The sequence below is a fragment of the Lolium rigidum genome, chromosome 1, assembly GCF_022539505.1.
Source record: "Lolium rigidum isolate FL_2022 chromosome 1, APGP_CSIRO_Lrig_0.1, whole genome shotgun sequence".
NCBI lineage: Eukaryota > Viridiplantae > Streptophyta > Magnoliopsida > Poales > Poaceae > Lolium > Lolium rigidum.
Genome location: NC_061508.1, coordinates 178975858 through 179047946, shown reverse-complemented (window position 1 = coordinate 179047946; position 72089 = coordinate 178975858). Strand labels below are relative to the sequence as shown.

Sequence of the window (72089 nt, the reverse complement as noted above, 5' to 3'; positions counted from 1 at the left end):
CACACTAAAATGAAGCTTTTGGGATGTTCTTGAAATTTCCATGTTTGAACCCAAAACGACTTCTCTTCATGCTAGACTTCATAAGACAGTAGTTTAGGGGTTAGCGGGTAGATACATGATTTGTCTAGTTTGAATAAGACTAGACCTTGTTTATCAACTTTAATGCTTACTATATGACATAAGAAGACTATGTGCTTTGGTTTTTCATTTTTCTATATTTTTATTTTATGCCCATTTGAATCTTGGTCAAACCTATATTTGACCAGGATTTAAACAAGTTTAAAACATGAAAATGAAAAGGTAAGCCTTGATCCTTCTTAGTCACACTAAAATGAAGCTTTTGGGATGTTCTTGAAATTTCCATGTTTGAAACCCAAAACGACTTCTCTTCATGCTAGACTTCATAAGACAGAGTTTAAGGTTTAGGGGTATAGATACATGATTTGTCTGGTTTAAATATGTATAGACCTTGTTTATCAACTTGAATGCTTACTATATGGCATAAGAAAACTATGTGCTTTGGTTTTTCATTTTTCTGATTTTTTTAAATTTTGATGCCCATTTGAATCTTGGTCAAATCCTAGGTTTGACCAAGATTTAAACAAGTTTAAAACATGAAAATGAAAAGGGAAGCATGTATCCTTCTTAGTCACTCTAAAATGAAGTTTTTGGGAGGTTTTTGAAATTTCCATGTTTGAAACCCAAAACCAGCTTCTCTTCATGCTTGACTTCATAAGACAGAGTTTAGGGGTTAGGGGGTAGATACATGATTTGTATGGTTTGAATATGTCTAGACCTTGTTTATCAACTTTAATGCTTACTATATGACATAAGAACACTATGTGCTTTGGTTTTTCATTTTTCTGATTTTTAAATTTTAATGCCCATTTGAATCTTGGTCAAATCCTAGGTTTGACCAAGATTTAAACAAGTTTAAAACATGAAAATGAAAAGGGAAGCATGTATCCTTCTTAGTCACTCTAAAATGAAGTTTTTGGGAGGTTTTTGAAATTTCCATGTTTGAAACCCAAAACCACTTCTCTTCATGCTTGACTTCATAAGACAGAGTTTAGGGGTTAGGGGTAGATACATGATTTGTATGGTTTGAATATGTCTAGACCTTGTTTATCACCTTTAATGCTTACTATATGACATAAGAAGACTATGTGCTTTGGTTTTTCATTTTTCTGTTTTTTTTAATTTTCTCGCCTATTTGAATCTTGGTCAAATCCTAGGTTTGACCAATATTTAGACAAGTTTAACACGTGAAAACGAACTGATAATCCCATTTGTTGACTCATTTAACTAGTTAATCCCATTTGTTGACTCTCTGTTGACCAGGCAGTTGAGGTAAAACTGAGTATATTGCACTAGCCAGTATTAGTACTCAAGGGGAAAACTGAGCACACAAAAAATGCTACAGTATAGGACTCGAGAGTATATCTAAATTTCCAGGGTTAGACTCGAGTACGCGTGTTGCGGTGCGTAAGTGGAAGACGTGCAATTGTTGACGGGTACCGACGCGAGTCGCGGTGCGTAAGTCGAAGACGTGCAATCGTGGACGCGTGTCGCGTTGCGTAAGCCCAAGACGTGCGTACGTTAAATGGTGGACGCGTAGGACGCGGGTCGCATTAACCAGCCCTCGCCTTTATAGACGCCTCCTCGCACTCTCTCTCGTCACTCACACTCGCTCATGCAACGCCGCCTCTCACGTCCCATCATCTTCTCCAAAGCAAAAACCCTCTCCCTCTCTCGCCGGCGAGATGGACATGGAGAATGCGAATCCCATCGTCCATGACGCCGTCGGCTCCAAGCGCGACGCCTCCCTCTTCGACGTCGTCCCCTCAAAGGCCGTCGCCGCCGCCGGTGGCGGTCGTATCCCGCCGGGATGGGACCCCTATGAGCCGGTGCCGTACATCTCGCCTCCGAACCCCTACGACACCCGCATGGACGACCCATGGAACGAGGTAACTATGGTTTGCTCCCTTTTTGTTCCCCATTCCTTTTTGAACCCTATTTTTGCTGGTTCCCTAGTAACTATTAGTGCCGATCTCGTAGATGGTTGAGTATTGGGTTAATATTTGCGCCGATTTTATTCCATTTTGCTTTGATCCCTTCTTGATTTCGTTTAAGATTTGGAGTTCGGCCGTTCGGTTAATTTATGCAAGTAATAATGGGATCTCAATCAGTTAATTTATGGGATCTCAGCCAGTTATTTTATGCACGAATCAAAAGATATCAACCGTTTAATTTTGCAAATACTCTGGAATCTGTTCAAAATCAGATCTGGAATCTGTTTCTTTGCCTATGATGAATCGTTGGGCACAAATTTTTACAGAGTGGGTTCAGCGAACCATTGCTGTGTACAAATCTGTTGTGCATGAGCTATGGTTCGCTAACACCATCCCTGTAGACATATAATCGTGTCCACTCTAACCGAGGCTGGCTCTGTTTTTCCTTACTTTGTTATCATGCACGTTAGTCATCGTTGCATCTCATTCACTAATAGTTCCCGTTTGATATGGATCAGCTGTCCGGCAGCCGACGTCGGCAGCCGACGACGAGCACCATGACGTCAAGACTCGCCAGTGTGCCGCGGAGGCCGCAGGTCGGCCAGCACGTCTCCTACTTCGCCAAGGGTGTCTACAGGTGCCCCTTCCGCACTAGGAGGCTCGGCCGCACCGACTTCAACCGCCTCCTCACGCATGCCGAGAACATCGGCAACACCAACCCCAAGGTCGGCGCGTCGGTGAACCCCCACTCCTTCCGCGCCAAGCACATGGCGCTCGGCATGCACCTCCGCAAAGCATCCAGCGGGTGGAGATCTCCGCCGGCGCATGCCTCCGCTCAAGCCCAAGGCTCCCAAGGGGAGCAACAAGTGGAGGCAGAGGCAGATGGGGTAGGCGGAGTCCCGGACGTAGTGCCGCTGCCGCAAAGCAGCCTTCTATTTTGTTGTTAGCTAGGGATCCCTTGTTGTTATGTTGTTAGTAGAAGCCTCGAACCTCGTTGGCTGCTGTGTATGCAGCTTATTATCTAGGGAGGGATCCCTATTATCTATCCCTATTCTACCGGAGTATATTTTGTTGGCCCTACTTTGTTTTCTCGATTTACTATTACTGTGAATTTGTCGTACGGAGTACATTACCCTGGAGATTTGCTTCTAGATTTAACTACATACATATGGACCAGAGGGAGTACTAGATTTGCTGCCATATTGGGCAAACAACGAGGGCCAAAAGGAACAAATAATTGAAGAAAGACAGAAATGCAAGCTTCTCTAGATTTGATACTAATTTGGTTAATAAAGACAAAGAGACAGAGGGGGAAAAGGTGCTCTTAAAAATGCCAATTCGCGCCGAGAGAGACAGAACCCAGCTCCCGCTCACGTACAACCAAACGCGGTCTCGTCCTGTCCCACGCGGTCCCTTTCTACTAGCCCCACACGTCAGCACGGAACGGTCAACTAAACCGGAATCCTCCCGTCCGAGCTCCTTCGCGGGTTACAAATAAGGGCTTGGCGAAAACCGAGGAAAAACATAAGGCAATCTTATTGACTAATATAGCTGCTTAATTAATAAAAGGATTAGCTACAACGTGCTCAGCTTTGCCCATTTATTAAAGTATAAGACTGGCAGGAGAGAAAGTAATCGCTAGTTTCCTCATTTTGCCCCTGCATGCTCGCACGATTAAAGCTCCTTCCGCACGCGCTGGACTCCTCGTTTCCTTAAACCTCCTCGTTTCTCGGGATAGACCAACAGTTTTTCAGGATCTTGGGTTTTTTTTTTGACAATCAATACAACATATATTCATAGCAACAAATAGTACATGGTAGAGATACATGAACTGACTCCAACGATTACAAAATAAAGTCTAAAAGATAGTAACAAATCTTCGAGGTCTTCAATTTTTTTCTTCTTCCAGAACACAATCTTGTACTTTTCTCAAGGCAGCCAAAAATAGATAACTAACCATAGACCTGTAGATACCGATGAAAGTTCTCCCATAATTTTTTGAGCCGCAATGCTAAGCTGCGTGCACGCACGCAACCATTAAAGCAGTCATACAACATCGGCAAGAGTACCAACACCAATATATCAGGGAATAATAACCGACTAGCTTTGTCATCGTCGATGGAGAGCCGAGAGTACGAATCACCATTGTCGAGGACGTAGCAGCCGGGACAAAACCTGCGAGGATAATCCTCCCCACGGCAACAAAGACAAAAGATCCAAAATCGATCTGGCGAAGCAAGATCCAAAGGCCCATACCTAGAAAATTGTGATCGTTCAAGACCACCATTGACGCCGGGAAGAAGATCTCGTCGCCGAACGAAAGGCCGAAGATCACTTATTGCGTACGATGCCATCTCCATTGAGGGGAAACCAACAAGAAGGCGGCTACCAAAATCCTAACATAATCTAATATAATCTAATGAAAACAATACTTTTATTCGAAACTCCACGCATAGATCGGGTTCCCCACTCCTCCTGACGCCGGCGAAGCCAACCGGAGGAGGGGGAACCAATCTATGGAGGAGGAAGAACCGGAGGCGGCTAGGGTTGAGGCGGCGGCTTCAGGATCTTGGGTTAATGTGGCCAGGTTTCGACTTTCGACTAGTGGAAACGGGAAAGCAGGTGCAAATTAGGGAGATAACCGAACCACAACCACCCGCGCCTTAAGCATCGAGTAATATCGGGAAAAAATGCGCCTTTTGGCTATGATTACGATTTGACAAGGGCTCCCATCGCATGGGGTGAACAAGCCCTCCCATCAGTATATCGTAGGAATTTGACAAGGGCTACATGACGACTAGATACATCACCAAAAAGGTGATGCATGTCTCCTTCACCAAAACAACTGAAACAAGTACATGAACGCAAGTACACCACCATAATAATACTACTACATTAACACAAGTACGAGTAATAAAGTAAGAGTACTACTCCCTCTAATCTAATTTAAACCAAAATAAAACTTAAACTTCATCCTAAATTTGAACTAGTGCCTCGTCCTCGTTCTTCGCTCATTTTCTGATCCAAGACGGCGCAGAGTGCCAGAGTGCATGGCACGGAACTCTTCATCGGTGGCATGCCATGGGCATGTCACCGGATGCATGATTTTTTTCGCAATGTTTTAAATTTGAATTTAGGCCGCATGTCACACGGTGACATGCAAAAGGTGCATGTCACCTGGTGGTGGTAGGCAACTACCCTCATTTACGGCGGCGTAGGCGACCGGACGCCGCGTGGCCAGCCGCTGCCTCGTGGCCGCCTCGGTTTCCACGCGGGAGACCATTAAACGCCGACGACCAACCTTCCCGCGTCACGGTTAGCGACTATGACTATAAGGGCAAAACGCTAAACTCTCTCGTTCCATTCACTTTCTTCCTCTCTCCACCTAACAAACATTTGTTCGTCGCTCTCTCCTCCAAGCAATGTCTTCAAAATTCAGGTCGTCGGCGGTCAAGTACGCGGAGAAAAAACGCCGGCTCGAAATTTCGAGAGACGCTTCCAGAAACCAAGTGGGCTCGCCGCCGCCGCCGCCGCCGAAACGCGTCCGTGCTGTGCTCACCGGGTTAGTTTCCTTCGCCATGTACTTTCGTTTCTTTCGTCGCTCTCTCCTCCAACAATTAATGTGTTCAAACTTCAGGTCGCCGGCGGTCAAGTACGCGGATTAAAAACGCCGGCTCGAAATTTCGAGAGACGCTTCCAGAAACCAAGTGGGCTCGCCGTCGCCGCCGCCGCCGCCGCCGCCGAAACGCGTCCGTGCTGTGCTCACCGGGTTAGTTTCCTTCGCCATGTACTTTCGTTTCTTCTTGCCCGGGCTCAAGCTCTTTAAGAGTCTCTATGGTTATACATCTTAAAGGGTTGGAAGTTCCAACGACGCCCGTACTGCACCAACTTCCACGACCAAGGAATCATCGTCGTCCGATGATTTCAACCCGGCCCTACCCCGGCGAAATGAGGTAGCACCAAGCACTGTGTAGTTATCTTCTTCTTCTTCTTCTTCCTTTGCGCTTACTTGCTACCGATGATTTCGCCTCGAAGGAAGCGGCGCCGACTATCGACACCACTGTCGCCATCTTGATGGAAAAAACGAGGAGCTCAGCTTAGAGTGTGATCGCCTCCGAGACGATTTGGCTGCCAAGAAGAAGAATTCGAAAACTCTTGTGGAGCTCATTTGCAGCCTTCGCAATGAGCGCGATATGTTGAAGAACGAGCTGATTAAGCAGAAAGAGAGGAACATTGCATCAGCGGAGAAAGCCAACAGCATACTCAAGACTGTGTGCCTCGAAAGAGACAAGTCTCGATATAGAGTACAAAATCCTTCTTCAGATAAAGTACAGCTCCAAAAGTTGAACCTTGAATATGCCGACATCGCCATCCTTGCCCTTCTCGAGAGGCAGTAAGGCACAAGATAAGTTGATGCACCCGATGTTGGAGAGCTGCAATGAAAGAGAAGAGACATTGAAAGAAGTGAGCAGTTTGGTGGGATACATGAGTGACGTCGGGCGAACTTCGCAGAATCCGCCCGGCTGAGCTCAAATTCCAAGTGGAACCAGCTTTCAGCAATGCATGTTATGCGCACCTACAACTTCTACTCATTGATTAGAGGTCGCACGACATGGCATTTTCCCTCGAAATAGTAGTACCGTACTAATAGTTGTACTACTTAATATGTACCTTTTTGTAAAATAATTTCTTACATGTATTAGAAACTACCCCTCTCGTTTCTGGATGCACCCGGACATTGTCATCCGGCCCTCTTCTCGGACAAACCCCTCGGGAAGGACGGTATATTTTGCACATTTCGCTACTAGTACTTCTAATTCCACCGCTTATTTTTCTAATCCGTTAAATCGTTAATTGGATGACCAACTGATGGAAGCTGCGATAGATTAGACCAACAAGTGGTGAATTGTGCAAAAGATATGTCCGTGTTTTATGCAAAAGAGTGATATGGGGATCTCGTGGAATCTTGAATTTCCTCTTCAGTGGTAGGCATGCTTCACTTATAGCTGGAGTACATTGCGGACCTGGTGCATTTCGTCAGTACCGATCAGCTATTTTTGCTTATCCGGGAAGAAAAGGTAGTACTAGCCTTTTCTGTGAGATGTCTTTTCAGTGCTACGGAGTTGTCTGTTCACTGCTTGCTTTGTCTGTCGGTGACTTTGCCAAGCTGACTTTGCCATGACTTTGGGTGACTGATATGTGGACCACAGCTGTAAGTGACTCAAAGTCACCGACTTTGGGGACTCCCGAATGCTTCGTATATTTCGACGGTTTCTGAATTATGTACTCCGTACAACTTTTGTAATATTGGTCAAACTAGTTTTGACCAGGGTTTGTGTAGGGTGGTTTTTTTTGGTTGGTCCAAATGGTGTTGTGTGGTCCAAATGTGATGTATCATCACACCACCATGTGCCCCCTCCCCCCACCCCACCCCTAGGTTTTGGTAATGCCATTCTCGTACATGCTTCTTAGAAGGAGTACATTTTTTCCGTTAGGGCATGACAATTTTGAAAAATTCAAAAAAAAATGGGAAGACAGAATGGTAACATCATTTTCCATGTGATGATGCACCCCGTGCCAAATTTTGGTTCATTTTAAGAATGTAAGGTGACAAATTACTCGAGGAAGCTAGTTGGAGTAGACGGGCATGATCGGATTGGCATAGGGGATTTATTTTTTGAAGGATGTTATTTTTCATAGACAATATCTGACACAAAAAATAAAATGTTAAGGTCTCATATTATTCTGAATGATTTTGAATTACTTATGACGTTTGGAAGTATTGGTATACATGAGTCCCACATGAAGTTAAATGGTCCAAAAAAAAGTTTCGTACACGTCTCCCGAAAAGTGGAAAGTCGAGTACATGCATGACTTCACGCGTCCACTACCGGATACGAGAGTCGAGGCTATAACATAATCGGCCTCATCATCTCTCGCGAGCTCGTCCTCTCCACTCCCCCAACTTGCCTCCCCACACCGTGAAAACCCCCATCCACTCACCGCACCTCCGAGGCATCGACTTTCCCGTTTCCAACCGCAGCAGCATGAAGATAGGTATTGCATACGAGGCGGAGCAATAGGCGACCGCCCACGCAGAGGATGCCTCTACGGTAGTGGCCGTCGCGGTGGGTGAGGCTTCACCGGGCACCTGTGCCGCTCGTCTCCTCTCGCTTGTCGGATTCTTCGACCTCGGTCGAAATGGGCGTCCCGGCCGTCACGACGGGTGAGGCTTCACCGGGCACCCATGCCGCTCGTCTCCTCTCGCTTGTCCGGTTCTTCGACCTCGGTCGAAACGGGCGTCCCGGCCGTCGAGCGTAAGGTGGATACCAACGTTGTTTATCCCGCCGAAGATGTGCACGGCCTTGCAGTGCCACCACGGCGAGGTCTTCCTAGGCCCGATGCCGGACGCGAACCTCGACCCCTTCGACGATTTCGGCCCAAACGTTCAGCTCCAGTGAGGATGTTGAGGGTGATGACGAGGAGGTACTTCTCGTTTACCGAAACTGTCCCAACCCTCTTTGTGTCATATTGTTGTTCACATGGTTTGCACGAGCCTGGTTCTTGATTGATTTGATATCCTACCTTGTTCTTGTAGATGTAATTGATTCTACGATTCGTAAGATCATATTCTAGTTTAATTTCGACTAATCTGCCATGTAGTCATATAATCAATTTATGTGTTCATACTTAGTGGACTTGCAATTGTTGTGGCTTATGTTCATGGTTGTTCATAGGGTTTCTCATGATTTATTACGATTTCTTCTCGCCATTTACTTGTTCTACACATTTAATTTTAGGGTTTCTAAGGTTTGATTATGTTAGTGGAGTATTTATTCGATCTGTCATAAAAACCTGATTATGTAGTACTTAATAATTCATAGGAGTATTCTGATGACATGGACAACAACAAGGTGCGCAGGGACCGGAAAAGCCGCTATGTTCTCAAGCGGTCGAAGGGTGGTGAAATTCGCTTTCGCATGCGCGGGAGCTATTTTGCCCATTATGTGGCAAATTTCTCTAGAAGGACATCCACAGCCTCGATCCAACATGCGATGGGTGTAGGCCTAAGTACATAGGGGGAAACACCGCCCGCAACCAAGGCCAAGCACGCATCATATGGCCTCTTCCTCCGAATTACGTCTTGCCTAGCTTGCTCCACGTCAACGCCTCGCCGGCCCTCATGCTCCCGGTCATGTTTAAAGTTCATATGTGTAATCTTAATCCCTTTGGAAGTTCAGCATTAAACTCTACTAGTACAACCGTGGTGGTCTTGTGATGTAGTACTCTTTTGATGCATTTGTGATGTAGTAGTACTTTTTTTTGAAATGATATAGTACTATCTAAGAAAGTACTCCCTCCGATTCACATTCATTTCACATCAAGAAATATGGATCGGAGCGAGGGAGTAAATTAAACATGGCATCTCGTGCATGAAGCTTGACATATCGATCAAAGTTGGCTAGAATAGCAATACAATGCTGCTCATTAGGCAAATGCATGCCATGTACGATAGTATACATCCAAGTAAAGAAGTCTATACTGACATAAAAAACTACTTTGGGGATGAGAGTCAATTGGGGCATCTACAATATAGAAAATCTTGCTCGTAGATGATTTTGGCTAAGAGGGTTTTACTCACATTACACGTGCCACTTTCCTTGTCTGCAAAACAAGTTCCAATAAAGGGAGAGGAAAGAAGAGGGTATTGTGGGCGAGATTGAACACCTTTTTTATGTGTTAAGCTGAGGCCTCGTTTAGATGAGGATTTCGACTTATGCCTAACAGCTCAACACACCCACAAATAATTCTGCTTGCGCGCACCACCGTTCATTAAAAATAACAATATTAGCTCGCAAGATTAAGAACGAAGTGAATTTAAGTAACTTGGTAAGCTTTTCAAGCAATATATTCAGAGAAAGAGCACACATGTTCGGCTCAAAATAATCATAAGAGAAGAACAATAAATCTAAGGCACCACATGGATTCATACCTTGAGTCGACGCTGGCTCGTAGAAGGGCGGCCGCGCTCGAGGATGCCGGGGACGTCTCCACCTCGGTCTCACATGTGACCGCTTATCGGCGGGTGGTGCGCCGCGCCATGTAGAAGATCTATCAAGAGAGGAGAGCCCGATGACGCTACCGACGCCTCAACCTTGATAGCACCGACCTGTTGCTCCGCACCGAGATGCGCCACGTGCAAGATTTAGCGGATGCACCAATTTTAGAGATATGTCATGATCATTGTAACAAATTTCAACGTGATGATGATTTGATCTTGTACTCGGCCTTGAACATAAGAACTAGTACAATCTCACATTTTTTTTATCATTATCCTTTACGTAGATTTAGCGGATGCGCCAAATTCAGAGAAATATCATGATCATGGTAACACAATTTTCAATGTAATGATGATTTGATGTTGCACTCGACCTTGAACATAAGTACTAGTACGGTCTCACAAATTTGTATCATTATACTTTGCAAGTTTTAGTGGATGCGCCCATTTTCGGAGGTAGATCATGATCATGGTAAGTTGGTAACAAATTTTCAACGTGATGATGATTTGATTTTGCACTCGGCCTTGAACAGAGGTACTAGTACGGTCTCACAATTTTTTATCATTATACTTGGACGGTGGCCAAATTCAAAATCTCATAGCGGCAAAACTTCCCGCCCCCAAAATACAAAAATTTCACACGCTTCCAAATTCCCATTCTACCCCTGTGGAGATGGCAAGCAAAGTCGGTTGGTGGGGGTCTGCCCATCATTTTTTGAATCACCACCTCCCTAGCCCTGAAACCCTCCCAAAAAAATTCATTTCCTCGGACCACCCACCGGAACTTCCCAAGTCCCTCTCTCCCACCTCCACGACCACCGCACCGAACATCCCCGCCGGACTTCCCTGGCCTACCCGAGCCCTCGCGATCCTCGCCATCCGGCTGCTCCGCCGGAGCCGCTTCATCGACGCCGTCATCAACCGGACCGGATCATCCCCGCCGTACCTCGAAACCATATGCTCATCCAAGCAGTCTACCGCAGTCGCTTCAGCTGCGGTATCGCTCCACCCCACCGGAGCCGCTCGCCGGATCCGTCGTCCACCGCATCGGATCTTGCTCACCGACACCGCCGTGCATGAACCGGATCTCGCTTCACCGGCGCCTTGCATGATCTAAACTCTTCTACCGTCGCTTTCTATTGCTTGCCTGCAAGTTCTTGTTTAATCTTGGGGGAACCTGTTTGTGCTAACGACGCGCCGTTACGCTTTTGCAGATGAGATGAGTAACCATGAAGTGTAATGGCCGTCTCTCCAACCCCAAGTAGCACATGTAGCGTACTTCATCACCGGATCTATCAACCCCGTGAAGATCTGTCGTGACTCCGCACGCAGTGCTTCTCCTAATGTAAGTCCCTTGTTTTAGCGCCATGTTCTGGGTTCAGATGCTTGTTTGTCCGAAGCTCTTTTAGTTCATTCCTAGCTATGACCGTAACACGTTGCTATTTTCTACTTCATTGCTAACTTTAAGCGATTGATATCTTAGAGTTTGCATTCCCGTCTCGTAGATGTCATATTAATTGACTTCAATATGGATGTATCTAGAACTAAAATGTGTCCAAATACATTCATATTAGAGTCAATTAATATGAACCGGAGGGAGTAGGTATTATAGTAACATCCAGCTATTATTTAGTTCATGGCCAATTTTAAGTAATTGCACATGTTGGTTCGCATTCCCTGCTCTATAGCTTTTGGCATCGTAACTTCTATATTTGGTTTACATTCCCTGCTCTGTAGATCTAGCCATCATAATTTTATCTTGCTCAACCGTTGTTACAAAAATTATGGCCTCGCTACTATGTTGTTTGTGCCAATTTTTTACTCCATGAACATGTTGGCTTGCATTCCCTGTACTACAGGTGATGCCATTGTTTTGTATCTAGTTCATTGTAAGCTAACAAAGTAAGGACTTAGTTTGGCATGCTATCACTCGCTATCTAGCCTCGTAGTACAAATAAACTTGTCATACTACTAGATAATAATTTTGCGTGCCATCTTGTTCTTCAAAAGCTGCATTATTGACTTGTTTCTCCGACTTGGCATGACGCTCACATATGGAAAGCTGAACATATTGGTTTGCATTCCCTCTTATACAAGTTCACAGGTGATCCCACTATATTCAGTATCTGGTCCATCCTAAGCTCCAGCATTAACTATCCTCTATGTGTTGCTCATTACAAGTTTATATCCCGAAACATCTTGATTTGCATCCCCTTCACTATAAGTTCAGGAGTATTATTTAGTTCACGGCCAAAATGAAGTAATTGCACTTGGCACATGTTGGTTCACATTCCCTCCTCTTTAGCTTTTGCCATCGTAACTTCTATTTTTGGTTTACATTCCTTGCTCTGTAGATGTAGCCATCATAACTTCATCTTGCTCGATCGTTGTTACAAAATTTATAGCCTGCTACTATGTTGTTCATGCCAATTTTGTACTCCCCGAACATGTTGGTTTGCATGGGACCCGACAGTAGTAAGTCCGCTGTTTCATTCTAACATGCTCTGTTATATTGGCTGTTGGTATGCGGCATGCACTCTTTGTTTGCTTATTGTGCGCATTACAATGATCTTGTTATAACGACGAAATGATGAGTTCCAAATTCTTTGGCAAACAATATTGCAGTGTCTTTGCGTTTCCATTGTTGTTGTCTTAACTTGTAATGTCTTTGTTTCAGATATAGGTGCTGCATGGACAACTTAAAAGATTGTCGGATCGCTTCATTGTATTGCTAGGTTTAATTACCATTCAATTTCTCTGGGTTCTGTAATATTTTTTCAAAGCCTTGCGAGTGATGTAATATTTAGTTAGTTTTTATAGTTCTTTCGTGCATTTTTTCTTTGGTGCTTGTGGTAAGTGAGGCTATCCGACGTAAATCAATGCTGCGTAAATATTCTCAGTATCTAAATCACGAATTCCCATCCCTTAAACGGCCCAATTAAGCGAAATCACATACGTGCCGCCCGCAAAATCCTAAAGCGCCTTTTACGCCGGCATATAAACAGCAACTAAACAGGCTGGCCCACTTACTTATTGGGCCGGCCCACTTGATTTACTCGTGGACCCCACACTTTTATTGGGCCGGCCCACTTGCTTTAAGGTGGACCCCACCCACTCATCGGGCCGGCCCACTAACTAGTTGGGCCAGCCCAATTGCTTTTGTGGTGGTCCCCACATACTAAACGGGCCGGCCCTTTAAGACGAAAGTGGGACCCCACTGTGTTTTTGGCCCGGCCCACTAGCGTGTTGGGCCGGCCCACTTGCTATATGGTGGACCCCACATACTAAATGGGCCGGCCCTTTAACGGAAAGTGGGACCCACTGTGTTTTTGGCCCGGCCCACTAGCGTGTTGGGCCGGCCCACTTGCTATACGGTGGACCCCACATACTAAATGGGCCGGCCCTTTAACGAGAAAGTGGGACCCACCGGTGTTTTGGCCCGACCCACTATCTTGTTGGGCCGGCCCACTTGCTATATGGTGGACCCCACATACTAAATGGGCCGGCCCTTTAACTGGAAAGTGGGACCCACTGTGTTTTTGGCCCGCCCACTATCTTGTTGGGCCGGCCCACTTGCTATATGGTGGACCCCACATACTAAATGGGCTGGCCCTTTAACGGAAAGTGGGACCCACCGGTGCTTTGGCCCGACCATCGGCTTGTTGGGCCAGCCCATTTGATCAAATGTGGACCCCACGTACTAAATGGGCCGCCCGATAACGAGAACGTGGGACCCACATGCTAATTGGGCCGGCCCAACAACTTCTTGGGCCGGCCCAGTTGCTTTAATGTGGACCCCACTTTGTAAATGGGCCGGCCCGATACCAGAAAGTGGGTCCCACATGTCTTGTGGGCCGGCCCTTTTGCCTCGTTGACCGGTCAATCGAGTGCATTCGGCCCGGCCCACATGCTTAGTGGGCCGACCCATTAAAGTTTTGACCGATCAACCTTAGAGGTTAGGCCCGGCCCACGTAACTAATGGACCAGCCCGACTATATAGTTGACCGGTCAAACTAAGTCAGCTGGCCCGGCCCGCAAACTTAATGGGCCGGCCCGCTTAAGATGTGGCAGGCCTCATGTGGGCCTACCATCTACCACGGGGTTTCAGCCGGTTAACGCCGTTAAGTGCCAGTTAACGGCGTCTGCCACGTGTCAGTTTGCATGACGTCAGCAGTCAACGGGCTCCCGGAAACACTTGGGCAACGGTCCGATTTTCCGTGGCGGAAGGGCGCCCAAGCGCGACGAACCAAAAAAATCGTCGTAGGACTTTGCCTGACGCAGTTTCGACAACAGAACCCATATCGTCGGGTTAGGCCCATAGGCGACGAAAAATACCCCTTAGCGGACGATTTTGAGACGTTGTCTATCAGAACTTTTCTTGTAGTGTGGTATACTGTCGTTCTTGCCAAGGCAATATCTCGTGCCTCGTCGAGGAGGTCTACAGCATCCTGCAGCGCGATATTGGAAGAGGATTCCGTGTATGCTGTCACCCGAGGAGCTTCAAACCGAACGTCGACTGGTAGAACTTCTTCGGCTCCATGCACCAAGAAGAACGGGGTGTACTGAGTCGACTTGTTAGGTGTAGTACGCAAAATCCAGAGCACGGATGGTAACTCCTCGACCCAGGCTCCAGCTGCACCTGTAAGGCGTTTCTTGAGGCGATCCCCTATGAGACCGTTGATCCTTTCCACCTGGCCATTGGTCTGTGGGTGGGCCACTGATGCAAACTTCAATTTGATTCCTCCGTCATCACAGAATTTTCGGAACTCCTTGGAATCAAAGTTAGATCCATTGTCTGTGACGATACTATGGGGCATACCAAATCGACAAGTTATTCCTCTGAAAAACTGAACTGCTGTTTCGGCTTTCTGGTTTCGAACGGGTACTGCCTCGATCCACTTGGTGAACTTGTCGACTGCGACCAATAAATACGTGTGCCCTCCAGGCGACGACCTCGGTAGTGGTCCAACTTGATCGAGTCCCCACTGAGCAAAGGGCCATGCCAGAGGTATTGTCATTAGATCTATCGCAGGGGCGTGCGGTTTTGGAGAAAAGTGCTGACAGGGGTCACATTTCATAACTAGATCTCGAGCATCCGACGCTGCCGTTGGCCAGTAAAATCCTGCCCTGAAGGCTTTTGCCACAAGGGCCCTGCTTCCTGCATGGTGTCTGCAGGTTCCCTTGTGTATCTCACGCAACAGTGCTTTTCCATCATCAATGGCGATACACCTTTGGAAGATACCCGAGATGTTACGCTTGTAAAGCTCGCCATTTACCACAGTGAAGGCTTTTCACCGTCTGACAATTCGCCTTGCTTCCACAGAATCCTCCGGCAACTCTTGCTTCGTCAGGTATGCTAGGAGTGGTTTGGTCCATAATGGCTCGAGGAGGAGGACTTGCTCTGCTGATGGAGGCGAGGGTTCTTCAGCAGTTTGTTGCTGGCTTGCCTCTGATTCATCAGTCGACAGTTTTAAGGGTGCCGAAGCTTTCTCTTTTATCGATCGCTGAGCAATGACTTCGTAGAACACTCCGTCTGGGATGGGGGAGTACATGGACCCGATATTCGCCAGAGTGTCGGCTTCCTCGTTGTTAGCTCTGCCGATATGTTTGAGCTCACATCCTTCAAATTTGGCTTCCATATTTTGATACAACTGTCGATAGGCGATCATGTTGTCACTGACCGCGTCGCATAAGTTCATTGACTGCTGCACCACCAAGTTTGAGTCGCCATAGATTTCTAGGCGAGTCGCCCCGCACGCCTTCGCCATCTTCATTCCGTGCAGCAGCGCTTTGTATTCTGCTTCATTGTTCGTCGGCAGGGAGAAATTCATACGTAGTATGTAATTCATCTTATCTCCATGCGGTGATATCAATATCACTCCTGCTCCTGCGCCCGTGCTCCGTTTTGACCCGTCGAAATACATTGTCCATGATCCCGACATGTCGGGTGCTGCTGGTGTCTGTGACTGGATCCAATCTGCCACGAAATCTGGGAGGACTTGGGAATTTATCGCCGTTCGATTAACGTAAGTTATGTCGTGTGGCGCTATTTCGATGGCCCATTGGGACACTCGACCCATGGCTTCTGGATTAGTCATTATGTTCTTCAATGGCGCTTCACTTACGACGATAATCGGATGCTTCGTGAAATATTTTCGCAGCTTGCGAGCCGACTTCCATACTGCGTATGCCAGCTTCTGATGATGAGGGTATCTCTACTTTGCGGGTGTGAGTACTTCACTGAGGTAATACACAGGCCTCTGAACACCGTGGACTTTTCCTGCTTCTTCTCGCTCAACAACCAAAACGCTTCTGAAGACTTGTGCTGTTGCGGCTATGTACATAAGCAACGTTTCTTTCTCGCGCGGAGTTACAAGGACTGGGGACGTCGACAAGATTTTCTTCAGGTTGTCGAAGGACTCCTGCGCCTCCTTTGTCCACTCGAACTTTTCTGACTTTTTCATCAAGTTGTAGAAGGGCAAAGCTTTCTCTCCTAGCTTGGCGATGAATCTACTGAGCGCCGCTAATCGTCCCGCTAACCGCTGCACTTGGTGCAGATTCTTTGGCGGCTCCATATCGAGAATAGCTTTGATCTTCAAAGGGTTTGCTTCAATCCCTCTGGCTGAGATGAAGTACCCGAGTACTTGTCCCCCTGGCACTCCGAAGAAACATTTTTTGGGATTCAGCTTGATTTTATACTTGTCTAGGTTGTCGAAAGTTTCCCGTAAATCATCGATGAGAGTGGCGGCGTGCTTCGTTTTCACCACGATATCGTCGATGTAGACTTCGATGTTCCTCCCAATCTGCTCTCCAAGGCAAGCCTGCATGCAACGTTGATAAGTTGCTCCTGCGTTTTTCAACCCGAAGGTCATGACGTTGTAACAGAAAATGCCGTGTGGGGTGATGAACGCGGTTAGTTCCTGGTCTTCTTTCTTCAGCTTGATCTGATTATACCCGGAGTATGCATCGAGGAAGGAGAGGCGATCGCATCCGGCTGTGGAATCGACTATCTGATCAATAAGAGGTAGCGGGAAGTGGTCTTTCGGACAGTGTTTATTAAGGCTGGTGTAATCGATGCACATGCGTAGAGCGGTGGTGTCCTTTTTGGGCACCATGACAGGGTTGGCCACCCACTCAGCTTCCTTGAGCTTCCTTGAGTCGACTGATTTCTTCGCCAATTGCTCTCCTCTTTGGTTCGGAAAATCGGCGCATTGACTGCTGCACTGGTTTGGTTGTCGGGTCAACATTAAGGGCGTGCTCAGCGAGTTCCCTGGGGATACCTGGCATGTCGGATGGTTCCCATGCAAATATCTCCCAGCGCTCACGGAGGAACTCGATGAGCGCGCCTTCCTATGCGCCAGTAAGGTCAGCCCACGTATTGACCGTTTTCTTCGGGTCAGTGGCCGGGGTGCACCTGCAGCTTCTTGGCTTCCTTTGCAGCGTCGAACTCGTCGGATCTTACGTTTCGATTGTCGGCTGGTGGTTGCGTGTGATCTGTAACGGTGTCGATTGCGTTGACTTCTTCCTTGGCTCCGAACTTCGAGGCGATCTTCTGGAATTCCCTGTCGCAGTTGTCCGATCGAGCAAAGCTTCCACGAACGGTTATTGGGGTCCCGTTGTTGCCTGGCATCTTCAGTTTTAGGTACGCGTAATGAGGTACAGCCATGAATTTGGCAAACGCAGGCCTGCCGAGGATGGCGTGATACTGAGACTCCTAGTCGACTACTTCGAACTCGATCTTCTCTTTCCTGAAATTGTTGGGCGTGCTGAAGACTACATCCAATGATGTTTTACCAAGAGAATAAGCGGGTCGAGTCGGTATAATGCCGTGGAACCCTGTGTCAGACTCTCTTAGCATATCGACTGTTAAACCCATTGCTCTCATTGTGCTGGCGAATAGTAGGTTCAAGCCACTTCCTCCATCCATGAATACTTTGCTCATATTGTACCCTCCAATCTGTGCTTCGAGAACAAGGGCTGCATGGCCGGGCCTCGGAACAGCTTTCGGGTGGTCCGCCCTACTGAAGGAGATACTCTGGTCTGACCAGTCGATAAAGTCGGGTGTATCGACCATGGAAACTTCCGCATATTTTACTTCCCGGGAGAACTTTTTGATTTCTCTCTTTGAAAAGCTGGTTTTATGGATCATGTTGACTTGCCCGCATGGTTCTGGAAACACCTCTGTTGGCACATGCTCGCTCCCTCCTGTTGGTACGTACGGTTCCGGTACATATGGTTCTGGTGGATAACTGTAGGACCTCGCCCTTCTCTCCATTGCGTGAACTCTTGATATAGCTTCGGCTCTGAGATCATCACAGAACTGTCGAATCTCCAGGAAGTGTCGGCAGTTCCGTAGCAGATGACTGGACTTCTCTCGACCGTCCTTCGAATCAATGTAAGAGTGAAGGTAGCATGGTGCCTCGAGTTGCTCCGTAGCCGATAGATACGGTGAGCGGGTGCGACCATGGATCGGTTGCATGTCCTGGTGTCCTCGTTCGGACTGGCGAGGGTGAGTCGCTGTACGTTCTTCCTCTTCACGGCGCGAGTCCCTTCGTCTTTTCCTTCGTCCCGTTGTGAGGTCGAAACTTCCTCGGCTGCCTCCTTGCATGTTTCTGGATGGAACTTCCGAGGTTGCTGCCAGAGTGTCATCTGCCGAAATTGAGGTCCTCGGGCCAGATGTACCTGTCCCAGGGAGGCGAAGAAAGCCTCCGGAGTCGATAATGAAGTGGACATCTCCGAAAGTTGCGGTCATGTCGTCGCACGATTCTGCAGGGATCGAGTGCGGCGGCTCGAGATGTGGTACAAACTCAAAGGATCCGCAGCGGATCAGGTTTTTTGGATCTGGTGGCGTTGGTGATTCGAGTACGAACGCCGCGGATGTGAATGGTATTGCCGATGACCTACCTTGTGCCGACAGGCTTCCCACAGACGGTGCCAATTGTCGAGGGTACTCCTCGGCAATGCCCTCCGATTGGGGTTAGGGTTGACGGAATCCTGCAAGCTGACACGAGACATCGGTTCACAGACAAGCGGGGAGAGCGATTTACCCAGGTTCGGGGCCCTCGATGAGGTAAAACACTTACGTCCTGCCTGTCTGTTCTTGGTTATAAAGATATTGGGTTACAGTGGGGTGCCGAATAGTTCGGCTGAGATCTCGTCGAGAGGCTAAGTGCTATGATGACCTAGCTCTAGACTTTTGGTGGCTAAGATTGCTAAGTTTTATCGTGTCCCTCGGCAGCCCCTCTCCTGGCCTTTATATAGGAGGCCAGGTCTCAAGTGGTCTAACCGAGTACGACTAGGTTTACAGTAGTTTTAAATCTAATCTTTCCTTATTCGGCCGCTTCTTTGTCTTGCCCGTCAAGGAATCTTCTGGTGCGCCATCCAAGTGCCTTCATGGGCCTCCAACTAGACAATATGGGATAGGGCAATGTCCGTTACCCGAAGGGTAATGCCCACGTCACCGGAGGCTTAGGCTTTGGGAGATTCTTGTCTTGGATCGAGTTGATCCGAAGATTAAAGAAGCGGGCAAAAGCTTCGATGGTGGGCAGAAGGCCGACGTAGGCCTCCATGAAAGAAACATAACAAGAGAGATAGAAAATGGCGTTCCCAGGGAGGTGGTGAGGTTGGAGTTCGTAAAAATCTAAAAACCGGCGGAAAAAGTCCGACGCCAGGAGGCCAACGCCGCGCTCAAAATGAGCGGCAAAGACCACAACTTCCCCCTCTCTGGGCGCAGGCTCCAGCTCCTTATCCGGAATCCGGCAGGACACCTGTGCCGGTATCCTCTAGGAGCGGTACAACCAGTTGATCTCCGGTTGCTTCACGTCGGAGCCCTTCTAGGCTCCGCGGGTGTACGCGGCCAGGTTCACGCCGGAACATTGGTCGGAGCTGCTAGGCTCTTGGCCTCTCCCGGTATCAGTTTCCGGGGCGGAGGTGGTGGCATCCATCTGGGCTAGTTCTGCGTCAAGCCCATAGGATTATGAAGATCCGGATTGTTCTCCCCCCAAGGAGACCTTGGGGGAGATGCTAAGTTGGGTTGCGCCGGAGGAGACCCCACCGGTTTCTTCGAAAGACATTTTTCACTAAGTGTTGAGTTGGCTACAAACAGTTTTCCCGCAAACTACTCCGTCCCAAAGATCTACGAAAGGAAGAAAAACGAAAAGAAAGGGAGGATAAATACCCTACTGCGCCAGATAAGAACAGCAAGAGCAGAGGAATGCGGGGTCCGTGGAGCTAACCTGAGGGCGGCGGAGACCTTGAGGCTCGACGGAGCCGACGACCCGCCGGAGTTGGAGAGGAGGCGGTTGACGGCGGCGAACAGAGAAGAGGAAGAAGATGCCGTGGTGCTTCTCTGAGCCAAAGAAGAAGAGTGCCTCGGCAGATCTTGACGAGGAAAGGCGGGCAAGCTCTGCAGTGCTTTCTCGCGAGGGGTCGCCGAAGAGCTTGGGCTTGACGGCGGACGGAGAGCGTCGACGAGAGGAGCTCGAACGGCGGAGTGCGATGAGAGCAATGGAAGATGAAGTGAAGAGCGTGGGGGGCGACGAGGAACCGTCGCAGCCTTAAATAAGGAAAAGACTCTTGGGCCGAATACCTCCGGGCCCGTGGCGCTTCACTTCGTGGGCCGCCATGTGGCACAACGATACACGCGCCGCAGGAGGAAGCCACAGGCAGGACCACAAGGATCGGTAGTGGCGCATTAACTGCGCGCAGAAGCCGAAGGACGTGACGCCTGACACTGGCTCATCAGGCACAGTGCGCATGTCTCTGACAGGCACAAGTTTCGGGATATTCTCGATCTCGTCGAGGTGAGCTTTAAAGACAAAGAAACCGGCAAAAAGAAGCCGGAGATGTTCAGTGAAAATGGTTGGGAGGAGTAAGTTCGGCAAAATGTCGGGTGAGTTCAAATGGAAACCAGAAGGATTAGTTCGGTATGTTTTGAGGGTGAACCTGGCATGGCTTGTCGGAAAGATTCCGCCAAGCTATACCAGCTTCGGGGACTAATGTTGGGGGGATGGCCCCCGGTAGGCCAAGACTATGGCAAGTTCGCCATATTTGGGCAGTGTTAAGCCGGGTGACAGAGTGATCCGGTATCTTTATGTTCGGCTAACCGGAGTTGGTACAAACCGGTATCCCCAGAGGGGTATACCGGAGTGCTAGTTATAAGAGGCTGCGTGGCTAAGTAAGAAGATACCGGTATAAGGTACCGGTGTACCGGAACCAAGGGTCACTGTAGCATGTCGGTACTCTTGTCAAAGATTCCCTCGGGAGCAAGAGGACAAGGATGAGCGAAGCAAATCAGCTTTAAATGAAGCCCTGGCGCCAAAGCAAGATGACGCCATTAAAGATACCGGCGGAGGTCGCAGCTCCTTGATTAAAGTCATAACTGGTGCCAGTAGGGCCAAAGTAGCTTTATAAAGTAACTTAGCTAATCAAATATGCCATTAGGGTTTCTTCCCTTGTAAGCCACCCTCTCCCCTATATAAGGAGAGGGGGCACACCCCTGCGGGAGAGGTTCGATCCATAAGTGCATCGCCTGTAAAGAGATCGTGTACTGTACATCTTCTACCTCTGGCCAAGGGCCAAGTTAGGGAATACATACCGGTTTCTTCCCAAACTCTTTCCCCCTGTTAACCAAACCCTCACCCGAATCCTCTAGCGCACATTCGGCCCCAACTTAAGCCATCCCATGGCATCTGTCTGGTCACCACGACGACAGGCATCTGGGCGGAAGTTCCGGTCCTGGAGGCCGGAAGTTCCGGTTGGGGCGGAAGTTCCGGCCAACTTCCGGCCTAGTTCCGAAAATGACCGATTTCCTTGCAGTAACATCCCGGGGCGTTTTGGCGCATTTTCGGAACTGGGGCGGAACTTGGGCGAAAGTTCCGGTCGGCGGAAGTTCCGGTCGCTCGGGGCGGAAGTTCCGGTTGGATTCTCTTTCATGGGCGCTGGATGGCATCTGGGAGGTATCTGGCCGGAAGTTCCGGTCCTGGGGTGCGGAAGTTCCGGCTGGAGTGTTGGGTCTCCATCTTCTTCATTCTCAGCTCCCTCTCCATTGGCTTGGTCTCCATGGCTTGAGTCTTGGTCGATGTACCAGATTGAGCATAGGGTATTTGCATGAAGTAGCATGCCATCCAATGAGGTATCGAATGCATACGTGGAAAGGAGCGAATTCACCTCTTGGTGTATGGCTTGGGCTCGAGCGAGTGTCATTGGGCCACGAGGAGGGCTTGTCGGTCTTGAGGAGGAGGTGCCCAAAGGCCACCCCGTATCATCTCCCCACCCCCTTGCGAAAGAGTCGTCCTCGACTCTATGTTCTCCTCATCGCCATGATAGGGTGAGAGGTCGGACACATTGAATGTGTTGCTCACCAAGTACTTGGATGTTGGTATGTCGATGACGTAGGCGTTGTCGTTGATGCGCTTGAGGACCTTGAAGGGACCATCGCCTCGGGGCTTGAGCTTGGAGTTTCGTTCTTGAGGGAAACAGTCTTTGCGAAGGTGTATCCACACTAGGTCTCCTTCATTGAAGATCCGTGCCTTCTTCTTCATGTTGAGTCTAGTGGCTTGACGAAGGACTTGTTTCTCGATCGTTGCCCTTGTATCTTCATGTAGCTTCTACATGTATTGAGCTCGCTTGTCGATGTTCATGTTTACTTGCTCATGTAGCGGAAGAGGAAGGAGGTCGACTGCCGTAGGTGGTTCGAACCCATAGACGACCATGAATGGACTTCTCATTGTTGTAGAGTGCTTGGCGCGGTTGTAGGCGAACTCCGCATGCGGGATGCAATCTTCCCACGCTTTCAAATTCTTCTTGACAAGGACTCGTAGTAGTGTGGAGAGGCTTCGGTTCACCACTTCGGTTTGCCCATCGGGTTGTGGGTGCGAGGATGATGAGAACAAAAGCTTGACGTTGAACTTGGCCATTAGTGTCCTCCAAAGGTAGCTCATGAATTTGACATCTCGGTCCGAGACAATGCTTCTTGGTACACCGTGGATTCTCACAATTTCCCTAAAAAACAAGGAGGCAATATGTGAAGCATCATCCGTTCGGGAGCATGGTATGAAATGAGCCATTTTAGAGAATCTATCAACTACTACAAAAATTGAATCATGACCATATTTGGTTCGAGGCAATCCTAGTACGAAGTCCATTCTTATATCGGACCAAGGAGCATAAGGAATAGGCAACGGTGTATAAAGGCCATAGGGGTTGGAAGTGGACTTAGCTTGTAAGCATGTTGTACACTGTCGGCAAAGGCGTTCCACGTCGCGGTACATTCTTGGCCAATAGTAGTGAGTTGAAAGAATTGCATATGTCTTCTCTCGTCCAAAGTGTCCCATAAGACCACCATGCGATTCTTGTAAGAGCAAAAGGCGAAGCGAAGGCATGGGAATACAAAGTTTGCTGCCCTTTAACAAGAATCCTTGGTGCAAATAGAAATCATCGATGCCCTTATCACTAGAACACTTTGCAAAGATTGGGCCAAAGAAGGTATCAGAGGCATATAGGTCTTTGATTTCATCAAGACCCAAAACATGGAAATCCAAACGAGTGAGTAAAAGGGTGAGCTTGCGGGAAAGAGCATCCGCAACTACATTGTCCTTGCCCATCTTCTTTTTGATTATATATGGAAAGGACTCAATGAACTCAACCCATTTTGCATGTCTTTTGTTCAATTGTGTTGACTTTTCAAGTACTTCAAAGACTCATGGTCGGAGTGAATGACAAACTCTTTTGGCCAAAGGTAATGTTGCCAAACTTCAAGAACACGAACCAAAGCATAAAGTTCCTTGTCATATATAGGATGGTTGAGGCGTGCGCCATCCAACTTCTCGCTGTAGTATGCCACGGGTTTTCCATCTTGCATAAGGACACCACCAATTCCAAGTCCACTCGCATCACATTATATCTCAAAAGTTTTGGAAAAATCGGGAAGAACGAGGAGTGGTGCTTCAGTGAGTTTCTTTTTCAATTCATCAAAAGCGTTTTGTTGTGCCTTGCCCCAAACAAACGGAACATTCTTTTTGTAAGCTCATTTAAAGGGCAAGCAATGGTGCTAAAATCTTTCACAAAACTTCTATAGAAACCGGCGAGTCCATGGAAACTTCGAACTTGACCAACGTTGGTAGGAGTGGGCCAATTGTGGATGGCCTCAACCTTCGACGAATCAACTTCAATACCATTGGTGGAAACCACAAATCCAAGAAAAACCAAATTGTTTTGTGCAAAGGTCCACTTGGGAAGATTTGCAAAGAGCTTTTCGCGGCGTAAGATGCATAAGACTTCTCTCACATGTTGCACATGGTCCTCGAGATTTTTGCTATAAATGAGAATATCATCAAAGTAGACAACCACACTCTTGCCAATGAGAGGTCTCAAGATGTGATTCATAAGACGCATAAAAGTTGATGGAGCATTTGAAAGACCAAATGGCATGACAAGCCATTCATAGAGACCAAGTTTGGTCTTGAATGTCGTCTTCCATTCATCACCAATTTCCATGGGGATTTGGTGGCAGCCACTACGCAAATCTATCTTAGAGAAAATCATGGCACCACTCAATTCATCAAGCATATCATCTAAACGCGGAATGGGATGGCGGTATCGAACGGTAATGGCATTGATGGGGCGACAATCCATACACATTCTTTGCGACTCATCCGGTTTAGGAACGAGAATCACCGGAACCGCACAAGGGCTTAAGCTTTCACGTACATACCCTTTTTCGAGGAGATCTTGAATTTGGCGTTGAATCTCCTTTGTGTCTTCGGGGTTGGGGCGGTAGGCGGCGCGGTTTGGTAGAGGGGCGCCGGGTATGAGGTCGATGCGGTGCTCAATTCCTCTAAGCGGTGGTAGTCCATGAGGAAGCTCGTCGAGGGTGGCCCCTTGCAAATGAGCACGTAGTGCAATTTGGTGGATGGGTTGTGGTGCACTTCTCTCATCTCACTCTTGGTAGCTATGAGAACACTCTTCATCTCACTCACATATGGCTTGTGGCGCTCACTTTCTTTTTGGTGGGTCACTCTCTCACCGCTCATCTCACTAGTTATAGTAGCTTCCTTAGCCCTCGCTAAAGCCTTTGCATTGTCCGCAATTACTTGGCTAGGAGTCATTAGGCGTAGGATGAAAGACTTGTCGTCGGCCTTGAAGCTATAGGCATTTGTGTAACCATCATGGTTTGCTTTCTTGTCATATTGCCAAGGGCGACCAAGTAGCATGTGGCATACCGTCATAGACACGACATCACAATCAACGGTATCTTCATAGGCGCCAATCTTGAAGGATATTGTAACGGTGTGTTGTATCTTCACATTTCCATTGTCACTTAGCCATTGCACATGGTAAGGATGGGGGTGTTTCCGGAGCGGGAGGTTGAGCTTGGAGCATAGTTCGGTGCTTGCAATGTTCAACTACCTCCATCGATGATAACCTTTATTGACTTGTCATTCATTCCGGCTCTTGTATGGAAGATATTTCATCTTTGGTCTTCATTTGGTAGTGCATGGGTTGTCAACACTTTGGTCACCACAAGTGATGGGCTTGCATCATGCACACATAGGATTTTCTCTTGGTCTTCCAAGTCATCATCTTCATGATTGGTTGCGGCTTGTACCAAGGCTTCATATTCACTTTCACTCAAGTACACCACATCTCCATCATCCCGAGTTATCATAACTCTTGTGTTCTTGCATTCAAAGGATTGATGTCCTTGAGCACCACACTTGAAGCAAGTGATGTTACTAGATCCCGTTTAAGCTTTGGAGGACATAGTTGAGTGCTCCGGCTTGAAGCTTGTTGTCTTGATGGCACTTCTTGTTTGCTTGGGAGGATCCTTGGAGGCAATAGTATGCTTGAGGAGGCGTTTGTTGCATTTCTTGCGGCGAAGAAGGTCTTTGTTTTTGCACTTGCTAAGTCTTCTCGCACTTGGCGCTCGGCCCTTGTAGCTTGATGAAGTAACTCAACCATGTTGGTGTAAGGCAAGAATTCCACTATCCTCTTGATGGGAATGTTCAATCCATTCAAGAATCTTGCCATAGTTTGCTCTTCTCGCTCATCCACATTGGCACTCATCATGGTCATGTGCATCTCCTTGTAGTACTCCTCAACGGACTTGAAGCTTTGCTTGAGTTGAGTTAGCTTGTTGAAGAGGTCACTTTTGTGGTGGATGGGCACAAAGAGTTTGTGCATGACTTCTTGCATCTCTTCCCATGTGTCAGTGGGCTCTAAGTCTTATTTTTCACGCTTCTTGTTTACTTCTTCCCACCAAACATTTTCATATCCCTCAAACTCAAGTGATGCCATGGCCACCTTCTTTGCTTCGGAGAAGTTGTGGACGCGGAAGATCTTGTCAACCTTGAGTACCCAAGACAAGTATGCATCGGGGTATTCCTCTCCTTGGAACTTGGGCATGGTGAACTTTAGCTTCCCAAAGATTTCTTCCTCATTACGGTCATTGCGTCTAGGAGGTGGTCTTTCTTCACCTTGGTCTTGACGTTGTTGAGGTTGAGGTTGTGCACCTTGAGCATCTCGATTGTTGTTTCTATTTTGTTGACGAGGAGGTGGTCTTCCATGACCTTGATCGTGATCATCATTGTTGGGCCAAAAACTTCTTATCTGGTTGGTACATGAATGTGTACTTTTACCATGCCGTTGGCAAATATTTAAAGGGGCGAAGCTTAATTGCCCGTTGGATGTATGAGTACTAGTTGGTTAGCAAATCATTATGAGTGATCAGCTCGTGTTGCGGGTTTTGCTAAACCTCGTTGTGTGCGCAACTTTGCTTTCAACCGTTTGTAAATTTCGACAGTCATTCCCGAATTTTTCGGGTGTAATGATTCTACCGATGAGCCCGTTGTTCCTTTGATATTTCCATAAGTAAAATATCGAACGTGGGTTGTTGTTTATACGTATTTCCAAATTTTTGCTATTTACGGCACTCGTAGAGGCATCTATAGCGGAGGAAAAGGTGAACGTCCTTTAGCACTCGTAGAGGCTTTTTTGGAGCGCGATCTTCTGCCTTGTACTATGTTTACATAGTGAGGGGGCTTAGAAGTTTGTCGTTACTGCAATGCTTAACAAGGGAATAAAGCTTAAGTTCTTATTAATAAGGTAAGCACGATGCTAGAGGGCGGAAAAGGGGAAGCCCTGTTTTAAAGTAAAGGAGAGAAGAAAGTAAAGGCTAGTAGACTGCCTAGATATGGAAGGGGTTCTTCTCCTCCTCTGGCTTCTTCACTGCGTCAGTGATTGCTCGCAGCGTTGCTGATTTCGTCGTGGGTTTGGGCGGTGATCATCATCGTCTTGCTATCTCCTAAGCCTTCCGTGCCATCAGCCGCCGATCCCTTTGCCGCCGAGGCTCCTCGCTGCGAAGCTTCGCTGCCGAAGCTTCTGTTGTCGAAGCTTTAGGGGTGAAAGCAGCTGAATTCTTCTTGGCGTCCCTGCCATCTTTTTCTTCCTTAATTTCTCGTATAGACAGCTTGGGCGGAGGGTCGACGATTTCTTGCCGTGACCCGAACTTTGCAGCAATCCTCTGAAAGTCGCGATCACAATTGTCGGAGCGTGAGAAACTTCCATAGACTCGTGATGTTTGTCCCGTTGTTCCCGTGCATTTTCAGCTTGAGGTATGCATAATGCGGCACAGCCATGAACTTGGCATACGCTGGTCTCCCGAGTATAGCGTGATACTCGTGACTCCAAGTTCACCACTTCAAACTCGATCTTCTCCTTCCCGAAATTGTCGGCCCTGCCGAAGATGACATTCGAGTAGACTTTGCCAAGGGAGTGGCCCGGTGCGGTTGGAAGGATCCCGTGGAAGCAAGTGTCTGTTTCTTCCAACATGTTCATGATGATCCCCATACTTCTAATTGTGTCGACAAAAATCAGGTTTAGCCCGCTTCCACCATCCATGAAAACTTTGCTCATCTTGAACCCCCCAATTTGTGCTTCGACTACCAAGGCGGCGTGCCTTGGCTTTGGTATGGTCATCGGGTGATCTGCTCGATCGAACGTAATGTTCCGAGAGGACCATTCGACGTACTCGGGGATGTTTGCCATGATGCTTTCTCGCCAAGTTGATCTCTCGGGTGAGTTTCTTCATCTCTCTTTTCGAGACACCTGTCCTATGGATCATGCTCATCCGCCCACGTGGTGGTGGAAATGCCTCGTTGGGTTGATGAGGTTGAGCTTGCTGGACCCGATGTTGCGGTGGGGGTGGTGGTGGTGGTGGTGGTAGCTGTTGCTCGGCCTGCCTGCTGGATGAGTTTATGCATATCGATGAACTGCCGACAGTCCCTGAGCAGGTGGCTAGACTTTATTTTACCATCCTTGGAGTCGGTATATGAATGCAGGTAGCATGGGGCGTTGATCTGCTCAGCGTAGGGTAGTTCGGGTGTTCTCTGTTGTCGTGGTTTATAGTTGCCACGGTTCCCAGAGTTGCTCCGATTACCGTCATGTCGATCGTCTCGCCTGTCATCATACCGGTCACCCTGCCGATCAGAGTAGCCTGCGGCCACCAAGTTGTTGTCATCGTAACCGCGGTTCTTCCTTCTCTTGTTGCGATCCCTTCGACTGCCCGAATCATGTTTCGGCTAGTCATCCTCTTCGCCGTCGCTGCGCTGTCGTGGCTTTCGAACGTTGTCTTCGCCATCGGCCCAGCTGTTGGCGATTTCCATTAACTTGGTTATGGTTTTAGGCTTTTTGCGCCCAAGTTCCTCTATGTAGCTTTCCCGCTGAACGCCGTCGCTGAAAGCGTCAATTGCTCTGTCGACAGATACGTCTTCGGCGGCGTTTAGGAGTTTTGTGAATCTCCCGATGTACGAACGCATCGATTCCCTCTGCTTCTGGCGGCAATTCCGCAGCTCTTCGATCCCGACGGGCCTCTTGTATGTTGCTTGGAAATTGGCAACGAAGGCATCTACTAGGTCGTCCCATGATTTAACGGAGCCTTTCGGCAGCCCCCTTAGCCAGGCCCGTGCTGAATCCTTCAAGTAAAGCTGCAAGCATTGCATTGCTGCTATCTGGTTTCCTTTGTGCAGGATCACAGTCTGCAGGTAGTCGTCTATCCAAGATCTTGGTTCTTGCTGCCCATCGTACTTGGCGGCGTCGGTAGGGGTAGGCTTGAACTTTTTGGGCGGCATCGTTTCGCGGATCTTGTAACTTAGACAGTCGGCTCCCCTGAGCTCGCCGTCGTACTCCTGGTCTTCATCCGAAGAATCGCTGTCGTCGTCCTTCCGAGTGGCGCGTCGCCGCCTTGCTTTGTCGATCCTGCTCTGGGTGATTTCGTCTCGAGCATCTCTCGCGTGATGTTTCGACCCACTGCCTTGGGTGGTGGTCCTTTCTTTTGGCGGGGCTAGGTTGTTCCCCAATATTGCGAGACTCTCCAGGGCACCTCGATGAGCTTGAGCCATGGATCCTTCGGGGCGCTGGTTGATGAGGTATGCGGCGAGGTTGGCCGTTGCTCCTGCGACGGTCTTCGGCCGTGGCATGCCGGCGGTATCCATAGTCATAAAGGATTTGGTCGGATTCGACGTTATTTCTCTCGGCGTCATCTTCTGAAAGCCTGGATAGTCTTGACCGGTTCTTGCCTGTTCCGTGAGTGTTTCGGGAGGCACTCCCTTGCGAGCCCCTTCGCCGTTCGCTGGATCGATCCGCCGCGGATAGGCGTCTCTCAAGGGTGGCTTGCTCTTTCGACGAGTGCTCCCGGTTTTTCTCTAGTATGGAGCGATAAGCATTGAGGGTTCCAACTGAAGTTCCTGCGGGGAGCGGCGTGTTGTTGAGTACTGCTTCCCTTGCTGCCGCCCACTCCTCATCCGTGATAGTGTAATCGCTGTCGCGGTTGCTGGCGCTGTTTCCAAAACTTGCCCTTCTACTGGAACGAGGGGTATGGTCCTCGTCTCCCCTGCGCTTTGCGTTTCCCGTGTTATTGGCGACATAAACCTGATGGTGTGCCATCCTTCGGGTGGTTCCCTGGATGATGCTGTCGATACTGTCCTCTCCCGATGAATACTGGGCGTTGCAGATGAACGGCGTGTCGCTTGATCCCAGCCCGTGCCTGGTGTCACAGTTCAGGCAGTAGTACGAAGTTAGTTTCGAGGATGAGGAATCATCCGATCCTACCGACATGGAGGACACCGAGCGGGGAGTCGAGGGCACAGGGGAGCACGTCGATCCCGTCAGTCCAGCCGACAGGTCGAGTGATGATGACGCGCTTGATCCCGCCGATCCGGAAGTGGGGGATTCCAGCAATCGAAGGATTCCCTCTGCGTTGACGTTGTAATGGACGATGCCGAAGGTCATCTCCATGTTTCCTTGTAGATCTGAAAAGTTCGAGCGGGAGGAATCGCTGTGTGGAGTAAACTCGTAGGAGCCGAATCGAATCGGGCTTCCCAGGGTCGGTGACGATGGTGTCGATGAAGCTGCTGATGAAGCTGCCGGCGAAGTCGCCAGTGTCATGATCGGACCTGCCGATGCTCTGCCTTGTGCCGACAGGGTTCCCACAGACGGCGCCAATTGTCGAGGGTACTCCTCGCCAATGCCCTCCGGTAGGGGCTTAGGGTTGACGGAATCCTGTAGGCTGACACGAGACATCGGTTCACAGACAAGCGGGGAGAGCGATTTACCCAGGTTCGGGGACCTCGATGAGGTAAAACCCTTACGTCCCGCCTCGTCTTGTTCTTTGATTATGATGACAATGGATTACAATGGGGTGCCGAATACTTCAGCTGGGATCTAGTCGAGATTGCTATTGCTAGGGTTACCTAGTTTTAAGTTTTCTCTGGCTAAGATTGCTAAGATTGTTCGTGTCCCTCGGCAGCCCCTCTCATGGCCTTTATATAGGAGGCCAGGTCTCAAGGGTCCTAACCGAGTACGACTAGGTTTACAGTAGTTTAGATCCAATCTTTCCTTGTTTGTTCGCTTCCTTGTCTTGCCCGTCAAGGAATCTTCTAGTGCGCCGACCTAGTGGCCCATCTTGCCTTCAGGTATCTTCATGGGCCTCCAATTTGTCAATACCATATAGGGCAATACTGGTTACCCGAAGGGTAATGCCCACGTCAACTGTGGCATAGACTTTGGCATGTCATGTTGGATGTTTTTCTTATTATATGCTTAGTATTTATTGTTACAGCATGACTTGTCTCAAATCGCTGAGAGTGCATAATGTGCTATTGAAAAAAATCATGTGTTGTTTCCATCATAAAAAGCATAATAGTGTGGTATTCTCCTTTGATACTTTATTGGGTTGACTTCGCACATGCTTATACCATGTTATGACTACCAACCAGTCAGCTAAAGCCTCTATGATCATTTAGTTTTTGACTTGTAATATCACTTTATGATTTGATGAATAATGTTTTGTCGCTATGCATGATTATGGTCATTATTGCTCTCTTAGTTGGTCGCTCCCGGTCTTTTGCTAGCCTTCGTATGTATTGAGTATGAGCTCTACCAGTGCATCCAACCACCAAAAACCAAAGTTCGTCAATTGTGTCCACCATATCTACCTATTAGCATCATTGCTATTTCAAGTATATTCATCATGTTTTTATTTATCTTCCAAATTAAATTTCGTGATGAGAAAATTAGTTAGTAAAGCTCTCACGAACTTGATGGCACATTTACTTTCTTGCACTTAATAAACTTGAACCATTGTGACTATCTTATGAAGATTATATGCTTGCAAATTACGAGTTGGTAGTAAGCACAACCATGCTTTCATGGGGCACGCTTTCAACATTGCACTTATTCCTATTTAGTTGATATCATGTTCTATCTTTTATGGATGCCTAGTGGTGTGAAATAAAATGGAAACTTGTAAGTCCATGGAGTTTTTATATATGTTAGAGAAACGCCTGGGCGACCAACTTAAGCCATGCATCATTCATGGTGGAAATTTACAGCGAACCATAGTGAGCATTCTATGACGCATCTTCAATAAAAAGCTATGCCCATAGTAAATAAAAGGATTGCTGAGATGCTCATTGTTTGTTTGTCTTGTCATTTTGGTATGGGAATGCTCCTATATCATGGGGCAGGAGGTACCCCGTTGGCGTTCTCAATGATACATGTATACTTACAATAACAAGAACTTATTTCGGTCCTAAGTTGAGTAGCATGAGGTTTAGGTACTCGTATTCAAGGGGCATGAGATTTTCAACTTGTGATTTGTCAAGCATATAACTCGTATTTGCCCTCACATTAACTTCAACCATTCAAGATGCTTATGATAGGGGTAATGAGAGCTCAAAGCTAATGAGTACCATACTTTTTGGAATGTTTATAAAACTTGTTAATCTTGCTTCCTTCTACGAAGGACCTTTCTTTTACTTTTATGTTGAGTCTTCATCTTCTTGCTTTATGCACCGATTAAGTGAGCATAGTTATCATTCTGAGTATAATGTGCGTAGTCCCAAAATTTATTATTGATCGATTCATGATTATGATATTGCTTGTTCTCAAATTACTTGTATCTAGTCACCCTTTGAACTTTAAAGGTGTCCTGGCATTGATGTTTTGCTACTTCATAAAGGACAAGTTGAGTACCACTTTGCTATGTTTTCTCTATGATCATAAACAAACAGTTGCTTTCAATGCACAATTATTCATGATCCTTTGTTTGAGTTACTTTTCATGTTGTAACATAGTTGCTAAGTTCTATTGTTAGAATTATATCTATCATGTCTATGCTTAGAATACTTTGATCCCAGCTCACAATGCTTTTACTATAACTTGATCAAGATTGTGTTGGATGCATGTCACCTCAAAAATTATTTTTGTTATCACCTACCTAGTTAAGCTTGGGGATGCTGATATGTTGCAAACGTATCTATAATTTTTGATGCTCCATGCTTGTTTTACACCAATTGCTATATGTTTTGTTTACACTTCGTGAAACTTTTATGCATTTTCTGGAACTAACCTATTGACAAGATGCCACAGTGTCAGTTCCCTGTTTTCTGCTATTTTGTATTTTAGAAAAGTTGCATAGGAAATATTCTCGGAATTGGATGAAACAAAAGCTGAAGTAGCCTATTTTGTTGAAACGAAGATGGAGTCCAGAGGGCGGACGAAGGAGGGCCAGGAGGCGGCCAGACCAGGCCTAGGCACGGCCCAGGCCATGGCCGCGCCTAGGGGGTGGTCTGGGCCCCCATAGCCTCCACCGACCTCTCCCTTCCACCTATAAGAATCCTCCCGGCGCGTGAACCCTAAATCAATAAGCCTCCATCCACGAAAACTTATGTAGCTCTGCCGCCGCCGAAGACAAGATCTGGGGGACAGAAGTCTCTGTTCCGGCACCTTGCCGGGACGGGGAATTTCCCCCGGAGCCATCTCCATCGACTCCATCGCCATTACTGACTCCCATGTTGAGGAGGGAGTAGTTCTCCCCCGAGGCTGAGGGCTTTACCGGTAGCTATGTGGTCTATCTATCTCTCCATGTATGATCTTTATGTGATCATGAGCTTTTTAATCTAATTGAATAAGTAGATGTTATTCTTCAACTATTGTGCTACTCAATTGATTTTATTATGTGATTTCCGGGGACACCCTGTCCAACGGTGTGAAGTTGATAGTGTGCACGTCGTGTTTGTTTTTTAAGCTCAATTTTCAGAAATACTTATGAATTGTGGTGTCTAGTTAGTACCATCTTTGTATGCTCAAAGTGATAGCGTGGGGTGTCCATAGATTGGGAATGCAAACTTTAAGGAATGCTTATGCAGTCCTACGCAGTGAATTTGTGTTTGTTATCAAACCGGAGAGTGGTTCAGAGTAGCATAGTGAAGTGATAATATCTATGTATTCAATTATGGTATCATTGTTGAGAGTGTCCACTAGTAAAAGTATGATCCCTAGGCTTGTTTCCAAGCATTGAAACACCGTTCACAACCAGTTCTGCTACATTTTGCTTGCTGCAATTTTTATTTCAGATTGCATTTACCACTCGTCATGCATATTACTTGTATTTCACTATCTCTTCGCCGAACTAGTGCACCAATACACCTAGGTGTATTGGGTGTGTTGGGGACACAAGAGATTCTTGTATCTTAATTGCAGGGTTGCTTGAGAGGGATATCTTCGACCTCTACCTCCCTGAGTTCGATAAACCTTGGGTGATCCACTTAAGGGAAACTTGCCTCTGTTCTACAAACCTCTGCACTTGGAGGCCCAACACTGTCTACAAGAATAGAAGCGTGCGTAGACATCAGGTGCTCATCTGGGCTGGGCCTTGCACAAGCGGCCCGTTAGCATCCTGGCCAACGGGCTCGCCCATGGGTGTCACCTGGTCCACCTCCCGCGTCGCGCGGGCGAGCGTTGCCGTCGACCCTTCCAGGCCAGGCTCCATGGTGGCCGCAGTAGCATGTGCGGCCAACTCCACTGCGGCGCCCTGCAGGACGAGCGCGCCAGCCTCGCCACCACCAGACAGGGGCGCGCCCACCTCCTGTGGCTCTGCACCCCGCTGGAGCCTTTTCGGTCCCTCCATGGCCGAGAGAGGAAGGCCATGCAGGGTTTTCCCCTGCCCTCCTCGTCGCGTTGGGGCATGGCCTGCCCAGAAGTAGGAGACGAAGGCACGGGTGTTCCCATGTCCGCACTCTCATAGATCGTGCTTGCGTCGCGTCCATGCAGGTCCATAGGCGCAGCCATGGGCACCACCTCCGTGACGATCTACATGTCGGTAGCCATACCTGAGTGGGCGCAGAGGTTGGCGAACTCAGTGGAGGTGAGATATGCCGTTAGGCCCGACGGCGTCCGTCGCCTGGATGTCATGGACAACACTCTGGGACGCTGGAAGCGGCACCTCATAGAACCCTACTGGCGTCAGAGCACGACGACGTCCTCCACCGTTGCAAGGCCGAGGGAGGTGCTGCCCGGTGGCCGCTCCTGAGGAGGCCGCCTCCAGCGTGCGGTGCCAGACATCGTTGGCAACGCCGTGCGTCGAGGAGTGTATCTCTTCGTCCGTCCTAGTGATGATGTCGTCTTCATCGAAGTAGTCATCGTCGTCACGGCTGGTCCAGCGTTTGCGCGACGCCGGTGTCGGTCTGATGAACATGGATGAGTCGAGGTGGACGAGGATGGTGGTGCTCAGCACCCGCGAAGGTACTGTCGTCAAGTACTCACGGTTGCAGTTTGTGTACGGGGTTCCGCTTCCTCGAACTGGGGGTCCAGCGAGGAGAAGCCCGGTGGCAGTAGGACATGCGTAAGCAGGTCGTTGCAGGGGCATGGCTCATGGATGTCGACCGTGGCCTCCGTGGGCACGTCCTCCAGCCGGTCCACCCAGGCGACCATGACGTAGTACGGCAGGTCAAGCTTGGCCTGCGTCTCCTCGGCGATGGTGTGGATGAGGCAGGCCGGCAGCGCTCTCTGGACTGTGGCGAGCGACCAGGCTTGCGGTGCGAGACGCTCGAGGTAGAGCCTGATGTTGTACATGTACTTACTGAATGACACGAAGGTAAGGCGGTTCCAGCGGCTGATGATGACGGGCGTACCGTCGCAGTGGAACATTGGCTGGGCGGCGACAACCTGGAACCATCTCGGCTCGGAGAAGCGCACGAAGAAGTTGCCTTGGTGCAGAAGCGATATCTGGAACGATCCCAGCGGGAGATCGGGGAAGTCATGCAGGAGGCCATCGCTGATGTGCCCTGGCGCGAGGCGGGGGCACGTACCAGTGACCGTGAAGACCAGCGGGGACTTGCGTAGCTTGGCCTCCTCCTCCGTCATTTCTTGCATGTGGTCGAGCACCACCTTGGTGCGCAGCGGCTGCTTGATGAAGTTGCTGATGCCGGCTATCGTCATCGACGGGTACTGCACGGGCGGTGGAGTTGTCGGAGATCGTCAGGGCATGGCGGTGGTAGCCGGTCGTAGGTGAGTGTGCACAGGCTGCCGGAAAGAGTTGGGGTGGTCCTGCGGGAACACGAGCCTGGAGTGGACCGGCAGCTTCTGCGGCCGGCGGCGGTCTGCGGGCGGCGGGAGAGGAACCCGTGGTAGGTGGCTCGTAGGGCAGCCCTTGGAGATGTGGTCAGCGTCCACGCAGTGGAGGCACTTGGTGTCGTTCTTGCACCGGCTAACGTGGTGTTGGTGGTCGAAGCAGCAAAAGTAGCGGCCGCGAAGCTCCTCCTTAAAGGCGGCGACTGCGAGGGACCGGCGCATCGGTGGTTGGCTCACTTTTTTTTGCGGGTGGTTGGCTCACATTGACGCCGGCCTCCGAGGTTGGCATGGTTGAAGAGCCCTTTTCGCCACTCCTATGAAACCTGCGCTTCCGCATCTTGGAGTGCAGCCTCAAGCACCACCACAATGCTAAGGACAGAGCGTCCAAGCGACGAGACGGTAGGGGTATGGGCGTGCGAGGCCGGCACAGTCCAGGCAGGCGGGTTTGATGGCAGCGTAGGCTGGCGAGCTGCCAGGCTAGCATAGGAGGGTGAGGCATTGAAGCCTGATGAATCATCCGAGGCACCGGAAAAGCAGAGTCATTCAGCTGAGGCTGGGGAAGCTCCTCCCGGCGAACCATGAGCAGGTGGGGCCCGCGGTGGAGTGCGATGGGAGACAGTCATGGGAGGGGAGCACGGCAACAACGTGGCCGAGATGGCCACCGGCGGCGCGAGGAGGGGGGAGGAGCCTAGTTACCTCTGTGGTGTTTGAAGTGACGACAATAGTAACACAATGTTAATGTCGGCACCTTCAGACAAGCCAAACATGGCGGCGTGGTGAGCCGACCCGATTTATGTTTTTCCTGGCTCGTCTTGGCCTTTAGGTCTCAGAATATTTTTAACACATGCTTCTTTCAACATGCCGCGCGATCCAGCCAACACTGGCTCAGTTCGTTTATGCTGGGAAAAAAGTTGCGGAGGAAGTAGCAGGTTAACAGTGCCGAAAAAGAATATCCCGACAATGTTGCTATTTAGTGAAAATTGTATTCCATCCAATCCGTAATAAATATTGTGATCCTCAACCTAAGGAGAAGACAAATTCATCGTCACAAAAGGAAAACCAGCAACATCATCTGCAAACCTTCTTCATGGGTAGCAAAATAGAAAATAAAAGGTTGCCTTCTCCCAGAAGTAGTTTATCCCTCAAGCTAGTATATGCAGCTACACATCGATAAGGATATATTGGACAATATATTAAAGGGGAAATAAGCATTTTACTGGATTATAAGCTGATTGGGAGAACATATAAAACCAGCAAACCTGCAATTAAAATACTATCTTCACTGTCATGGGCGATCATATTAGAATGTACAAAAGAACATCAATTCGAAGCTAACACTTCGTTTGCTCTTTACCTCAAGCATAAACGCACCAATAGTAGAGTGCTGTGCCTCACAATATGCCGCTCAAGAAACCCCTGCAAAATGATGGAAACTTCAGTTACTGCCTTCCAGATGAGATAAGTAACACAAGTTAACTTTTAACGAGGTAACATGTTACCAGAATCCAGAGGATGCATTTTCCTTTTCCCTGCATTGAAGACAGTAAACATCAACCTAAGAGCGTCTGATAGCTTCCTACTGCTCACAAACAGCATAGCCAACTTGGTGATGTTTCTTATATTGCATAAAGTGCTGTCAGCACAGATAACAGGGAGGATGGAGGTGCTATCAAATGGGTGGAACACTTGAAGTTAGCAGAGATGGCCAGAGGACACAGTGATTTGGGACTTCTTGATGACTGGCAGGAGCAAAGGGTCTCGTTTGCCACAGCCCCTCCTACACGGGCAGCTGCCGAAGCTTCCTGGCGGCGCGGCGGTTTGCATTAGGTGATTTTCCATGGCGATTTTGCCTGAAAACTGGTGTCGTGGATATGACCACGGCAGGTGCTAAGGGGGCAGCACTTCGTTGATGCGGGGCAAGTGCCATCTGCGGATCGAGGTGCACAGGACGCAAGGTTTTACCCAGGTTCAGCCCCTCCGGAGAGTAAAAGGCCTACGTCCTGCTAGATCTATTACTCAGTGGAGAATTACAATGGGGGGCTCAGTCGGCGGCTACGCCAAGAGCTTACAAGGGGGAGATTGGATCTCAGATGATGATGATTTCTAGGGTGTAGTGGAGATTTAATGCCATGACGGTTCTCGAGGACGTGATGCCGAAATTATCAATTCGTGCAGAGAAACCCAGGAGGCGAGGCGAAATGATGGAAGATTCTGCGGCAGTTCTGCTCTGCCACGACATGACCCGACGAAAGAAAAGCGTAATGATTTTGGAAATGTCATTTCCAAAACCAGGGGGGCATGTGTTATCACCAGAATTTGACCGGATCAGAGGTGGGCCGTGATTGGAGATGGGCTTGAAGAATATATATAGAAGAAATACATGAATCGGCCTTGTGTACCAAGTTTGGGCTAATTGCCCGTGTATCTGTACCATAGTAGGATACGTGTCGGTTAGGAGTTAGAGTTTTACCCGTGCACGGTTAGGTGCACGCCTGAATTAGAAAGTCCCCCGGACTATAAATATGTATCTAGGGTTTATGAAATAAACAACAACCAACGTTCAACACAAACCAATCTCGGCGCATCGCCAACTCCCCCGTCTCGAGGGTTTCTTCCGGGTAAGCACCATGCTGCCTAGATCGCATCTTGCGATCTAGGCAGCACACGTTTATTCGCCTTCCATGCGTTGCTCGTACTGAAGCCTTTTTGATGGCGAGCAACGTAGTTATCATAGGTGTTTTTAGGGTTAGCATTGTTCTTCGTATCATATGCTATCGTCGTGCAACCCTTAGGCATCTAGCCGCCCTTACGCTCGTCACGGGTGTAAGGGCGGCACCCCGCTTGATCATTATTTAGTAGATCCGATCCGTTATGATTGCTCCTTGTTCTTCAAGGATTAGTTTAATATCTGCATCGTTAGGCCTTACAAAGGGTTGGAGGATCCAGCGGCGTGTAGGGTGTAGTTTGCTAGCCCTAAACAGGATGTTCCGGGGATCAACCTCGTGTTGGTTTTTAGGCCCTGTCTAGGATCGGCTTACGATCACCGTACGCGAGCGCGAGGCCCAATCACGAGTAGGATGTTCCGATTATGCGGTGAAAACCCCAGATCGTAGTAGGTTGCTTTAGCTTTATCTTGATCAAGCAGGACCACCATCCGATCGTAGACCTCGTACGTATCATGGGTGGATCGGCTCTTTGAGCCGATTCACAGGACAACCTGAGAGCCGATCGAGGATCGTATTTAACGTTTACATGTATGCCATGCAGGAAACTAAGCGAGGCATCATCCAACACCTTCCCGACCAGGTATAGGTCGGGTGGCACGCCCTTGCATCGAGCATCGGACGTGTGTGCAGAAGGCTTTGCGGGCCGTCGCTCGGAGGGACCGGGGCCGGCCGCAGTCCCGGGAGATTCCCGGCTCTACGGTGTTGCCCGTCGCTGCCCGCCGGTGGGTCTCCGACCGCAACACATTTCGGCACGCCCGGTGGGACAATCTTCGACATCCACCGCATCGCCATCTACATCCGAGATGGCGGAAGGCACTCCGGTCAAGTACGAGGATCCGACCGACGAGCTCAAGAAGAAGCATGACGAAATCAAAGCAGGTCCTCGAAGCCGACCTCATCGGCTCTTTCCACGGAACCCGCTCCCATGGCATCGGGTGGAAAGGGTTCTCACCGAAGGCGCGCTCGATGGAGTGGACCTGTCCTCCCCGTCGAAGAACGCACCGTGTCGCTCGCGTCGGAGATCAACTTCATGGTGGCTCATTCGCCGCACCGCCATTCCGAGAGCCTCGGTGAACACTTTGGAGCGTGTCGCTCTTCGCGTGATCCAGGAAATCATGAGCCATCAGTACTCTCCGTCAGGACCGGCTCTGGGGACTTACCAAGGAGAGATGCCACTCCAGTCCCGTCCACCGCTGCCGTTCGCGTTGGCAGCACCAGAAGTACCGAACTCATCGGCATGCGTCGTCTACAAGATTGGGGGTGACCCTAGTGACTACCAATTCCTACATGAGGCGCCCAAGGAGATCCCGCACGGATACACGTGCGCATACGTGCCGACCGGCAAGAATCGGGCACTCTCGAACCGAGCCGCAACGGCAGGGACTTCGGAACAGCCAGGAGGAACGTCGGCAACGGATCTTGAGAAGCGTACGTGGCTAGCTAAGTACGCCACTCCGACAAACCTCCGCAGCTCGGCTCCCGCAGCTTGGCTCGGAGCCGGAAAAGCAAGCATGGCCGGCTAAGTATGCCACCCCGGCGAATCTTCGTAGTTCGACGCCTGCAGCCATCACCGCGGATCAGATTTGTACAATCTCGAAAGATCAGTTCGGCATGATGCCGAAAACGAGGACAATCGGCTATTCCAAGTCGTACCCTAATGAGTACGAATTGATCCCACTACCACCCAAATATCGGCTCCCTGATTTCACCAAGTTTAATGGATCAGATGGTTCCAGCTCCATCGAGCATGTGAGCCGATATTTGGCACACTGGGCACGATCTCAGCATCGGACGAGCTGCGTGTGAGGTTCTTCGCACGGTCCCTCACAGGATCGGCTTTCGGGTGGTACACATCGCCGCCACCGAACTCAATCCGGACTTGGAAGCGGTTGGAAGAGCGAGTTCCACATACGGTATCACTCGGAGGCTTCCGAGGCTGGTATTGCCGATCTAGCACAAGTACGACGAAGCGCGGGGAAACAAGTGTCGAATACATCCAGCGCTTCAGGACCGTTAGGAACCGATGCTATTCGGTTCACGTAAGTGAAAAAGAAGCGATCGAGTTGGCGGTGGTGGGTCTCTCATCATCGATCAAGGACGTGGCCTCCCAAGCGAGACTACCCTTCATTGGCGCACATGGTGCGTAAGCCGTCGGCATATGAACAGCGCCACCCGGATGTTTACCGGGACAAACTCAAGCGTGCGGTGGTCCCGGTTGAGGCGAACGAGGATGAAGGTGCTCGCGGGAGATCAAGAGGTAGCGAGTGGCTGAGTGGACTCGGGCGGCAAGCCCCGTGTCCTGTAAGTGGGTTAAGCCACAAGGCCCTCCAAAAGGGTTCGACTTCGACGTGACCAAAGCTGAGCATATTTTCGACCTCTTACTCAAGGAGAAGAAGCTAAAGGTACCCGAAGTCCACAAGATCCCCACAGTGCAGGAGCTGAACGGAAAGCCATACTGCAAGTGGCATAACACGTTCACCCACGCCACTAACGACTGCAGGGTGTGGCGTCGGCAGGTCCAAATGGCGATAGAACAAGGGCGGCTAATTTTCAACCGAGTACGCCATGAAGGTCGACACACACCCCTTCCCCGCCGTTAACATGGTGGAGTATACTTACCATGGAGGGTGCCAGCCAGATTTCTCGTGCAATATCAACATGGTGGGACCCGGGCACCACTCGGTAAGGACGGAGATGAGGGCAGCTGCTCTCATAGCAAAGACACGAGAGGAAGCCGCTCCACGCGATCGGCTCCGCCACGACGGCAAGCGCTACATCACGGAGGGAGAAGTGAGGAACGTAAAATATCGGCGACCTCTCTCTGATCACCTCCTCAACAAGTATGTGGGTCAATACGACCAACGCCGGCGATACAACGACGATGATGAAAAAGATCGTCTGGCTAGGGACGACAGGAGACGTCGTCGGCATGATCGCGACGAGGAGCGATATGAGCGCCACGCCAAGGAAAAGTCGAGGGAGCAAGACGACGAGGATAGGCACTGGGACTGCCCCTTCTTCAGACACTGGCCGGGATTCGGGAATGAGCCGATTGCCTACAATCGGCAAGCGCCGTAATGCAAACAAAAGAAGAAGGATGCGACTAACGTGTCCGTGTTCAAGCGTCTAGGGCCTCTCCCGCCTCGGAACAAGCATGCCGAGTCCGCTCGGGTGGAAGATCTCGAGGAACTAGAGGACGATGATGAAGAAGAAGACAAGTATCATCGGCCAAGGTGGTGCCCCGATGGGCTCGGCCCGCTCCCAAAAGCGAAGGGTTCGGCGTCTACGTGGGTTGGAGGAAGCCGAAAGGTTATACCTGCACACGTTGAGGAAGGCGCGGCCTGATCCGGCCGCTAAAATTCGGCGAACCCCGGACGAAGAAGGTCGACCACAAAGGAAAGAGTGGCGCCCCGGACAAAAGAAAGCCGATGATGAGGCATCGGCCGGCACAAACATGGTCTTCATCCTTCCAACGGAGTTTAGCGCTCCGAGATTAGACGAAGCACCTGTGGCACAACTTGACTGCGGCCCACGGCCGGTCATCTTTGAGAAGTCACGAGAAAGCATCGACGTGACAAAGGGCGGGGTTAGGTTGGTTTTATCCACCGGCCTGACCGTGTAACAAAAGCAACATCGATGAACGAACGTGGCGATACCGATCCAGGAGATCGGCCCCAAGGATCTATGGAGGAACGTTACAAAACCTTCATCGAGCAAACAACATGGAGGCCGATTCCAGCAATCGGCCAAAATTATCCTCACCATACATTCTGCACTGGGTTCAGCATTTGATCCAACGAGGAATACTCGAAGAGCCGATACCATCAAATCCCTTGAAAGAATCGGCTCGGGGGGCACCTAGGTGGATAAAACACGAGGATATGAAGTAGAAGTGTCTTTCAAATGCCCAGCAGCCCAAGATATTCTTTGATGATGGGTATTGAAGTATGGGGGCCGATACATAAATCGGCCGTAAAAATTCAAAATTTTTTAAGCACAGCCGATGCGCAGACATCGACTTAAGGATAGAAAGCCGATGCATAGCCATCGACTCTAGCACAAATTTCATGGGATCTACCAGTGGCATGTGCAAAACACAAGGACCTCCAGCTCCGTGTCAGAGGAGTTCTTTTTCTGAGTCGTTGTGTGATCATCTCCAATATCGACTTTCAACGGAGGAGGGGTGATCGGCTCTGGCTGGCTCTGCATGGTAGTTCTCTCAGACATGATTGAGCCTAGGTCCATTTGTCTGAATTGCGTGTCCTCGTCTCTGTTTCGCCTTGACTGAGACTCGGGGGGCAGCTGGCCTGGTGGATGCTCTGTTTTTGAAAGCCGATTGGGTGGCCATCGGCTAGTCCTGCGGCGCGATTTTCGTCAAGGGTGGTGATCCAGCAGAGCTCAAGCTCATTGGTCGAAAAGATGAAAGATAGATCATAAGGGCTTGATGCGCTGACATCGGCTTATTGAGCTTTAACCAAGTTCGCGATCACCCCGTGGTCGAAGAGATGAAGGACGGATTATGAGAGACCGATGCGTTGCCATCGGCTCATTGAGCGTTGATCAAATTAACAATCGGCAAAATCAGTTTGAGTGGAAATCGGCAAAATCGAAGGAAGTTCTTCATGGCAAAAGGAATTTCTCATTGATACTAAGATTTCTTACAAAGAGGAGCCGATTACTCAACAAAAAGGAAACAGATTGCTACCACTATGCTAAGTGGTCTCTACTCTAAAAACCGTCGCTGTCCTCGTCATCACCGCCGTAGCCGCCGCCGGTGCTGCTGCTGGGGGGCTCCTCGTTGCTGCTACTGTAACCTTCAGCGGAGGTTTCTTCCTCGTCATCATCATCGTCCTCATCTGACCAAGCCCAGCCACGGATGCGCTTTGGCGGCGGTTCATCGGAGGAGGTGTCGTCCTCCTGTTTCTCCTTCGTGTCGGAGGAGACGTCTTCGTCTTCGTCATCCTCTTCTTCTTCTTTGGTGATGGAGGTGAATTTACCCCGGAAGGGAGGGTCGTCGTCATTACTCTCCGCCGCCAGGTCTCCGTCAATCGAGGAATCGGAGGTCATCCTCCCCGTCAGTCAGGGGCATGGCGCCGTCTGACCAGACAAGGTCCTCGGGTCGGCCCTCCGGCACGAAATCGAAGTCCCACTCCTGCTCGTCCCAATGTTTGGGAGCGCGCCTATTGTACGCTTCTATTTGGTCGTGCTCTGGAATCGACTTGCTTGAGGAAGAGGATTGGAGAGAAACGAAAGAGGAGGAAGAGGAAGACATGGCTACAGGGGAAGAGGGTTTTTTGGGCGCTGGTGGACAGAACAGAGCAAGGGGATGAAGTGGCGAACCGGTCGGCACAGATAAATAAAGGGGGTGTAGTGGAGATTTAATGCCATGACGGTTCTCGAGGACGTGATGCCGAAATTATCAATTCGTGCGAGAGAAACCCGAGGAGGCGAGGCGAAATGATGGAAGATTCTGCGGCGGTTCTGCTCCGCCACGACATGACCCGACGAAAGAAAAGCGTAATGATTTTGGAAATGTCATTTCCAAAACCAGGGGGGCATGTGTTATCACCAGAATTTGACCGGATCGGAGGTGGGCCGTGATTGGAGATGGGCTTGAAGAATATATATAGAAGAAATACATGAATCGGCCTTGTGTACCAAGTTTGGGCTAATTGCCCGTGTATCTGTACCATAGTAGGATACGTGTCGGTTAGGAGTTAGAGTTTTACCCGTGCACGGTTAGGTGCACGCTCGAATTAGAAAGTCCCCGGACTATAAATATGTATCTAGGGTTTATGAAATAAACAACAACCAACGTTCAACACAAACCAATCTCGGCGCATCGCCAACTCCCCGTCTCGAGGGTTTCTTCCGGGTAAGCACCATGCTGCCTAGATCGCATCTTGCGATCTAGGCAAGCACACGTTTATTCGCCTTCCATGCGTTGCTCGTATCGAAGCCTTTTTGATGGCGAGCAACGTAGTTATCATAGGTGTTTTTAGGGTTAGCATTGTTCTTCGTATCATATGCTATCGTCGTGCAACCCTTAGGCATCTAGCCGCCCTTACGCCTGTCACGGGTGTAAGGGCGGCACCCCGCTTGATCATTATTTAGTAGATCCGATCCGTTATGATTGCTCCTTGTTCTTCAAGGATTAGTTTAATATCCGCATCGTTAGGCCTTACAAAGGGTTGGAGGATCCGGCGGCGTGTAGGGTGTAGTTTGCTAGCCCTAGACAGGATGTTCCGGGGATCAACCTCGTGTTGGTTTTTAGGCCCTGTCTAGGATCGGCTTACGATCACCGTACGCGAGCGCGAGGCCCAATCACGAGTAGGATGTTCCGATTATGCGGTGAAAACCCCAGATCGTAGTAGGTTGCTTTAGCTTTATCTTGATCAAGCAGGACCACCATCCGATCGTACACCTCGTACGTATCATGGGTGGATCGGCTCTTTGAGCCGATTCACAGGACAACCTGAGAGCCGATCGAGGCTCGTATTTAACGTTTACGTGTATGCCATGCAGGAAACTAAGCGAGACATCATCCAACACCTTCCTGACCGGGTATAGGTCGGGTGGCACGCCCTTGCATCAGCATCGGACGTGTGTGCAGAAGGCTTTGCGGGCCGTCGCTCGGAGGGACCAGGGCCAGCCGCAGTCCTGGGAGATTCCCGGCTCTACGGTGTTGCCCGTCGCTGCTCGCCGGTGGGTTTCTGACCGCAACAGGTTGACACGTGGAAGACCCAACCGCTAGATTTCACGTTGACCGAGGTGCGAGCCGCTGACATGCAGTTGACTGTTGGGCCCGACGTGACCGCAAACGGCTAGTTAATGGCTACTCAGCCTGACGCGGCGCAAATCTCGGCCGTTGATTACGGGGCGGCGATTCCGGAACAGACTTGAAGGGCAGATCTCGTTCTTCACTCTGGGCGAGCGCGGTGGTATGAAGAGCCGCTTCGGGAGTTAGGGCTTACCATTTCATCGCATTCTCCCCTTTTTCTTCTCTTATCTCCTCTCTCACCTTGAGCTCCAAACGCACTCATGGCGGCGAAAGGTTGGGGCAAATCGAAGGTTACCCGGGAGTCTCTTCTCCCGTACATCGCCGCGGGGATCATTCCCGAGTTCAAACAGGAGCGATGGAGGGTGCCGGTGGCGAACGAGTTGGAGCCGCACCCGAGGCCTGGTGAATTTGTGATTTTCCTCAGCTTCCTCGATCGCGGCTTCACGCTTCCCACCTCCGACTTTCTGCGGCAACTCCTAGCCTTCTACAACATCAAGATCTCCGACCTCAGGCCGCACAGCGTCCAACAGATCGCACTGTTCGTGGAGTTGTGCGAGTGCTACCTGGGGTGCCCGCCCTATTTCCCATGGTGGGTGTCGATCTTCCATGGGCGAGCGACCCGGGTCAGCAAGAGCGACCAGTCGCTCATCCCGAACAACGGGATCACCTTCCAGGTGAAGTACGGGGAGAGCTTCATCGACATGGCGCTCCCCAAGAAGGCGCAGTCGCAATGGCGCCGATTCTGGTTCTACGCCTTGGAGTACACTCCACCGGCGCAGGTTCGCATCCCTCAGTACTCGCCCGAGCCGAGCGTGCCTCGGCGCCTCAACGTGCGGTCGTGTGACCAGGAAGAGGTGGTGAAGGAGATGTGCCAGGCGATCCAGGCGTTGAAGGATGGCGGGTTGACGGCCGCCAACATGTACAACTGTTGGCTCTCCCGCCGCCTGATCCCTCTACGTTGCCGCGGCCATTATATGTGGGAGTACCGGGGACAGAACGACTGTACCCGCTCGACGGCGACCGACTGGGATGAAGACGAGTACCGGAAGGTACTCGCCAAGGTCACCACAGCCACCTTCGCCTCCTTCGACGATGGGTTGCAGCCTTTCTCCGAGGAGAAGCCAGCGCCTCAGGGACTTTTCCTTCTTCCTTGGTAGTTCTAGTCGAATGCGGGAGTCGCAAGCCCTCTAATGCGCTTTCCTGGTTTGGGCGCAGAGGTGGCAGAAGATCGCCAACCATCTACCCCCGCTCGCAGGGAAGGAGCCCCCGGAGATGACCGAAGGCGAGGAGGCCGAGGAGGAAGAGGCTGAGGACGAGGGGAAGCGCACCGAGTCGGACTCCGACGCGAGGGACTTTGTCCGACTCCCCCGTGGCGCGAAGAGGGGAGCGACCTCCTCGTCGCAGAGCCTGCCAGAGGAGGGCGCCCCGGAGGACGACGAAGGGGAGGAGACGACTTCGCCTCCGGAAGGGAAAGGGGCCGCGAAGGCGACCGACGAGCCGCGATCCAAGCGGCGGCGTCAGACCGTCCTCGAGGGTGCCACCGAGCTCCGGCGCCGCCTCAAGGCCGCTCTGGACGCGGGGGCCCGAGTCGGTGCGGGCGTGAAGGCGCTCCCGATGGTGAAGTAAGTTCGCCTTGCTTCTGTTCTGTTTTGTTGTTTGCTGGGTCGGCGAAGAGCTCACATTGGTCCCTTGCAGGGCCAAGAAGAAGGTCCTAAGGAAACCCGCTCCAGCTGGTGGAGCAGCGGCTACAAGGGCGATCGAGGCGAAGAAGGCGGCCGACCTGAAGAAAGCCGCCGAGCTGAAGAAAGCGGCCGCCGACCCCGCGGGCCTAGCCTCGTCGCGGGAGGAGCCCGCCGTCGTGAGCAAGGCGACGGTCGCGACCGCCAGCCCGGCCGGGCCAGTCACCGGGGGCGGCCCCTCGGCGAGTGCGAGCGGCGGTGAGGCGACGAAGGCGGGCGCCGAGTCGACCATGCCTCGAGGCCCGAACGTCGTCCCCCCCCCCATGGTGGAGGAGGAGACGGCGGGCACCGAGTCGACGACGGCTCGGGGTACGGATGCCATCCCTCCCGTGGTGGAGAAGGAGCAGGGCGCTGCCAAGGGAAGCGGTCCCTCGGCAAAGATGAGGGAGCGAAGAACGAAGGCCGCCAGGGACCCGGCTCGTCCCAGCGATCCCGAAGTGCCGGCGGAAGAGACACCATCGACCAAGGCGGTGGTGCAGGGGGGCGAGACGCACGAGTTGCACCGGCCTCCACTGTCGACTTTGTCCTTTACTGAACTTCACGCGGCGCTCAGTGAAGTTCATGTGGTAAGCATCTTCTTGGCTTGTAGTACGGTTTCCCCCCCAGTCCCCGAGGGTCGACTTGGGCTGAAGGGCGAGTCGAGTCTTCTGTTTGGTTAGTAACCGGCCGAATTTGCTTATATGCATTTGCCTTTTTGCAGGCCGAAGTGAAGCGGTTGACAGCGCTGGTGGAGGAGGCGGCGAAGAAGAACCGCCAGCTGGTCGCCATAGGCAGTAGGTTTTCTCCCCTTTCCGGGGTCGGCGAGTTCGTGTGATTCTGCCGCCTTTTTAATATCTCCGACGCTCGTTGTTCTCCTGTAGCAGAGGCGCGCGAGAAGGCTCTGGCTGAAGCGCGCGAGGGGTATGTCAAGGAGTCCTTCTACCGGGATGCCGAGTTCCGGGCGAAGACGGCTGAGGAGGCGACGAAGAAGGCAAAGACGGAGCTTGCTGATCTCAACAAAGTTTTGGAGGACAAGGGCAAGGAGCTCGAGGACGTCATTGCCGAGTACAAGGGGAAGCTCAATTCTGCGGCGGAGGCTAGGGACGCTGCCCGGGGAGCTGCGGCGACTCTGCGGGAAGAGATTGCGACCTTGAAGCTACATCACGCCAAGGACCTTGCCGCGGAGAAGGAGGCGTCGGAGGGTACTGTCTTGGCGTTGCAAGCTGAGAAGACCAGTTTCGAGGCCTTTGTCCGCGAAATGTCGCGGCAGCTCCTTGGTAAGTGCTTCTCCCTTTTTTCTCTTCGTTACCTTGTTGGAAAAACATGGCGTCGCTAGTCGCCAAGCATGGAGAGTCCGTGCCGGGGACCAGTCCCCGAGCGTGGCGACTCCGTGACGGGGGCCAGTCCCCGAGCGTGGCGACTCCGTGACGGGGGCCAGTCCCCGAGCGTGGCGACTCCGTTGCGTGGGCCAGTCCCCGAGCGTGGCGAGTCCGTTGCGGGGGCCAGTCCCCGAGCGTGGCGACTCCATGACGGGGGCCAGTCCCCGAGCGTGCCGACTCTGTGACGGGGGCCAGTCCCCGAGCGTGGTGACTCCGTGACGGGGGCTAGTCCCCGAGCGTGGTGACTCCGTGACGGGGGCCAGTCCCCGAGCGTGGCGAGTTACTTATGAGCGGGTGCTGACTTTGTGATCTTTTCGTATTTCCAGGCCGATGTGAATTCGTGGAGGCGGCGACCCCTCGTGAGTGCCTGGAGACTGCGACCACGCGCATCATCGCCTGTGCGGGGGAAATACTGGCGGCGCTTCAGTACCTGAGTCCGCGGGAGGTGATCCCCCGTGATGCACCGTCGGTGTTCAAAGCCGTCTCTGATATTCCGGCGGTGGTCGACTGGCTCCGCCGTTCCTCTTGTCGTGTGGGCGTTACCATGGCTTTGAGCATGGTGCTCACCCACTACTCGGAGGGCTTCGATGTGGAGGAGGTGACGGCCGGCTTTCCGTCCGAGACTGGCGAGTTCGACGTCGCCGAGGTGTTGCGCTTGATGGAGATGGTGCGTCCTTACGCCGATCGAGTGCTGGCGACTGCGGACTTGGAGACGCACATTGTCAGCCAGTCGGCTCCTGAGGATGCGGCGAAGGAGGCAGGCCCGAAGGACCGCCCCGCCGAGCGCCTGTTCCATGCTGCGGCCACCAATGTCTTGTCCACCTACCCAGTCGTCAAGTACACCCCGAAGTTTTTACATGGAGAGGGTGGTGCCGAGCCGGTGACAGAGGAGAGGCCGAGGCCTTCCAAGTAGTTCTTCTTGTGTGGGGAATGTCCCTCTGGCCTGTAAGGACAAATATTTTGTTCCTGCGAGCGAGACTCGTGGGTGTTAGTTATATGTATAAGTAAAGTGCTTTTGGCGAATGGTGGTTGGTTAGTTCTCTGTGCGAGTGTTTTGTTGTGAGCCTACTCTCCATGGCCAGAGGGGCCAGTCGCCATGCGACCCCGATGAAGGCTATCGACTTGACTGTTTTCCTTGTCGAGCTGGGCGTCCCCAATCGCAGTACGTAGTCGTTTAGTGCGAATAGCAGCCTCATGGGTGGAAGAGCTCGACGTGTGTTTCGCCGGTTAGAGGGAGAGTGGTGGTGAGGAGTTGCCCCAGAGCAAAGGGGTCGTGCGGCTGGCCAGGGCGAGGCTCAGTGGGGTCGCTGACGCCGGCGAGCCCGACGAAGAGGTTGATCGTGCCGACCGGCACCATCCAAGCGTGCGCGAGGGGCGATGAGGCCGGCTGGTAGGAGCTCGACTGGATGTGGAAGAAGGTGCATGTGGCGATCATCCTGCCGGAGGCGACCAGCCGGCGTATCGGCGAGTAGGGCCTCGCCGCAGCTCGGAGGCTTGATGTCCCATGCCCCACGGTGGGCGCCACTGTCGTGGATATGATCACGGCAGGTGCTACAGGGGGCAGCACTTCATTGATGCGGGGGCAAGGGAACATTGCCATCTGCGGATCGAGGTGCACAGGACGCAAGGTTTTACCCGAGTTCGGCCCTCCGGAGAGTAAAAGGCCTACGTCCTGCTAGATCTATTACTCAGTGGAGAATTACAATGGGGGGGCTCAGTCGACGGCTACGCCAAGAGCTTACGAGGGGGAGATTGGATCTCAGATGATGATGATTTCTAGGGTCTAGCTCGGGGGTTTATATAGGCACCCCCGATCTAGGGTTACATGAGGATAACTCCGAATCATATCGGTTGCTACTAATCCGGGATTTGCCACCCCTCTTACAAGTAATCTCCTTCTCCAGTCGCGCAGATCTTCATCCAGGGATTGCGGCCCAGTCGCTTCAGGGCCCAACCACCCGGTCGCTGCAGGGCCCAGTCACCCAGTCGCTTGGGCGACTGGCAGCCTTCTTGGGCCTTCATCTCCATGGCGAGTGAGACTGGCGACACACCCCCTTGGGGCATATCCCCATCAACTGGCATCTACTGGCGGCACCTAGTGTTTTTAGGCGTTGTGTTACTGTTGTATGGGTTTTTCTTGCAATTGCACGGAAGTCTTTCTATCAATGCATCAAGACACAAAGTTTTTTCCTTTCCTCGAAGAAAAAAGAAAGAGATTTGGAGGCCTAATAGAATCTAATTTAGCTCTACAAGGATTGAATTGTAGACTTGAAAATAAGGCCAGTAAAACCTTTTGGGCTGAGTCAGTTTCTAATAGAAGTTAAAGTTTTAGCCAATTTAACTGGAGTGCTTCGATGCCCTAAAGATACATGTAAAGTTGCAAGCAGGGAAACCAAACTTGTTAAAATTTCTGCCAAAAATTCGTGAAAAACATGCAGCTTTAGGTTCCTACTACTATAGCCAACGTCAGAGGTTTGTTCTAGTTTGATAATTTTTGGAGGAATACCAGTAGATGAAGTGGATATGTGAACATAATCGTGCTGGATCCCTGACATCGAGAGTTAGAAACGATTAAACCAAGCCATAATTTTTCCTGCATTTCATGGCATTCAGGTCACCATAGCATCAGGAAAATTATGAAAAAGGGGTGTCAGCTAGCTGGATGTAATGTGCTCTGCTACTGCAATAGATGGCGTCCCGTGTTTGGTAAAAAAAAATTATTCATTTATTGTTTGCATAGATTTTGGCATTAGAATTGCAATTGTTTCTTAAACAAAAAATTCGAAGAAAAAATTCTGAAATTTCTGAATACCATTGGGGTACCCATTTGTCACGAAATTATTAATCCTTCTTACAAGTAGACAGGTTGGTTTCTGACTCCCGGCCTAGAATTATGAAATGTTACTTAAAGAACCTCCTTTGACCACTAACTATTCTCTGCCCAAATTTTAAGGTGGTAATAACCTTTTATGTGCATACACAATTCTGGAATTGCAAAACTGTTGATATAAAATTTCTCTTAGATGTTTTCTGTAATATACTGTACTTAAGCAATAACAATCAGGTCATTATATCAACTAATTTTGCATGATGTAGGACATTTAGTTAGTTCTTTTGTACTAAGTGACTCAAAACTTTACATCCTGAAGCATTGATAGAAAGAAAAAGTTACAAAAATACGAGTAGACTAAGAAAACCAGAACTCAAGCCACACCCCTAAGTGCTAAGCTCCGCTTTGTACTGCCGCTTGGAGGCCGACTGGCCCTACTGTACCCACATCCGTGCCCTCCACACTGATGGTCTACAGCAGCGAGCTGATGCACACCTCATCCGATCGAAGGCTAAGTGAAGGCTACCATAGGTCTTAAGTTTTCTCTCCTTTACTCCTACCCTACAGGATATGAGGACTCCTGAATTCCTTTTCTATTTTATTTATTTGATTTACTTCAATAATTGATCTTTTGTTTTTAAGGAATGTATAGTTCAATACATATAAGAGTTGAACAACAAACTCTCCAGTCAACTTAACAATAAACATTTTTTAAAAATATAAAACATGCTTCTGGTCTTCTGGAACATTCATTTTTTTTGGAGCGCATGTTTCGACACAGAAACCAACAATCCACAATTAAGTTCTTTCCTAATATTTAATATCAAAAGCTACAAAACATCTAGTAGGAAATTTATATCAATCATAAATTATCCTATGTATCAACAGGGACAAATATATGGGTCAGTTGTAAAGAAGGGGATGGTGAAAGTTTGTCCTCTGTTTCGGACAAATAGATTATACCATTAAATAAACTTGCAACTATCACTATACATAGATGTGCATGTCAAGTTAATTAACTACCAATATTTTTAAAATTCTTACTTTTTTGGTCCTTTGAAGGCATTGGTGATGTCATCAGCCGTTGGATTCTCCGTGAATTCAGCTAGCAAACTGTACTTCTCTTTTCCATTAGGTTCATCGACCCTTCGATAAATCTCATATTTATTTGGGTAAGCCATCCTGTATCAATAATTTCAAGCATACTTTCATGTCTGAAAAGATTATCTAACTAGTAGCAGCATTAGCAAAGGAAGTATGATATTCGGAGAATAAAAGTAAAAGACCTAACCTTAAAGCACCCATGATAGGATAAAACGTGCCAGCATAGAAGAGAAGCCGGAAAGAATAACAAGTCTCAAAAGATGCAGCATACTGTAGCCTCATGTCTCTTCCCATTGTCTTCAGCATGATGAATCAAGAATGAACTGAATACTAGCATTTGTGATATGATAAAGTGAAACTCAAATGGAGTACTTACTTGCATTACGCCACTTGATGCAGGCATATCCTGTAAACACAAATTTCAGGGAAATTAAGGTTAGCACCGCTATGATAATGCAAGGATTGAATGTGGTGCCATGCCTCATTCCAACCTTGCAGTGAGTAATAAAAGGTATGAAGTCTAATTTTCAGTAAAATGGTGTTTTTCATTAGTTTCAAAAACATTATCCCCATCATACAATTGTAATTTTGTCATCATACCAGAATATATTGGGTTATCTGTGTGTCTGAGCTATCACTTGGTCAACATGCTGAGAGATTCGCTATGATATATCCATTGCTAGTTAAATTTAGGAAATATTTGGTCAACATACTGAGATGTTCCATTTGGTGTCTAGTTACTCCCTCCCTTCCATAATTCTTTTCGTGGTTTTAGTTCATGTAACGAGTCCATAATATAAAGCTAAAATCCCTTTATATGAGTAAAACGTCGGGCATGCATGATATAACAACCTTAAGTAGGAAGACAACACCCAAACACATGCACAGAGAAAGCGTGAGAGAGAGGGAGGGAGACATATCAAGAGAGTTAATCTGCGCCAAACCTTTAGACGAGGATTTACAAGAATCACAGGTCTGTTACCAGCAGCATCAGTCATAGCTTTCATATCCTGCACAGTTCTACGACACTAAAGATAGAGAAGGCCGGAAGGGTATACAATTTATAACTACAAAAAAAAAAGACTAAGCCATAGGATCTTTACATCAATTATGCAGTTTCCAACAGCATTCTGAGGAGCAATGAGGACAAACATGTCATCTTCTTTATCAACCTCACTAGCACCTTAATTTAAGAAATGGAGATACAAACCTCAGTAACACTAGAAAACAATAAAAGGCACAAGCAAAAAAATCAAGAAAAACACAACTATTTAGTTTTTTATGGAATTATTTCGTAATTATTGAACTGAAATGCGTAAAATAATAACTGTTGACACTCCACCACAGTAAATCTGATGTAACAACACACAATCCTTGATACAAAGGGTAATGAAGACATCTTTTCAAAATAGTAACTTCGTCATGAAATAACATTATAGCTCATATTTAACTATAGAGAACTTCATAGGTCATGTTCCTAGCTTAATATCATTTTCAGTAATTTCAGATGCAATTAAGTAGCCATTGTTTACTATTTAATAATATTTACATATTGGTTAAGTGGATGCCATACCTACTGCTCCAATATTAATAAAGGCACCCTTCGCCCCATAGTCACCCCAATCCATGATTTCCAAAATCTTTCTCGTTCCAGCAAGCTGAAGTGGAATACCAGCAAATGCACCTTGCCCCATGGAGCCTTGAACACAGACCTGATAAGAAGTTAGCAGTCGCATGCTGTATCAACCAAAACAGGCAGTGGGCGGGGAGTGAGGTATGTGAATGAGTACTGAATGTAAGCACCTTGACACGTTTTCCGTCATTGGCAAATGTAAGAGATAAATCTCTTACAAGTTCCATGAGGGTTCCTATACGATAGACATCCTGAAGATAAAAAAGGTTTGGTTGATAGCCGACGCCAGCAAAAAACGTAAGTAAGCTTGTGCACTCTTACCATTTCAGGGTTAAGCTCTGGAATGTTGATATCTATCTGCACGTTTGTGGAAATGAAGACAGTGATCAAGCAAAATTATTTTTCATAAAAGACTACAAGGTTCAGTCACAGTGATTAATTCGAAGGACATATTATTCCCTGCAGATTAATTAAGCTATGGAAAGAGAATAGTATTCAAGTCGCAGTGAATAGTTTCTTCAGTGATTTCTGATTGAACGTTCAATGGAATTTCAGAAAATGGAAACTAAAGTAGCAACCTGCAACCGGGTCTTTTTATCTTCAATAGCACGCTTTGTAGCTTGTAGCACATCGTCATAGAAATATTTCCTGATCTCTCTGGAGTGTGGAATGTTATTTAATCTCGTCGGAATTCCACGATACTCCTGGCAGAAGGTATTTAGACATATAGTGATAAAAGAGAGCTAAGTGCACATATAGAAGAAAATGTTGAACTATATTACACGTACATTTTTTGAAGCTGCTGTATGCAGAGAATCTGGTGGTTTTCCTGTTGAATGAAGATCTTGAGCATATCTTCATACTTATTTTAATAGTTACAGAAATTGGAAAGAATGAGAATTGGGAAACACAACATAATGAAAGGAACAAAAAAAGAAAAAATAATTGCATGATTGTACTGATGAAAATGTAATAAAAAAGAGCAACTCCCCACAGTTCATGGGTTCGAATAAAGAAGGGAGAAACTGATGGGTAGCACCACAAAAACAATGCTAGAACAATATGACACCAAAAATGCCTATCTACTCTACCAGTATAATCCACTGACTATTTGCTGTGGAGCTTTCTAATTAGCTTAGTGTATTTAAATTAAAGTTTTCAAAAATAGGTGAAATAAACTCTAGGGTAAGACACTGATAGTCTGTAAGCTAGAAGAGGTAAGATGTACGGAAAGAAATCAATACACTTCTGATCCAACCGTGCCTCTGAAGATCCGCATCAGCCTCCCTCGCACCTATCCTTTTTCAGCAGTTGTCGTGGCCTCTCTTCAGTATATGACCGAAATTTATGACGACCACCACACGCACCCATGCTGTTGCTGACGTCCCCACATCCATTGGTGCAGCAGGCAATGTTCATGCCATGCCCATCAACTAAGTCAACCTATACCAGTTCTGGGAGTAGGGCATGTTGGTTACCAACAGGCTCAGCATGCTAAGAGATGATGTTGGTATATGTGCCTTGCTGAATTCGCGAGGCCAGTCAGAAAACTTTTTCTGTTTGAGTTTATTTTAGGTTCCCAAACCATCAAAACAAAGTTTTTTGGTACACAAAGTAGCTGATTCTGATGAGACGGTGAATCCTAATGACGTGGAGCTAATCCAGCCATTTTTATTGACAGACAGCTAGATGAAGTTCGCAGTGTTGCGCAGCAACGTTTCACAGCAATATACTACAGTCAGGCCCCTGCATCTGTTTGAATTCTTCACATTATAAACTATGCATACATCATTACATAAGAATTTCCATCTTTAATTTTCTGTCTTATCTTATCTGTTAACATGAAATAACCGACCAACAAGGAAACATAGTGATTGCTTGGGGGGGAAAGAATGCAGTGGTTAAGTACTCGTGATTTTAGGATCAAATCGAAGTGGACCTACATCTTTTTTTTTTTACAGGAAACTTTAGGGGAGGCCTCGACAGCATGCACTATATGTTACAGACAGATGAATTAAAGATATGTATCGATGCTTGATAAATACTTATACATTCATCAGTTGTTGTGGTTAAGATAATATGTAGAAAGGGTGTATTAGCTCAAAGTAATCCAAAAACATTGAAAACACACAACTACAAAATAACATGAAATGAGTTTTTTTTTTCAGAAAACTGACAGACCAGTTGATGTAGAAGAGTATAACACATCAGGGGGGATCTACATTTATGCTCTGACCATTTGATTTGGCCAACTTGTCTTCTGAAGCATTTGCACGTATCTTCTGTAACAGAGAATCTATTTCATGAAAAACTACTTCCACTGGGCGATTTCCATCAATCTACAATACACATTGATGGAACTAATATTACTTCCAGTTCACAATTTGGCTTACTGCTATTACAGTAGCCAGAAATGCAAAAGAACCTGGTTAAGCAAATCTGAGTATGTCGGAAGAACAGCTTCAGAATTTTGTTTGTATGTCTCAAGACGTGATTTAACCTGCAGAAAAGAAAAGTGTTAGGGTTCAGAATGTTTCATGGAAACGGTGGCAGCAGCATGCAATTACAACATCATACAAGAAAGAATGTAAAATTATGGTTGTTCAGTAAGTTAAATGGGAAGGTTTTGAGTCCTGTCATCAATTTAATTGTATAGTTCAAATTTGTCTACTGAAAATGCCAGTAAAGTTTTAAAGATCACACAAAACATTACTCTGATGTGTCTAACAGTTTACAAACAGAAATATGTATTCTATATGATAGACAGCACTCACATGGAAATGATAGACAACACTTTCAACTTACGAAGAAAGGATGATAGCAAAATAACCAAAGCCTTCACTTTTTTTTTCTAGACTAAGCATGACAACTGTGCATATCATTAAGAAGAGATGTTATAGTATATACTATATCTCAGCAAAATGTTACTCACAGCTGTGGCCTACAACAGGTAAGACATATAGTATCTAATACAACTTAATTACAGCCAAGTTTCTAAACAAGCTGCACCTGCAGGCTATTTAATGTTCAGAATTATTCCAATCGATCTATGTCCAAGCTGGTAATGACAGAACTCACAGAAGTACAAAACACAATGGAATTTGCACAGATCAAATTCTTAAATGCAGCTCCAAACTAAATTTTCAAACTATCATATTGTATTTATAATAAGGTAGATATGTGGATAGGTGGAAGCAGGTCATCCACTCTGCCCCAACCACTGCAAGGAAGGGCTCCTTTCAGTGATCATGCTCATGGCTTGGTGGATTTGGAAGAAGCGCAACATGGTCATCTACGACAGTCGTGCAGACAAACATTACTAGCCTTCTCAACACAATCAAGGCTAAGGTCCGAGTTTGGGGAAAGCAGAGGGCAGTGGGTCTTTGCAGCGCTACTTCTTAGGGGTGTGGTGTTGTAAATTCGGGTATGGCCCTTCTTTGGGTTGTAAATAAATCTCTTGTTCTAACAATGCATTAAGACACAGAACTTTTTGCTATTTCTCGAAAAATATTATACTAGATACTCCCTCCGTTCTGATTTAGTCTACATTCTAGAAAAAATAAGACAAATTAGTGTTGCATTTATTAGTACTACTTAGATATGTGAACAACCAATCCAAACTACATTGAAAATAACAGCATCCAATAAAGAGAGCAAAACCACTTCGGTTTTGGTGTTGTTGTTGACTAAAAGATAGAATGTAGATTATTTCAGAACAAATTTTGAAGTTAGAATGTAGACTATTTCAGAATGGAGGGAGTACATCTTTAGATATTGCAAAGGATGAAAAGAAAAGTAAAATGTTATTTAAGTGGATAAGTGAACAACAGTTTAGGGGTGAGGTATTCCAAGACTGGAGTCAATAACTTAATTCGGAATATAAAACAAATGATTCATAAAAAGTAAATATAGGCAGGAATACATCTTTAGATCTTGCCTAGGATGACAAAACAAGTAGAAAACTACATAAGTGAAAAACAACAGAACCTTCTCAAATGTATCATCAGAGCGCGTAAGAAGCCTGGCCGAAATTTCCTCATTCTCCGGGGGAAAGTTCTTAACATGGTAAATTTTGCCTGTTACAGGATCCAGTCTTCTTCCAACACATCTATCAATTAGATTGTCATCAGGAACCTGATTCCAAAACAAAATGAAATACAAGATGTCAAAGGTATGTGTGCTACACAGCTGAAGAGAAACAAAATGCATGATATTATTGGATTTCAATATCCAAACACTGTAGTTACCACAAATGAAGAATTGGAGCATGATGCATCACACTAGCATAGCTAAGTATTTTATTGCTGCTGGTTTGAATGTGACAGAGGCATGCACAAAGGTATAAGTACAACACTAGCAAAGTACAACACTAGAATCAACCCTAGAAAGATAAGGAGATGCATTAGCTTAGTAAGAATCAATCTTATTTGCAGATGCACAAGGGCACAACTTATCAAAAAAATTATCACCGAATCCATTTCCAGTCACTGGCTTCCTCATTAACGCACCCATAGATAACTGGAAGTATATGGTACACCTTTTTTGTGCAATTTTGAAGGAATGATGAAGCTCACACTGCAAAATAATGTGAAAAAACGAAATGGAACACCCTTTCTTTCTAGACATTTTGATCTATCAGAACTGCAGGAACAAAATGTAGCATTACAGGAAAATTAATAGATACACCTATTGAGATAAGTATGATTCACAAGGTCAAAATGCAAACAATACATTCAAATGCTATAGGAAAAAAGTAAAAATAATAATCTAAAGCACGTGTCAGTCGGTAGTAAATTCCATAAATGGTCAATACTGACTTACTTCCAATACAACAAATATATCTGGTCTTATTTTCATACTTTCAAGACTTTGTGCTTGAGCATAACTCCTTGGGTATCCATCAAGAAGCCACCCTTTTTCTCGCACATCCGGTTGTGATAGTCGTGATACAACCATCTATTTCAAATAACAACCATTAGATAGCTCACGGAGTTCTACAAGCTACAAAAGAACCTGACAAATGAACCACATACATCTGTCACAACTTGATCCGGGACAAGCATGCCATTATCCATATATTCTTTTGCTTTATTGCCAATATCTGATCCAGATGATACTTCAGCCCGTAGAAGATCTCCAGTTGATATGTGAACTAAACCATACTGAAAGATATTTTAAAAAATAACCCTATTAGAACATAGAAGATTATTGATCAAAATAAACACCACGAAAACTAGAACTAAAAGTTCCAATGAGTATGATGCCTAATTTTGCAGCAGACATCACAAGCAAAACTGATTAATCTATCAACTATTTTCAGATACATGCATATACACGTGAAAAATAGTTTATATACTCATAAATGTTGAACAAATCAAGGTAAGGGCTTCTTTGGTCAAAAGAATTTCATAGGAATCTTGGAGGATTCATTTCCTTAGGAATTTTTCTATATAGCTTGGTTCATTGTTTGGTTGTACATTGGAAACCATAGGAGCGTTTCATATGGCTCACTTGCAATTCCAGAGGAAAATTCCCATCAAGTCCTATCAATCTCAAGAAAATTTTCCTTTCTTTATATGGCAATGCACAATATCTTTTAGGAAAGTTCATGTTTTTTTCCTGTGGTACAAACAAACAACTTTAACTGCAGATTCTTGTGTTCATGTACAATTCAGTATCGCATGACATCCCAATTTTAAGGTTTTTATATTCCTGCGTGTTTGATTCACATAAAAATGGAAAGAATATGCAGGTGGATTCATGTGATAAACCTGGAATCTTCACCTAATGTGTACCACTGATAGATCTCCACAGACGATCAGGTTGTTCTTTTTATGGGGAAGACCTAAAATTCCATTGTCATTAACTAGTTTATTTATATCTGCCTCACGCGAAATGTATAACACACCAAAACTGGAACATCTCCTTCACGAATAATTCAGATTTGAATTGCTAGCATTGACGGCATTTAATTTTCTGGCACAAACAAGAGAAATTAATCAGCGGTTTCCATTCTTACCTTCTCAACAATCATACGACACTGTGTCCCCTTGCCCGAGGCCGGCGCGCCTGAGATCATCACCTTCAGCGGTGCCTCCACCTGCCCCGGCACCGCCCCCTCCCCTGCCCGGCATCGCAGGAGCAATCCCTACGAAAACTCAAGAGGAAACATGTAAATCATGGCGATGTCGAGCCGGAACCGCGACACCATGGACTAACAAAGAGCAACCCGAAATGTACGAACCCTGGGCTTGGGGGCCGTGGAGGCAGCCGACGCGGAGACTGTCTGGGCAGTGTATGCCGGGAGCGGGCGGCGGGAAAGCGACCCTGAGATGAGGCGGGCGATGGCGGGGCCGCGATGGATCGCCGGCCCTGCGAGAGGAGGGGAGATCGTGGCCGGGAAGGATGCCGACATTCTCGCGGCGAGAGAGGGTGGTGGTGGTGTGTGTGTGTGTGTGGAGGGAAAGGGGAGGAAGGATGTCTACGAGGATTGGACTCGCGTGGCTTGAGAGTTCAGACGCGTCACTTCCCGCCTCTGGGACTGAAGAGTCTCACAGCGCGGGTCCCCAAACCTGAGCGTTTGCAAGATTAGTTTTGTTTGTATCGTGTTTGGGAATGTCGCTTCCTAGTCACGTCCCCAAATACTACCCAAACATTAAAAATAATTTAAATAGATAGAATAAAACTCTTTTCTAATATTCAAATCGGTTCAGCATAAACAAATTACATATAAAACTTCGAAAAAACATAATTAAATTACATATAAATTATTTTTAAACTTCTTCTTCTACTTCTTCGATGATGGCCCCGCCTCGTCGTCGTCATCGCGGTGGCGCTTCCTGCTCGTCACCTCTTCCGAAGAGGCGGTGTCGGCCGACGCGTCGGACTCCTCCTCGTCGTCGCCGGTGCTCGCCGGCTGCGCCTTGGTCTTGGCCTTGGTGGCCTTGGCCTTCGCGTCCGCCTCCTCTGACCCTTCTTCCTCCGCGTCCTCCTCCACGCCCAGCCATTCCTCCGCGCTGTCAAGTGGCGGCAGGGAATCGTCGCCGTTGTTGGGCGTCCGGGCTTTGTCCCACCAATGGCGCCATCCAGCAGGCTTTCCCTCGCTGGAGGTGTTGGACGGGAGCTCGGAGATGTAGCTCATCGTCGCTGGAGGTGTCGAATGCGGCCGCTGAAGATCCAAAAGCGCCGACGTACGGGTCTTATTGAGCGCGGATGAATGGCGGCGCAGAAGTCGAAGAGAGCGGCGGTTGCTCTTCCGAGAAGTCCCCGCTCCATTCCGGCGGTTGCCGCGTCATCGACGCGGTTGCCAATGCGACAGTTCCGCTTCCCGGCAACTGCACCGTCGCTACGCAGGCGGCAGTTGAGCGTCCGAGCCGCTAACACGTCGGGCCCGCACCTCCTCGCCTCTCATTTCGTTGTGTCCGGCGTGCCCGGTGCGTCCCATGTGTAGCGGGGACAGGCTCGGGGTGCCGTACACCGTATTGGGCCGCGCCGGACAAAAAAGGCCTTTGGGGCGCGCGGCTGGGAACGTCTTTTTATCCGGCGTGCCCCAAATCGCTTGGGGGGATGGTTTGGGGGACGCGACTGGAGATGCTCTCAGACCGAGGACCAGTCGCCAGCGGTGGGTCATGTCCGCCCTCCCTCTTAAGGCATCTCAAACGGGTGTTGAGTGACCATTTGCGTCCGTTCGGGCCGAAAATGCGTCTGGTACCATCTTCAGCGGGGCAACGCATCGTGACCGGGCCGTTGATACGTCTCCGACGTATCGATAATTTCTTATGTTCCATGCCACATTATTGATGATATCTACATGTTTTATGCACACTTTATGTCATATTCGTGCATTTTCTGGAACTAACCTATTAACAAGATGCCGAAGAGCCGATTCTTCGTTTTCTGCTGTTTTTGGTTTCAGAAATCCTAGTAACGAAATATTCTCGGAATTGGACGAAATCAACGCCCGGGGTCCTATTTTGCCACGAAGCTTCCGGAAGACCGAAGAGGAGTCGAAGTGGGGCCACGAGGCGCCGCCACCATAGGGCGGCGCGGCCCAGGCCCTGGCCGCGCCGACCTATGGTGTGGGGCCCTCGTGTGGCCCCCCACGTTGCCCTTCCGCCTACTTAAAGCCTCCATCGCGAAAACCCCAGAACGAAGAACCACGATACGGAAAACCTTCCAGAGACGCCGCCGCTGCCAATCCCATCTCGGGGGATTCTGGAGATCTCCTCCGGCACCCTGCCGAAGAGGGGATTCATCTCCCGGAGGACTCTTCACCGCCATGGTCGCCTCCGGAGTGATGAGTGAGTAGTTCACCCCTGGACTATGGGTCCATAGCGGTAGCTAGATGGTTGTCTTCTCCTCATTGTGCTTCATTGTTGGATCTTGTGAGCTGCCTAACATGATCAAGATCATCTATACTGTAATGCTATATGTTGTGTTTGTCGGGATCCGATGGATAGAGAATACCATGTTATGTTAATTATCAAGTTATTACCTATGTGTTGTTTATGATCTTGCATGCTCTCCGTTATTAGTAGAGGCTCCGGCCAAGTTGATGCTAGTAACTCCAAGAGGGAGTACTTATGCTCGATAGTGGGTTCGTGTCTCCGTGAATGCGGGGAGTGACGAAACCCCTAAGGTTATGGATGTGCTTGTTGCCACTAGGGATAAAACATTGATGCTATGTCCGAGGATGTAGTTATTGATTACATTACGCGCAATACTTAATGCAATTGTCTGTTGTTAGGAACTTAATACTGGAGGGGTTCGGATGATAACCTGAAGGTGGACTTTTTAGGCATAGATGCAGTTGGATGGCGGTCTATGTACTTTGTCGTAATGCCCAATTAAATCTCACTGTACTTATCATGACATGTATGTGCATTGTTATGCCCTCTCTATTTGTCAATTGCCCGACTGCAATTTGTTCACCCAACATGCTTTTATCTTATGGGAGAGACACCTCTAGTGAACTGTGGACCCCGGTCCAATCTCTTATACTGAAATACAAATCTGCTGCAATACTTGTTCTTTACTGTTTTCTTGCAAACAATCATCTTCCACACAATACGGTTAACCCTTTGTTATAGCAAGCCGGTGAGATTGACAACCTCACTGTTTCGTTGGGGCAAAGTACTTTGATTGTATTGTGCGGGTTCCACGTTGGCGCGGAATCTCCGGTGTTGCGTCGCACTACATCCCGCCGCCATCAACCTTCAACGTGCTTCTTGACTCCTACTTGGTTCGATTAAACCTTGGTTTCTAACTGAGGGAAACTTGCCGCTGTGCGCATCACACCTTCCTCTTGGGGTTCCCAACGGACGTGTCAATTACACGCATCAAGCAAATTTACGGCGCCGTTGCTGGGGAGATCAAGACACGCTGCAAGGGGAGTCTCCACTTCCCAATCTCTTTACTTTGTTTTTGTCTTGCTTTATTTTATTTACTACTTTGTTTGCTGCATTATATAAAAACACACAAAAATTAGTTGCTTGCTCTACTTTATTTACTATCTTGTTTGCTATATCAAAAACACAAAAAAATTAGTTACTTGCATTTACTTTATCTAGTTTGTTTTATTTACTACTGCTAAAATGGCCACCCCTGAAAATACTAAGTTGTGTGACTTCACTAGCACAAATAATAATGATTTCTTATGCACACCTATTGCTCCACCTGCTACTACAACAGAATTCTTTGAAATTAAACCTGCTTTACTTAATCTTGTTATGCGAGAGCAATTTTCTAGTGTTAGTTCTGATGATGCTGCTGCCCATCTCAATAATTTTGTTCAATTGTGTGAAATGCAAAAGTATAAAGATGTAGATGGTGACATTATAAAATTAAAATTGTTTCCTTTCTCATTAAGAGGAAGAGCTAAAGATTGGTTGCTATCTCTGCCTAAGAATAGTATTGATTCCTGGACTAAATGCAAGGATGCTTTTATTGGTAGATATTATCCCCCCTGCTAAAATTATATCTTTGAGGAGTAGCATAATGAATTTTAAACAATTGGATAATGAACATGTTGCTCAAGCTTGGGAAAGAATGAAATCTTTGGTTAAAAATTGCCCAACCCATGGACTGACTACTTGGATGATCATCCAAACCTTCTATGCAGGACTAAATTTTTCTTCGCGGAATTTATTGGATTCAGCTGCTGGAGGTACCTTTATGTACATCACTCTTGGTGAAGCAACAAATCTTCTTGATAATATGATGGTTAATTACTCTGAATGGCACACGGAAAGAGCTCTACAAGGTAAGAAGGTAAATTTTGTTGAAGAATCCTCTTCCTTGAATGATAAGGTTGATGCTATTATGTCTATGCTTGTGAATGATAGGACTAATGTTGATCCTAATAATGTTCCGTTAGCTTCATTGGTTGCCCAAGAAGAACATGTTGATGTAAACTTCATTAAAAATAATAATTTCAACAACAATGCTTATCGGAACAATTCTAGTAATAACTATAGGCCATATCCTTATAATAATGGTAACGATTATGCTAATTCTTATGGGAATTCTTACAACAATAATAGGAATACACCCCCTGGACTTGAAGCTATGCTTAAAGAATTTATTAGTACACAAACTGCCTTTAACAAATCTGTTGAGGAAAAGCTCAATAAAATTGATATTCTCGCTTCTAAGGTTGATAGTCTTGCCTCGATGTTGATCTTTTGAAATCAAAAGTTATGCCTAATAGGGATATTGAAAATAAAATTGTTACTACAGCAAATGCCATCCAAGTTAGAATTAATGAGAATATAAGATTAATGGTTGAACTGCGTACTAGGTGGGATAGAGAAGAAAATGAAAAACTAGCTAAAGAGAAAAATGTAGCTAAAGTTTGGACTATTACCACCACTAGCAATGCTAATGATTCACATGTTGCTGCACCTCCTACTATCAATAATAAAAAAATTGGTGTTGGCAATGTTTCTGCTCCTAGTGCAAAGCGCGCAAAATTACACGAAGCTACTGAAACTGCACTGTGATAAAGCTGCTGAAATTTTTTCCAACCTTGGGGATGATAATCCCATTGCTTTAGATTGTAATGATTTAGATTTTGATGATTTCCACATCTCTGAAGTTATAAAGTTCTTACAAAAACTTGCTAAGAGTCCCAATGCTAGCGCTGTAAACTTGGCTTTCACAAAACATATTACAAATGCTCTCATGAAAGCTAGAGAAGAAAAACTAAAACTTGAAACTTCTATTCCTAGAAAGCTAGAGGATGGTTGGGATCCCATCATTAAAATGAGGGTCAAAGATTTTGATTGTAATGCTTTATGTGATCTTGGTGCAAGTATTTCGTTATGCCTAAGAAAGTCTATGATATGCTTGACTTGCCACCATTGAAAAAGCTGTTATCTGGATGTTAATCTCGCTGATAATGCTAAAAAGAAACCTTTGGGGAAAGTTTATAATGTTCATATTATGGTTAACAATAACCTTGTCCCCGTTGATTTTGTTTTCTTGGATATTGAATGCAATGCATCTTGCCCCATTATATTGGGAAGACCTTTTCTTCGAACCGTTGGTGCTACTATTGATATGAAGGAAGGTAATATTAAATATCAATTTCCTCTCAAGAAAGGTATGGAACACTTCCCTAGAAAGAGAATGAAGTTACCTTATGATTCTATTATTAGAAAAAAATTATGATGTTGATTCTTCGTCTCTTGATAACACTTGAGTTACACTTTCTGCGCCTAGCTGAAAGGCGTTAAAGAAAAGCGCTTATGGGAGACAACCCATGTTTTTACTACAGTATTTTTGTTTTATATTTGAGTCTTGGAAGTTGTTTACTACTGTAGCAACCTCTCCTTATCTTAGTTTTATGTTTTGTTGTGCCAAGTAAAGTCTTTGATAGTAAAGTAAATACTAGATTTGGATTACTGCGCAGAAACAGATTTCTTTGCTGTCACGAATCTGGGTCTAATTCTCTATAGGTAACTCAGAAAATTAAGCCAATTTACGTGAGTGATCCTCAGATATGTACGCAACTTTCATTCAATTTGGGCATTTTCATTTGAGCAAGTCTGGTGCCCTAATAAAATCCATCTTTACGGACTGTTCTGTTTTGACAGATTCTGCCTTTTATTTCGCATTGCCTCTTTTGCTATGTTGGATGAATTTCTTTGATCCATTAATGTCCAGTAGCTTTATGCAATGTCCAGAAGTATTAAGAATGATTGTGTCACCTCTGAACATGTTAATTTTTATTGTGCACTAACCCTCTAATGAGTTGTTTCGAGTTTGGTGTGGAGGAAGTTTTCAAGGATCAAGAGAGGAGGATGATACAATATGATCAAGGAGAGTGAAAGCTCTAAGCTTGGGGATGCCCGGTGGTTCACCCCTGCATATTCTAAGAAGACTCAAGCGTCTAAGCTTGGGGATGCCCAAGGCATCCCCTTCTTCATCGACAACATTATCAGGTTCCTCCCCTGAAACTATATTTTTATTCCGTCACATCTTATGCACTTTGCTTGGAGCGTCGGTTTGTTTTTGTTTTTGTTTTTGTTTTGTTTGAATAAAATGGATCCTAGCATTCACTTTGTGGGAGAGAGACACGCTCCGCTGTAGCATATGGACAAGTATGTCCTTAGGCTCTACTCATAGTATTCATGGCGAAGTTTCTTCTTCGTTAAATTTTTATATGGTTGGAATTGGAAAATGCTACATGTAGTAACTCTAAAAATGTCTTGGATAATTTGATACTTGGCAATTGTTATGCTCATGTTTAAGCTCTTGCATCATATACTTTGCACCCATTAATGAAGAAACACTTAGAGCTTGCTAATTTGGTTTGCATATTTGGTTTCTCTAGAGTCTAGATAATATCTAGTATTGAGTTTTGAACAACAAGGAAGACGGTGTAGAGTCTTATAATGTTTACAATATGTCTTTTATGTGAGTTTTGCTGCACCGTTCATCCTTGTGTTTGTTTCAAATAACCTTGCTAGCCTAAACCTTGTGTCGAGAGGGAATACTTCTCATGCATCCAAAATCCTTGAGCCAACCACTATGCCATTTGTGTCCACCATACCTACCTACTACATGGTATTTATCCGCCATTCCAAAGTAAATTGCTTGAGTGCTACCTTTAAAGTTCCATCATTCACCTTTGCAATATATAGATCATGGGACAAATAGCTTAAAAACTATTGTGGTATTGAATATGTACTTATGCACTTTATCTTTTATTAAGTTGCTTGTTGAGCGATAACCATGTTTTCTGGGACGCCATCAACTATTCTTTGTTGAATATCATGTGAGTTGCTATGCATGTCCGTCTTGTCTGAAGTAAGAGAGATCTACCACCTTTATGGTTGGAGCATACATATTGTTAGAGAAGAGCATTGGGCCGCTAACTAAAGCCATGATTCATGGTGAAAGTTTCAGTTTTGGACATATATCCTCAATCTCATATGAGAATAATAATTGTTGCCACATGCTTATGCATTAAAGAGGAGTCCATTATCTGTTGTCCATGTTGTCCCGGTATGGATGTCTAAGTTGAGAATAATCAAAAGCGAGAAATCCAAAATGCGAGCTTTCTCCTTAGACCTTTGTACGGGCGGCATGGAGGTACCCCATTGTGACACTTGGTTAAAACATGTGTATTGCGATGATCCGGTAGTCCAAGCTAATTAGGACAAGGTGCGGGCACTATTAGTATACTATGCATGAGACTTGCAACTTGTAAGATATAATTTACATAACTCATATGCTTTATTACTACCGTTGACAAAATTGTTTCATGTTTTCAAAATAAAAGCTCTAGCACAAATATAGCAATCAATGCTTTCCTCTTTGAAGGACCATTCTTTTTACTTTTATGTTGAGTCAGTTCACCTATCTCTCTCCACCTCAAGAAGCAAACACTTGTGTGAACTGTGCATTGATTCCTACATACTTGCATATTGCACTTGTTATATTACTCTATGTTGACAATTATCCATGAGATATACATGTTACAAGTTGAAAGAAACCGCTGAAACTTAATCTTCCTTTGTGTTGCTTCAATACCTTTACTTTGATTTATTGCTTTATGAGTTAACTCTTATGCAAGACTTATTGATGCTTGTCTTGAAGTACTATTCATGAAAAGTCTTTGCTTTATGATTCACTTGTTTACTCATGTCATTACCATTGTTTTGATCGCTGCATTCATTACATATGTTTACACATAGTATGATCAAGGTTATGATGGCATGTCACTTCAGAAATTATCTTTGTTATCGTTTTACCTGCTCGGGACGAGCAGAACTAAGCTTGGGGATGCTGATACGTCTCCGACGTATCGATAATTTCTTATGTTCCATGCCACATTATTGATGATATCTACATGTTTTATGCACACTTTATGTCATATTCGTGCATTTTACGGAACTAACCTATTAACAAGATGCCGAAGAGCCGATTCTTGTTTTACTGCTGTTTTTGGTTTCAGAAATCCTAGTAACGAAATATTCTCGGAATTGGACGAAATCAACGCCCGGGGTCCTATTTTGCCACGAAGCTTCCGGAAGACCGAAGAGGAGTCGAAGTGGGGCCACGAGGCGCCGCCACCATAGGGCGGCGCGGCCCAGGCTCCGGCCGCGCCGACCTATGGTGTGGGGCCCTCGTGTGGCCCCCACGTTGCCCTTCCGCCTACTTAAAGCCTCCATCGCGAAAACCCCGAACGAAGAACCACGATACGGAAAACCTTCCGGAGACGCCGCCGCCGCCAATCCCATCTCGGGGGATTATGGAGATCTCCTCCGGCACCCTGCCGAAGAGGGGATTCATCTCCCGGAGGACTCTTCACCGCCATGGTCGCCTCCGGAGTGATGAGTGAGTAGTTCACCCCTGGACTATGGGTCCATAGCAGTAGCTAGATGGTTGTCTTCTCCTCATTGTGCTTCATTGTTGGATCTTGTGAGCTGCCTAACATGATCAAGATCATCTATCCGTAATGCTATATGTTGTGTTTGTCGGGATCCGATGGATAGAGAATACCATGTTATGTTAATTATCAAGTTATTACCTATGTGTTGTTTATGATCTTGCATGCTCTCCGTTATTAGTAGAGGCTCGGCCAAGTTGATGCTAGTAACTCCAAGAGGGAGTATTTATGCTCGATAGTGGGTTCATGTCTCCGTGAATGCGGGGAGTGACGAAACCCCTAAGGTTATGGATGTGATGTTGCCACTAGGGATAAAACATTGATGCTATGTCCGAGGATGTAGTTATTGATTACATTACGCGCAATACTTAATGCAATTGTACTGTTGTTAGCAACTTAATATCGGAGGGGTTCGGATGATAACTTCGAAGGTGGACTTTTTAGGCATAGATGCAGTTGGATGGCGGTCTATGTACTTTGTCGTAATGCCCAATTAAATCTCACTGTACTTATCATGACATATGTGCATTGTTATGCCCTCTCTATTTGTCAATTGCCCGACTGTAATTTGTTCACCCAACATGCTTTTATCTTATGGGAGAGACACCTCTAGTGAACTGTGGACCCCGGTCCAATCTCTTATACTGAAATACAAATCTGCTGCAATACTTGTTCTTTACTGTTTTCTTGCAAACAATCATCTTCCACACAATACGGTTAACCCTTTGTTACAGCAAGCCGGTGAGATTGACAACCTCATCTGTTTCGTTGGGGCAAAGTACTTTGATTGTGTTGTGCAGGTTCCACGTTGGCGCCGGAATCTGCGGTGTTGCGCCGCACTACATCCCGCCGCCATCAACCTTCAACGTGCTTCTTGACTCCTACTGGTTCGATTAAACCTTGGTTTCTAACTGAGGGAAACTTGCCGCTGTGCGCATCACACCTTCCTCTTGGGGTTCCCAACGGACGTGTCAATTACACGCATCAGCCGTCCGTGGCGCCCGGCGCATATTTGCACCTGGAATGCGTCGCAGCGGACGCTGCGCGGACGCACCAAGTGACTGCTCGCATCTCCACCGGGCCCGCCTGGCAGCGAGACTGTATCGAGGGCATCGCTTTCGCGGTCAGCGTTTCCGTGTCTGCGCTGCAACCTTCGTCGTTAATGTCGTGACTGCCTCTTCTGCGTGCGCACTGGCGGGCGACGGCTGGGCTTCTGCGCCGCCTTCAATGGCATCATTTCCCGCGGCCGGCCTTAAAAATCCACCGCCATCGTTCCTCCATCGTCCACACCTCCACTCCCATCACCACCATGGGGAAGAAGAAGAACGACTTCGAGGCGTTCGGCAGCGGCACCAAGAAGGAGGAGCGGGCGAACAGGGTGTCGCTGCCCGTGAGCGTGGGGAGGCTGATACACATGATTTGGACGTTCTGCGACACCTGGGGGGACGTGCACATGCCTGGCGGCTGGCGGCTCAGCTACCGCCAGGTACCCGTCCCTCCCGTGCCTGCACGCGAGCCAGATAGGAGCGCCGAGATCCGGCGAAGGAGGCGATACCTGCTGTCGAGGGTACTCCCCGGCAATGCCCTCCGTTTGGGGCTTAGGGTAGATGGAATCTTATAAGCTGACACGAGACATCGGTTATCAAACAAGCGGGGAGAGTGATTTACCCAGGTTCGGGGCCCTCGATGAGGTAAAACCCTTACGTCCTGCCTGTCTAATCTTGATTATGAAAATATCGGGTTACAATGGGGTGCCGAAGGTTCCGGCTATGATCTCATCGAGAGGCTAAGTTCTGTGGTGACCTAGCTCTAGACTTGCGGTGGTTGATGGCGTGTATTTCACACGTTCGTTGGGCAACCCCAAGAGGAAGGTATGATGCGCACAGCAGCAAGTTTTCCCTCAGAAAGAAACCAAGGTTTATCGAACCAGGAGGAGCCAAGAAGCACGTTGAAGGTTGATGGCGGCGGGATGTAGTGCGGCGCAACACCGGAGATTCCGGCGCCAACGTGGAACCTGCACAACACAACCAAAGTACTTTGCCCCAACGAAACAGATGAGGTTGTCAATCTCACCGGCTTGCTCGTAACAAAGGATTAACCATATTGTGTGGAAGATGATTGTTTGCAGAGAAAACGAGTAAAACAAGTATTGCAGCAGATTTGTATTTCGATATTAAAAGAATGGACCGGGGTCCACAGTTCACTAGAGGTGTCTCTCCCATAAGATAAAAGCATGTTGGGTGAACAAATTACAGTCGGGCAATTGACAAATAGAGAGGGCATAACAATGCACATACATGTCATGATAAGTATAGTGAGATTTAATTGGGCATTACGACAAAGTACATAGACCGCCATCCAACCGCATCTATGCCTAAAAAGTCCACCTTCGAGTTATCGTCCGAACCCCTTCCGATATTAAGTTGCAAAGCAACGGACAATTGCATTAAGTATGGTGCGTAATGTAATCAACAACTACATCCTCGGACATAGCGCCAATGTTTTATCCCTAGTGGCAATAGCACGAGCACAACCTTAGAACTTTCGTCACTCGTCCCGGTGTCAATGCGAGGCATGAACCCACTATCGAGCATAAATACTCCCTCTTGGAGTTAAGAGCAAAAACTTGGCCGAGCCTCTACTAGTAACGGAGAGCATGCAAGATCATAAACAACACATATGTAATAACTTGATAATTAACATAACATGGTATTCTCTATCCATCGGATCCCGACAAACACAACATAGAGTATTACAGATAGATGATCTTGATCATGTTAGGCAGCTCACAAGATCCAACAATGAAGCACAATGAGGAGAAGACAACCGTCTAGCTACTGCTATGGACCCATAGTCCAGGGGTGAACTACTCACTCATCACTCCGGAGGCGACCATGGCGGTGTAGAGTCCTCCGGGAGATGAATCCCCTCTCCGGCGAGGTGCGGAGGAGATCTCCGAATCCCCCGAGATGGGATTGGCGGCGGCGTCTCCGGAAGGTTTTCCGTATCGTGGTTTTTCGCATCGGGGTTTCGCGACGGAGGC

At 47.8% G+C, this 72089-nt stretch overlaps 1 protein-coding gene across 6 annotated transcripts; it reads right to left on the bottom strand.

Moving 5' to 3' along the window:
* Positions 1–36948: 36948 nt before the first annotated feature.
* Positions 36949–60637, bottom strand: LOC124685411 (probable adenylate kinase 5, chloroplastic). 6 transcript variants are annotated; one of them, XR_006997447.1, is made up of 21 exons: positions 60395–60636; positions 60170–60298; positions 59184–59312; positions 58972–59106; positions 58138–58284; positions 56576–56650; positions 56387–56489; positions 54939–54979; positions 54729–54854; positions 54472–54507; positions 54321–54401; positions 54091–54229; positions 53621–53700; positions 53462–53527; positions 52894–52923; positions 52705–52814; positions 52458–52595; positions 51090–51176; positions 37479–37508; positions 37334–37395; positions 36949–37238 (listed from the first exon to the last, which is right to left on the bottom strand). XR_006997447.1 is itself a non-coding variant. In XM_047219759.1 (20 exons), exons 1-19 carry the CDS (start codon positions 60563–60565, stop codon positions 37371–37373), a joined length of 1791 nt encoding a protein of 596 aa, XP_047075715.1. In that variant the 5' UTR covers positions 60566–60635; the 3' UTR covers positions 36949–37256; positions 37334–37370. The 6 variants fall into 6 exon arrangements, 3 of the variants coding, with proteins under 3 accessions (XP_047075715.1, XP_047075711.1, XP_047075731.1); XR_006997448.1 differs by having other exon boundaries at positions 37159–37256; XM_047219759.1 differs by lacking the exon at positions 51090–51176 and having other exon boundaries at positions 36949–37256; positions 60395–60635.
* Between the last annotated feature and the right edge of the window lie 11452 nt (positions 60638–72089).

What these genes read in the sequence shown, in the direction of transcription:
- LOC124685411 (XM_047219759.1), bottom strand. Translation starts at nt 60,565, where the DNA reads ATGTCGGCATCCTTCCCGGCCACGATCTCCCCTCCTCTCGCAGGGCCG. An exon ending in ATATATTTGTTGTATTGGAA is followed by an intron (nt 58,285 to 58,971) that starts GTAAGTCAGTAT and finishes TTTTGGAATCAG; the next exon opens with GTTCCTGATGACAATCTAAT. An exon ending in CTGATGATACATTTGAGAAG is followed by an intron (nt 56,651 to 58,137) that starts GTTCTGTTGTTT and finishes TCTTTTCTGCAG; the next exon opens with GTTAAATCACGTCTTGAGAC.